General features: G+C 41.1%; 2 protein-coding genes across 2 annotated transcripts in view; both read right to left on the bottom strand.

Moving 5' to 3' along the window:
* The window catches only part of donson (DNA replication fork stabilization factor DONSON), a 19,795-nt gene extending 6,740 nt beyond the window's left edge, over positions 1-13,055 (bottom strand). The window contains exons 1-7 of the mRNA XM_085263587.1: positions 12,338-13,055; positions 12,136-12,210; positions 11,814-12,008; positions 2,191-2,369; positions 1,094-1,169; positions 921-1,023; positions 454-556 (exon numbers count right to left, since the gene is read on the bottom strand). Coding sequence (XP_085119713.1) covers positions 454-556; positions 921-1,023; positions 1,094-1,169; positions 2,191-2,369; positions 11,814-12,008; positions 12,136-12,210; positions 12,338-12,760 — 1,154 coding nt within the window. The 5' untranslated portion in view covers positions 12,761-13,055. The remainder of the gene's footprint in view (positions 1-453; positions 557-920; positions 1,024-1,093; positions 1,170-2,190; positions 2,370-11,813; positions 12,009-12,135; positions 12,211-12,337) is intronic.
* A 9,475-nt stretch (positions 13,056-22,530) lies between these two features.
* Positions 22,531-49,377, bottom strand: runx1 (RUNX family transcription factor 1). The gene is made up of 8 exons (XM_085264529.1): positions 48,880-49,377; positions 47,375-47,526; positions 47,195-47,305; positions 44,968-45,124; positions 39,033-39,137; positions 33,047-33,247; positions 24,147-24,293; positions 22,531-24,068 (listed from the first exon to the last, which is right to left on the bottom strand). Exons 1-8 carry the CDS (start codon positions 48,905-48,907, stop codon positions 23,527-23,529), a joined length of 1,443 nt encoding a protein of 480 aa, XP_085120655.1. The 5' UTR covers positions 48,908-49,377; the 3' UTR covers positions 22,531-23,526.
* Positions 49,378-72,089: the final 22,712 nt, after the last annotated feature.

Raw genomic sequence — 72,089 nt, 5'->3', positions numbered from 1 at the left:
CTTCAAATGACGCATCGACTATTAAATTGGCTCATGGCCAATTTAAATGTTCTTTTGCTATTTCATCTAGGGTTTGAGAGTAACGAAATTTCTATTCTCTGTATGTCCTGTACATGTGGTAGAATTGACAAATAAAGTTGACTTTGACTTGACTTTGATGGCCGCTCAGACATCGTGTTTGTCTCTTCAATCGTCTTTTTAAAAATCTTTCCCATCTGGCAGCTCCGCCAGATGTGAACTACCCAAAGATTTTTCATTTTAAAAAAGGAAGTATTATTATTTATTATTAGCTGTATGAGAAGTCAGCTATTCTAGAATGATATGAAGCTGTGTGGAAACTGCTGAGTGAGTCCAAACTGATATTTTACACATATTTTCAAAACAGTGATCAGAATCAGAACCCCGACAGCTCCCAGCCCTACTGAGCACAGACAATGAAAGAGCAGCACTTACGTGACCTCTTGTTCCTCCTGCTCCTCCTCTTGGTGAATGGTCTGCTTCTGTGCCTCCCTGCACCTCCTCTGTTCCTCCAGCAGAGGGAGGGTGAACTCTATACCTATATGGGTAAACTGATCAGTGAGGAGCAGCGAATGATGAAGCTGTCATGTCCTCTGTTCAGTCCTAACCTCAGGCTAGAGGTCTGACATTGTTTGACTCCTACAGCTAATTTTTCTTGTACTTTTTTATTTGAGTCATGTCTTAAAGAATAAACTACAGGCAAAGCTTTTTCATACAGCGGTCAGGTTTGTGGACTATTTTACTGCCACTACATGTCACATTTCAGACGAGTGGAAAGAAAATGTTGGTTGTCCACGCTGCCTGCCCGGCCGGCTGACAACGATACCTTGTCAGCCTTTTACGGCTGTAAATGTATCAAATGAAAATTAATTTTGAGACCAAAGCTACAGTTCAGCTCTCACCTTCAGCCTTCATTGCCTCTCTGAGGCCCCTCGTTGTGGGGGAAATGAAAGCAGTGATGCTGCTGGATCCTCCAAGACCTGCTGCCCGGAACAACACTGTGAACTGACAATGAAACAGATGAGCTGAAGGACGGTGTTGCTGAGCACAGTTCAGATTGCATATTAACACCTACCTGATAGGAACAGAGGTAGAAGTACGGACACAGTCTGGCCTTTAACAGACTGTAGAGAGATGACAGACTGACGGACCTGAGCAACAAACATGGACAAAGGAAGGAGTGTGGGAATAATGCCACTGAATACATGTACAGTACACAGAACACAGCAGCCAGTGTTCAGCAGTTTCACAGTACACACAGCATTCATTTGACTCTGGCTGCATCGAGTATTTTGAATTACAAAAAAGACCTCAACAAGGCAGCACCTGTTCCTGGAAGCTCCACTAAAACCTTTACTGGATACAGGCTGGCGTTAAAACACCCGTTTCACTTTATAACTACACCTGACCTGTTTGTCACAGCTACAGTAAAGTTACATTCAAACTCACAGCTGAACACACGCATACGTCACCTGGTCCAGGAGATACAACAATGTCAGAAGTCTTTTTGCAGAGCATCACCATGGAGCTCCACCTAAAAATGCTACTTCATTGTGTGGCTGCTCTTACTTGGCCATGAAACACTTCACTGTACAAAGGTTCATTTAATGTGCAACCCTGCTGTGTGAGATTTAACCCCACCTGTGAAGCTGGATTCAGGAAAGAAGTGTTTAAACATGTTTAGCGCTAGTACAGAGCATGATGTCACTGGGTCCGATGGTTAGCTGGCTGCTGCTAACAGACTGGGTTTGTGTTAGCTAACTGTGACAGAGCTGATAACTCGGCGGAAAAAAAGGTCCCTGATACTAAAACACAGTCTAAGGAGGTCGTAACTTCCTTCTCTCTCTGTCAGATTTATTGGGGCTACTCAGCCTAACAATGACCTCTTTCATCTACATCTCTTCGGACCTCCAGTGTAAAGATCTCAAATCTTAGAATCAAGTTCAGTTTTTTTTAATAATTTCATTTATCAATAGGACATATCAGTGAAACCACCTATCAGTCAGTTATACATAAAAATGGCTGCAATTCCTAAACAAACAATATTTTTATTAAAATCTGTCGAGTTAAAGCTGAAAGTCTGTGATTCAATCGCATCTTGATTCATTTAAAATCAGGACAGAGAGAAAAATGAATCATTGCAGTAAAACCTTGTCACCCTGTCAGCCTCACCATTCTGTCATGAGACTCTGCTGTATTGTTGCATCATGAGCCCAGGGGGCGCTCTTGCCAAAGAAGCTCCTTTCAGCGTTGATCCTAGGGAACAGAGACAGCCAGGGTATGGAGGGATGCTGCCAGTAGACCAGGCTTTGCTGGAAGGCACAACGTAGCTCTGAGCAGGACCTGGGATCCTATAGCAGGCACAGAGACAGGTCGGGCTGAGGAACAAGCTACTGAAGAACCCAAGATAAACTAAGAGCTGTCGGGTATCCATATCAGCATACTTTATTAATACCTAAGGAAATTATGTGGGTTACAGTTGCTCCAGTAAAGTAACAGTAACAGACGAGTGGGGCTGCCACGATTAGTCACTAGTCACGAGTATTAAAATCGTCGACGACAAATTTGATAGTCGACGCGTCGTTTGAAGCTTTGTAAGATCCCAAAAGACGCAGGAATAAGTAGTAGAATTTAAGAGTGTAATAACGGACTGAAACAGAAGATGGCAGCACTGCATGTACAAGGATGCCAGCTGCCGTTAAACCCTGAAGAAGAAGAAGCTGTGTCCCACAATTCATAGCGCAGCCCAGCTCAGTTTCCAACAATGGTGGCAGCTAGTTAGTTTTAATATTACTCTTATTATTCTTTCTGGGTCACAAAATAAACGTTTAACATATTTTCAGGCGAGAATGTAGCTGTGTAAACCTCAAATATCTGCTCAGTTTATCAGGACACCACATATTTTCAAAAGCGCTCCGACGTTTTCGGAGACGTCTGTTACCCACTAGCTCGATAGCGAGCCGGGGGCTAGGCTCACTAGAGCCGTGAGAACACCGGACTCCCCGCAAATCGTTTTCAAACCCACCGCTGTCTTTTGCTACTCAGGTTAAACAGGATATATAAGTCATTCAGATAACTTACAAATGTTATTGTTTGGCTTTTTTTCAGTATTTTATTTGTTCCTGAGTAAATCGGTTTGGCTGAGATTAAAGTTTTTACACAGCTGAATAAATGTCAAGCAGACAGCTGATTATCAGAAGTGTGAGATGCTGGAGAATCTACTCCGGTGTCCTGTTATATTTTAGATAGTAAGGAGCAGACGGCTGAGTTTATTAAACTCCACTGAAACAACCTGCAGATTTCATTAAAATTTAATTCATCTTGTCTTTACTTTTAGTTAGCACATACGTAAACACTTAAAGCTGTAAGCTAATGATAGTTATATGAGCAGATGCTGCTGGTGCAATAAGCTGTACGTTTTACGTCCAATGGATGATGATCTGATTGGTCGACTAATCGCAAAAATAATCGGTGACTTGTCGACTATCAAAATAATCGTTTGTGGCAGACCTACAGACGAGATTATTTAACGATACAGTATGTTACACATGTGTATTTAGTTCTATACTTCTGGAGATAATTTGTTCACTCTGGTGCTCTTAAACTGGTGCAGATTAATTGTCATCTGGTATTGACTAATAACAAATACACACATGCATTTTGTGTGATAAGCACAAGTATTAAAACCTAATGGTGAAATAACTAGTAGCTCAGTGTTCCAACATGCAGAAGAAGCAACTGCTATTGCAACTAGAGATTTGAAAGAGCCGCTGACCTGAGAGGAAAATCTGGACCCTCAATGATTACGAAGACTATGTGAAGTAGGGCTGGGCGATATGACCCAAAATTCATTTCTCGATATTCTTTAGCTGGATGACGATATATATCTCGATATTTTTTTAAAGCCATAAAGTAAGAACAAAAAGAGAGTTCTTAGTCAAAGCTGTGTCCCAGATGTCACACAGGCACTTTCATTATCATACAGCACAGATGTACATGAAAAAATTACTCAGAAATAAATTATGAGCATTTATTAAATAATAATGCTCCATAAATAAAAGAAAACAATGTTGTTTTTGTGCATAACAAAAAGCTCACAATTGTGCAGTCAAAACGTGAACTAACAGACGCTGAGCATAATAACAAAGACCATAGACTTCCGCTATGGTTCGCTGCTGAGCAGTCGCGTGGTAGAGCCGCTCCTAACTTTCAAGAAGTTCACTACTAATTTAATCGAATTTACATCAAATTCTAGCTTTACTGGAAGTGCCAAATTCAAAAAAAATATATACGATGCCTCCCAAAACTACAAAGCAACACTCAAAACAGCAAAAGCCTAACCTGGTTCAAGATCCGGAACAACAAGCTAGCGAGATCACGGAAGATGAGCTAACTACGGATGCTAATGCTAGCGAAGTTGTCCCGACATCCGTACTTCAGTTAATGCAAGTAGACTTTGGGAAAAGATTTGATATTGTGCTTGCCGAAATCAATGCCGCAAGATGTGATATACAACTTCTGGCAAACCGTGTCGCGCTGGCAGAGGACAGAATTGGAACAAACGAGGACGACATTGCTGCTGTTAAAGCTACGAATACTTTGGAAACGAAGTTGGAGATACTAACACGCAAGGTAGAAGAGCTGGAGAATGACAGTCGAAGAAATAATATTCGCTTGGTGGGTCTCCGTGAAGGAGAAGAGGGCACAGATATGTGTGAATTCCTAACTAAGTGGGTCCCAGAGGTGCTTGGGATTCAATCTTTCCCAGTACCCATAGTGATTGAGCGAGCCCACAGAATCGGGAGACCCCGGGATGTTTCAAAGTCAACAGTAAATCCAACACGGCCCCGCGAGGTGTTAATGAAGTTTTTAAACTCTGCTGATAAGGTTCGGGTTCTAAGAATCGCCAGGCAAAAGGGCAGCGTACTTTATGAGGGCAAGAGAGTCATGTTTTTTTCCAGATTTCTCAGTGGAGCTCTGTAAACAACGAAGGTTGTTTGACCCGGTAAAAAAAACCCAGCTGTTAACACTTCGCATCCCGGACCTCCGTTTTGGCTTCATCTACCCAGCAAGGATGTTGATAACCTTTCAAGGGGACCGACATATTTTTGTTAATCCATCTGAGGCAAGTTCATATGTACAACAGCTCAAGCCAAATGGACAAGAGAACGTTACGACCTGAAAGGCAAATGTTCACTTACCGGTAAAGCTTCTGTTGTCATGATTGTAATGTTGGATTTAAGGATAATTTCATTCCAGGCCATATAGTTAGTGAATAACAAATATACTTTGAGTATAGAAGTGTCATGGCCTGATTTAATTCTTTTTCGTTGTGGCGGCAATTTACTGTTATTATTTTATAATATCTGACCATCCACTCTTAGTTAACTTTTCTATTTTATTAGTTTTATTATTAGAGAGCGGCTCTGTTTTCTTTTGTTTGTTTGCTTTTTGTTTTTTTTCCAGAATTGACTATTTCTTACTTTCTGCATCTTTGGTACCCATGGTAACTAAATCCTGGTATGATAGTATTGTTATATCAGATCACTCCACCGTTTCCTTTCAACTAAATTTACCTAACTTACCATTATTTACCACTAGATGGCGACTGCAATCTTTCTGGTTAAAGGATCCAGAATTTTTAGAATATATTGGAAAGCAAATAGATTATTATTTTGCTTATAACACTACTCAAACTACGGCGACTATAAAATGGGAGGCCTTTAAAGCTTTCCTGAGAGGGCAAATGATCAGTTTTACAAGCTTTTTAAAGCATCCGGGATGGAACTGGTTCATTTGGAGAAAAAGATAAAAGATATTGAGGAAGAGATATTTATATCCAAATCTAATGCTCAAATTCTAGAGTTAAATAAACTCAGAGCTAAATTTAATATTTTGTCATTAAATAAAGCTACTAAAAGTTTACTAAGACTGAAACAGTCACAGTATGAACAGGGTGAAAAAGCAAGTAAAATACTGGCTTGGCGTATTAAACAAACTCAGGCTGAAAGAACAATAAACTCTATAACTACAGATGAAGGACAGATCACAGCTGATCCTAAACATATAATGACTCTTTTTGTACTTTTTATAAACAGCTATACAAAACTGAGCATTTAAAGTCATTTTCATCAAAACAAAAAATCTTTTTGGATCAACTGCATTTTCCTAGACTACCAGAAAACAATATGGATGAACTAGAGCTTAATATAACAGTAGAAGAAATTACTAATGCTATAAGGAACATGAAAGGGGGCAAAACTCCTGCACCTGACACAATACCAATAGAAATATTTAAAATATTTAAAGATAAATTAATCCAGCCTTTATTGGATATGCAACACATTGTAGTTCTTATAGACCAATCTCACTGTTGAATTATGATTACAAGATACTTTGCAAACTATTAGCTATAAGACTAGAGACACTCTTGCCTAAGATGATTCATTCAGACCAGAACGGCTTTATCCAGGGGAGGCAGGGGTTTCACAATATACGGAGGGTCATGAATATCATTTATGAGAAAAAAGAGACAATGCGTTAATCTCAATGGATGCGGAAAAACACTTCGACAGGATCGAATGGCCGTTCTTATTTGAAGTTTTGAAAAAGTTTGGTATTGGAAACAGATTTTTTAAATGGATTCAATTGATATACTCCAACCCTCAAGCAGAGATTTTAATTAATGGTCTTTTTTCCGCATCATTCAGATTATATCGTGGAACTAGACAAGGGTGCCCCTTGTCACCTCTCTTGTTCACCTTGGCAATTGAGCCTCTTGCGATGGCAATTCAGAATCATAAAAACATATCAGGAATTAAAGTAGGCAATGTTGACCACCGTATTGCCCTATATCAGGGCTCTAGACTAACTTTTTGCCATGGGCGTACCGGTACGCCTAACTTTAAAAAGTTAGGTGCACACAAATTTTATAATAATTGATATAATATAATGTGTTTTTCTGGATACACTGTGCTTTTTCAGCATTCAAAGATTGATGACACCGTGTCAGAGCACTGGCTATGAATTTCAGAAGGATCAGGCCTTAACAGAAAAGTTAGCAATAGTTCTTTTCCTATTACAGCTACATCCACTTCTGTCGTGCCTAGGCTGCTCACTAGGGCTGGGTATCATCACTGACTTCTATAATCCATTCGATTCCGGTTTTCAAAGTCCCGATTCGATTCAACTTAGCCTCAGACAGTCAGAAATATTATAATTCTGATCATTTATCAGTACTGACTTCATCAGAATTGTGAACATCACAGCAGATGCCTTTGTGTGAAAGTAACTGAGAATAAAACACAGAAAAACATGAAGGAGATTTTCCTGGTCTGGCTTTTTATAGCAGATAACCTTAAAAATATTCTACAATGTTCTGCATATAAAATATAAATTTCTTCAGCATTGAACAACAGAAAAAACAGGCTTTCTTGTCCGAGGTCATTTAAGTGAAAAAAAGAAAAAGAAAAAAAAAAAGACAGCAGCCACAGCGCTGTAAATAACGGTAGACTGGTGGGTAATAAGCAAATGAATAATACAGAAAACAGAGATTGGAGACGGGAAACTGTTCTTGAAGTACAGAGAGAGAGAGAGAGAGAGCTAGCTGTGCATGGAGTGTGATTTTAATAGTCGTGGAAGCAAAACAGCAAAATTCATGACGACATTGATCAAATGTGAAGCGCAGTTTGCTGCTTCTTTTTCTGCTGGCTCTGTGAATTTTGGTTGGAGAGAGACAAAACCTGCAGCTCAGAATCAGCGCAAAAAGACGTAATCACAGCGCGGACCGGACGCATCAGGATCGCTGAGCTCCGACAGCGGGTGAGAAAGCCGAGAAAGACAAAGCTGATTCTGATGCGTCGGGTCTGTGTTTACGTCTTTGTGTGGAGTCCGTGTACCTGCTCTCGTTTGCTGTTTGGTTGTTGTTGAAATGGTTTTGTGAGCTTTAATCTGAGAATCTGGCGTTTCTGGCAAAACACAGTTATATTTAAAAGTCAGGATTTAATGAATTGATATGGCTTTATTCAAGCTACTCACCTCCCACTTCCACCTGCACTTTCAACTGGACCACGGCCAATCAGAGAGGTCCCGCCCCTTACTATCTCTGATTGGTTTAGTCCACGATAGGGGCAAAATGTGTGTCTGTTGTTGACCACAGGGAAGGTTGCAGATTTTTTTTTTTTTTTGCTACCCGAACAGTTGGTCGCACAGGTGCAACCAAATATTTTTTTTTAGTCGCACCACTGAAAAATTTGGTCGCACTCTAGAGCCCTGTATATGCAGATGATGTGATCCTGTTCTGCACTAATTTAAACAAATCAATACCATCCATATTAAGTCTCATTAATACATTTAGTACATTTTCGGGTTATAAAATAAATTTTGATAAATCCGAAATATTATTTTTGAATAAAAATGAACGACAAAATCCTCCAATCAACACTCCCTTTCTGCTATCTCAAATTCAAATTTTATTTGTCACGTACACAGTCATACGCAGTACGATATGCAGTGAAATGTTTAGACAACTGCTCGTGACCTAAAGAAAAAAAAAGAAAAGGCTATGAATAAGATAGGAAATAAATATGAAAATTAAAAAGGGTAAATTTAACTGGGAAAGAATAAGATAAAATATATAAGTTAAAGTTGAAAATAAAATAACTGTACAACAAAATACACAATATACAGTATAGAAATATATAAGAATGTATGAAGAATTATAAATATATATATACACAATAACAGCAGCTGTACAAGTGAACATGGGTTTACTTATCTGGGTGTGAAATTAACTCACTCAATTGAAAATATTCTGGCATCCAATTATAATTCCTTAACGACGTCAGTTACTACACTTCTAAACAGATGGATGAAACTACCTATATCTTTAATTGGTTGTATTAATATACTAAAAATGTCAATTTTGCCAAAATATCTTTACCTTTTTCAATCAGTATCTCTCTCTCCACCAAACTCTTTCTTCTTAGATTTGCAAAAACTATTCCGAAACTTTATTTGTAACAACAGAAGACCAAGACTCAGAGTCTCATTACTATACCTTCCTTATGAAAGAGGGGGTTTACAACTTCCAAATTTAAAGTGGTACTTCTGGGCTGCTCAAATCAGAGCGGCAATGTTTTATTTTGTTAATGAGCAGACTTCAGTGTGGGTTTCTATGGAATCCACAGAAATCAAAATTCCCCCGAACTTATATCTTTACTCAGCCGACAGGAAGACAGTAAATAAGCAAACTAAGAACCCCTTTTTAAAAAAAACACTATAATGATCTGGTTAGAAACACATAACTACTTGGGAGAAATGATACAGCTGTCTAGGTTTACTCCGATATTTGGAAATAACAACTTTCTTCCTGGTAGGGCGGATGCAGGTTTTAAATTTTGGTTTGATCAAGGTATAAGAAAAGTGTCTGATATATTTAGGAATAATACTCTTATGTCTTTTGAACAACTTAGAAGTACTTTTTCTATTCCTGTCAAACATTTTTTTAAATTTCTTCAATTAAGAAATTTTATCTTAACCACAGAAGGTAACAGCTTAGAAATCCCCACCTACTCCTCTCTAGAGAGCACAGTTATAAAGCATCTAAATGGGAGAGGCCGAGTTTCTGCATTGTACAAATTATTTATGGGCAATTCCAAAGAATCAACACAGTCTATTTTAGAGGGTTGGAGGAATGATTTGCAAATGAACATATCTGATGATGAGTGGTATAAATCATGCTCCTTGGCCCAGAGTCAGACAATTAATGTGCAATCTCGACTACTTCAATATAAATGGTTAACAAGACAATATCTTACTCCGTCAAAAATGCATCATTTTAACTCAAACATCCCAGACTCCTGTATTAAGTGTGGAGTGGACAGGGGCACTTTATTTCACTGTATATGGGAGTGTCCACATGTGAAAATCTTTTGGGAAAAGGTAATAAATCTGTTGAGTCAAATTATTGGTGACATGATTCCACTTCATCCTAAAATATGTATTTTAAATATATACCCAAATAATTTTGTACCTGCTGCAAACAACAGAGCTCTGTTAACGACTGGACTTGTGGAAGCCAAGCGCTGTATTCCTGAGTTGGAAAAATCAAAAAATATGTGGACTATCTCAGTGGCTTAATGGACTGACATCTATACTAACTATGGAGAAAATAACTTATGCATTAAGAAATAAACTGGACAAGTTTGGGGCTCTATGGTCAAAATTCTACAACTTTCTGGAGAACTGCAGCGTGCACACTGTGGACTTAACAGCCTGAATCTCTAACTTGATTTGTATATCTGTCCTTCCCTTTTGTTATGGTTTGCTTTGTTTTTGTTTCTATTACTATGTTGTTTCTGTTGTTGTTGTGGTTTTGTTTTTATTTATGTATTTATTTATTTATTTTTAATGCTCGCGGTGCACCATGTAAAACCGGTTAAAACCAATAAATAAATGTTAAAAAAAAAAAAATAACAAAGACAGATTTCACAGCTGCTCTGTTCCCAAGTTTACTGCGCGACTGACAGCCTGGAGTTTGAAATTGGCTTCATAACCACGTCTCTTAACAGGTGCCATTTGTGGTGCTTATACGCACACAGTCCGGTAGTATTGCGTTGAAGCACAGTACGTATCACTCCGTAATGCTCCGACAATCCATCAAGCGGTGCAGCTTCGTAGCTACCAAAGTCGTACTACAACATTTTTGACAGATTGCTGAGCGCCGTGTACATAAAATCGGTTCACGGTCAGTAAGCACAACCAGAATTCATACATAAGGTGCACTGTCGATTTTTGAGAAAAAGAAAGGACTCGAGGCCGTGCAGCCCCCGTGCGATGTGAATGCAACATTACAGACAATCCCCACTGTGGTCATCAATGTAACCAACCAACTGATCTACCCCACAACAGCAGTGATCAGTGAGATTTTTGGCAACAAAATGAGCACCCACAAGGAGCAGTACCCTCCATGGAGAAGGAAACTAGAGGCCAAGGTCAAGGCAGCATAGAGGGAAGTATCGGAGCTGCAGAAAGGTGTGATAAAGGAAGGGATGTCTAAGAAGTACAGCAAGCTGGTCATACCTGATCATCAAAGACTCACAGCCTTGGCTAGCAGCTTGAAGAGGTACACCAGAGAGATCGAAGCCATGAAAATCAAATCATCTGAGGTGTGAGGTGCTGGAGATGGAGCAATATCGGAAGAGTATACAGCAGAAGGACACAACCCGTGACAGCAATGCTCAGTGTTCAGTGGATCTAAGAGCGGACCACAGCAGCCTCTCTGAACGGGATCCATTAAGCATCACAGTGGCAGACATCCATGAAAGAGTCTCAAGCATGAAGCGTTGGGCAGCACCAGGCCCTGACATCATCCACGCCTACTGGCTAAAGAGCTCATTTATACAAAATCCCTACTAATGACAGCAGGGACCTGCAATTTTCATTATTATTATAAATAATAATTATTAAGACACACATCTTTGTTTTAGACTGAGACTCAGAATCATCAAACTGATCCAGGTTTACATGGAAACGGTGACACGGATCATCTCTGTTATTCTGTGATATCATTTTTTAATTTGGTTACAGAAAAAATTATCTGGCTGAATAAAAAACAAGATTTTAGGTTTAAACATCTGAAGTAGGTCTAAAATCGAAAAGTCGTGAGATGGTGAGGGCTCAACAAGTGCTGAAAAAAATATTTATTTGGAGGGCTGTAACTGGTGTCACTGGTGTCTCAACATATGTGACTATTGTGTGCCTGTCCATCTTCCACATGTATGCAATGAGCCTACCTGTGGACTGTGTGGCAGGGAACTGAACTGTGCCTTGCAGTGCTGGCTGAGCCCCTGAGCTTCTTCCTGAGCTTTGAGCTGCTCTGCCCATGAAAGGGAGACCAGAGAGGTCAGGAGGAGACGAGTCTTCAGGCTCCAGTCTGCTGGATACTGGGTGCACACAGGAGCTGCAGTGGGAGCACTGGCTTGGGGGCTCTAGAAGGACAGAGGGGAATCCTTTGAATACACGGTTATACGCTGCACAACAGAAAACCTGGGAAAAAGTGACAATTCTCACAGATATGTCAGTCAGCATTTAAAAAAATACAGAAAAAATCCCCACCTTTAGCAGGGGGCTTTTAATATGCTCCGGTTCTTCTTCCAACAACACATCACTGTCAGACAGAGATCCAGATTTCTGCAGCAGGACACAGACAGGAAAGGTAAGAGGGGGTCCTATAGTGTCTCCCTTCATGTTTACATCTCTACCACATAAACACAGGAGCTTTCTGATGATACGGGCAATGCAAAGGACCGAGACCAACCTGGCTGGAAGTTTGTCGGTACTCCTGTTTTTGTGCCTCATCGAGCCTGAAACTGAGAGCCAGATCTAGCGCGCCTTCTCTCTTCGATGATTCTTCATCTCTCTCATTGTTTGTGATCCCGGAGCTATCAGAGTTTTCGGGGTTACAGCTGGCGTCGCTGAAAGTCAGACGTTTCTTCTTGGGACTGTAAGTGTTTTCTATTTTTGCGAACGGGTTCCTGCGTTTTATTCCAACCCCGGAATGGTTCTGGGCGCCGGAGAGCGGTTCCGGGGAGAAAGTCCGCACGCACGTCGGAGATGAGCCGCTTTGTTCGGGGCGGTCTGTGGACCCGGCACCGGTGTCGCTTCGGGCTCTTTTGCACCTCATTCGCAAAATTTCCGCTGGTCGCTTGAAGCTGGGTGAGTATCCAAAGTGTTCCGACATCCTGTGGAGATGCAGTTTGCCCCAAACAATCCGCTTTTAGCGCTGTTTCCTTTAGAAAGCGCAGGACCCGCGGCTGTTTTTGTTTTGCGCTTTCTGCGCTGTAAAAATTTGGCGCGCAGCGTGCTGACGTAGAGTCCCCGCGTGATAATGGCTGTGAAAAGGAGCTAAACGGACGTCATTTCCTTACGTTTGTTTTTGTGACGCACGTTAAAAATAAATACACAATAATCTACAGTGTTAAATGCAATTATTGTATCTGTTGGAGCCTTTACTCATCGGGAACTTTGGACGTTATGTCAGGATGTGACGTCGTGTCGGGTTTTAGTACATTTGAATTGTATGATTTAAATTAATAATTTAATAATAATCAGAGACGTATACACAAGGAGATGTTGGAACAGTTTGAAAACTTGAGGGTTTGTGGAAAGACCTTTTCAGAAAAACACAAGGCAGAGCCTTGACTTCCGGCTTTGACTTCTTCTCTTCCTATATCAGCGCTTATGTGGCAATATTGTCTGAGTGGCGACGCCTATCTTCCAGGAGAATACTGCAGCGGCTTCCTGTGCCTTACCGGCGGATATACAGTGACGAGTACCTGGAACTTAGAGGGGATTTGAGACAAATTTAACGTCGCCAGCTTCGCACAGATCTACAAATGTAAGCTGCTTTCAAGTTCCAGTGTAAAACTGGGACATTTGGGCTTCCATTGTATACCTGCATTTTGTTTTCAGATGAAGTAGTCTTTTCTTTCTAAAAAACAAACAAACTTGAAAGCGTTATTTATCATTGCAGACACTATACAGTAGCCTGTAAAGGTTAGTATATGGTTTAAATAATCTGTTGTTACATGCTGAACGCTCTTCTGTGGGGAAAAGCCAACCAGTGCTCAGCTGCAGATAGAGGGAACAACATCATCCTCTCGAGTGAGTACAGTTTTCCTTTTCAAGATCAGCTCTATAAATTCGCTATAGGCTCCTCTTGTTCATGTGTATCTTTTATCAGTTTATTTATTCGTTTCTTTTTGTGTCATTTCAGTTATTACATTATGTGTGGTATAGTATGACAATGTCTAAGGCAGTACAGGCAAGAGGAGAAATAAAAGGGGGAAGGAGGGAAGAAATAAGGGAAAATATAATAAAAGGATAGTGGCACGAGCCGAGAACAGGGTCCCAGGGTTCCAGGCGCCCAAGAATTGGCCAGCACCTGAGCCAGAGCCCCCTAACAAGGAAGAGGTCCAAGCCATCCCATACCAGCAAGGGAGCGGCTCAACAACCACACCAGAACATCCAGCCACGTGCCGTTGATCCCTCCCTGGGATGCTGCCCCTCCCTACATCCCAGGGAGGGGCAGCATCGTCCAGCGGAAAGTGGTAGGAAGAGGGAACCACTCCCTCCATGACCATTTCCCAAAGGGGCCAAGGTTCTGCAAGCCCCAGGTCCGGTCATGAGCTTACACTGGATTTTTGAGCCAGTATTTTGTACTGGTCTTACTGAAGTGCTCTTACTGCACCATTGCTTATAAATTGCTCCACACTGCAGTTTTGATATCACAATAATTTGCCTCGCTTAGTAAATCTGTCCCATGGCATATAAAATTTAATACATCTTATTTTCTTATATTTTATGGTTGTGGTCCAGTTTAACCCGTTTCCTCCTTCCTGGTTAGAATTTCAAAATAGGCCAGGGGTCAAAAAGAGGAACACCAATGCCCTGTTCCACACTAATATAATCAGTGTTCTCACAATCGAGGTAAACAAGGCAAACAAGCTAGAAAACGTGGTCCCAATATGATAGAGAAGCTTAAACATGACTAGAGTTTGCTTATGAAGAAATCAATGGCATTAACAAAAGAAAAAAACAAGCTCTTGAGAAAATATTCAAAAACAGCAAAGTGATATCAGTAACAGATTATCTGAAGCGGAGTGCTACAAAAAAGGATGGCGTCTGCATCTGTACGCTGAGAATGAACAAGAGAACAGGACATGAGACAGAAAGTATCCTGATTCTGTCAGAAAGCTGCTACCGAGCTCAGACAGAAGGCAATGATTGATGTGACGCACACGCTGGGCAGACGAGCCATGTGCAATCATCGTCCTCTGCTCTGTGAGAAACATCTGAAAGAGAGCAAACAACAGTTCCTTCCTGAAAGAGAAGAAGCTTCATTTTGGTGAGAACGAGAGTGGTCAGAGCAGCGCTGTGGAAACGGCTTACATCCAAAGATTCTACTCTGTCTATAATCACTGAATATAAATGAGGCAGACATTTTTCCTGCTATTTTGAAAGACCACAACATTTTGACACTGACACCAAATATCAGTAAGTGGAACAATAGAAGGGGTTAGGCTCAGACTAGCTCACTTCTGAAGAGTCAACAGCCCATATCAGATATCAAGGATGTTATAGGAAAGTCCTGGAATTTGGCCTCAAAAAGTAATGTATGTGGAAAATACTGGGAATTTCTAAGGTTTTAAATGAGAAAGATAGCCACTGCATATGGCAAAAAAACAAGCACATAAAAATAGCTCAAAAATAGAAAAAATAATGATGTTTCTGCTGTCAATTTACCAATTAAATGATTAGCTGCTCTCTTTAATGAAGCGATCTGTAAAAGAAGAACTGTCCCCTTCATTGAAGAAAGGACATCTCCCTTTAATTCCCCAAACCAACAAAGATCCTTTATTTATTGATAACTGGAGACCAATTACACTCAACAATGATTATAAAATGACAATTTTCATAGTAGCAAAGCTTTGAAACACTGATCCAAATAAAAGAATTCAGGAATCCCACTGTGGATTCGTGAGTGGCATTCATATCTCAATAATATTCACCTGTTTTTGGAGCTAACTACAAATAATGGCTTGTTGGCAGTCACCTGATTTTATTCTTGATTCTCTACAGTTCTCCACAATTTTATCTTTAACCCTAAATTTTTAAAAATTTGATAACTTTTTTTATCAAAGCAATCAAGACATCATCGGTGAAACTGCCATCACTCAGATTAAGAGGGGAATTTCGTTATGGCCGTCCCATCTCTTCTTAGCGGTAAGCCAAATTCTGAACCTTTCAATAATCTACCATAAGTTTAGTTGCATTATCTTTAAATATACACAAGTCATTGTCTCTGGGGTGACTGTAGCACAGGAGGTAGAGTGGGTCACTTTAGTGGTTTGATCCCCGTCTGCATAAATAACCCCAAGCTGCTCTCTGATGCATCCATTTGAGTACGAATGTGTGTGACTGTTAGATAAAAAGCACATAAGTATAAGAAAAAAGTGATTGTATTAATGGCAAATGGACTGATATGAATGGTGCTTTTCCACTCTCTCAAACACAATAATAATAATGTGTACGTTGCTCAGGGGTACCTCAGGGGAGCCGTTCAGTGGAGTCAAACCCCCGACCTTCCGATCATGGGGCAACCACTCTACCTACTGAGCTATCCCTGCCCCTCAATGTGTCACAATGACACAAATGAAATCTCAAAGTCTGATCTGTTATTAACATCAGGCTTAAACCTTAATTTAAATAATTTTGACATTCTTGCTTTAAAAGACATTGCTGATACAGAAATATCCCAGTTAAAAATATTGTTAAATATTTGGTAGTTTTGATCCCAGTGGAGGACAAAAGCTTGATGGATGATAACATAGACCTGGTGATTTGATATGTTCAAATGAAATGTAGCTCCTAGCTGGCTAAAGACTTCCTCTTTATGTGTAAGTGCTGTTAAGCGAAGAAATAAGCTGCACAACATTTTTCCCTGCAGATTATCACAATTATTGGTCCAGTTGCTGCATCCACACAGAGGATGGCTACACGGATTTCTTCACCATTGAGACCGGTGTGAGGCAAGGGGGTATCCTCTCTCCCTTCCTCATCCTTCTTGCCATTGACTTTGTTATGCAGAGGGCCATGGACCAAGATGGCTTTGGGATACCTTGGCATCCACCAACATGCCTCAAGGACCTCGACTTTGCAGACGACATCGCTTTGTTGGCTGACGTCCGGAAAATCATGACTACTATGACATCATGCTTGGAGCAAGAGGCAGCCAAAGTGAGCTTATGGATCAGTGGAAACAAAACCAAGGTCATGAGGACAGGTTACGTGACGAAACAGGACCCCATTACGGTAGGACTGCAACCACTGGAGGAGGTGAATCAATTCACCTACCTGGGCAGCATCCTGGCAAGTGATGGAGATGCTGAGCATGACGTTGTGTGTCGAATTGTTAAAGCAGGTGCGGTCTTTCAGCAGCTCCGGCCAATCTGGTCGACCCCAAAGATCGTGGTCAACTCCATCGTTATACCTACTGCAATCTACACTTGTGAGACGTGGAAAACATCAGCCAGAATTGCAAAAAGACTCCATGTGGCCCAGCAGCAATGGCTAAGACATATTCTGGGGGTCTCCTACCGGGACCATGTCACCAACGAATAAGTACACCATCGAACTGCCACACGTCCCCTCCAGGACATTGTGACTGAGTGGCGTGTGCGGTTTGGAGGTCATGTTCTACGTCAACCCCCACATCAACTGCCCAAGATTGCCATCACATGGAACCCACCCCATGGAAGACGCAAACCAGGCCGCCCCCATACAACATGGCGGAGGACCTTCATCGATGACTTATGCACCATAGACATTGCATGGGATGAGGCCGAAGCAGCCGATCGAGTATGTTGGTGGACACTTGCCGCCCAATGCGCTGAACAGCACAGGAGGACCTAAGTCCAAGTAAGTAAAGGTCTCCAAAGAGGAGATCCCATACTAAATATATTAATATATAGAAAAAGATCTATTTAAAAATATTTTTTAAAGCTTAAAAGAGTATGAATATGTAAGATTTCCATGGGAGTGCAGAGGATCCTCTTTCACAGCATATTTTATATCTAAAGAGACTTTTAATAGAACATATTTTAAATGTCCAGTACATGAAAATAAGATGCCAATCCAGCAGTATTAGTTTGTCCCACTGTTGGCAGTAAAACAGAACTGTTAGTTCACCCCTGACAAAAAACTACAGGACTATCACACTTTCACTCAGGCATCACCAGAGTACACAGACCAGAGTTTTCCTCAGTACTTTCATTTTGATTCGCCCATGGTTATTATTCCAAAAGGAAACTATACCAAGTTCATACTCACACTTGTATAATAAATCCCTGAACTCAACAGGCTTTAAGAGCAACAGATGTTAACTAGTTACTTAAAAAAAGTCAACTTCTAATGTAAAGTTTGACTAAAACTAAGGGTTTACTGTTTTTGTTCAATGTGTTATTCATTATATTGTATTAAAAGTAGACAAATGCGTGTCTAAGAGTGATTCTTTTTTTGTTCAGTCACAAGGCATTAATGCAGAAACCAGCGCAGTGCTTCAGATGGATGTCAGAGCCTGAAGATTTGATATATGCTGTTAAGGAATATTGAACACATTTAAGGTATTTCTGAAAATCGTGATATAAATAAATGTTTAAGTGGATCTGTAGTTATTTAGATTCAGGAGTCTCCTGTATTTGTAGTTGGTATCTGTGGCAGTTCCCTCTGAACTCAGATGTTTAATTTGAGATGGAGGGTTAGTTAGAATCTCTAAAACACTAATGCGCTTATATTATCATTGTATTTGACAACACGTGGACCCAAATAAATCAAAGGGATATATTTACATTGATGTATATATTAAAACTGGCCTCTGGAGATGAAAGAAGGGCAGCAGGACAGCGCAGGCTGAACAGGTGAAATGCAGGGAGTTAAGTAGGTAGGTGCTTGGTCATGAAGCATGATGAAAGTGTCAGTGGCGTTTAGGTTGGGTCATGAGCATGGTGGGTGACACTGGAGATTCAGGGGAACAGCGAGAACCATGGTTAGTACAGTGAAGATCAGACAGGACCAATCAGACAATATCACGTATGTTATGCAGTCAATACAAGGAAAAAAGTAAAAGTAAATCTATAAATTTCACTTCAACAGGTCCTGCGATGGTGGAAGATGGTTTGACTTCAAGTGACATGTTTCTTTCTTGGTCTTTTTATATCCTGTCTTTTTCAAATAAAGTTTTTCTATTAAATGTGCTTTAAGTTGTGGAAAATCTTTCCACTGTGAATGGCAAGTAGAAGTAAAGATGAGGGCAGCTGCGAATGAGACCTCTCAGTCTTTTGCTTTCTGATTGGCTGACTTCCACCCCCACACCCCCAACCGCCACTTCCCCCCTTCAGCTACAAGTGCAACAAGTGTTGCAAAAGTCAAAGCATAGAATATGTAAATATGTGCAGTTGAGCACTTGTATTCACTGATTTAAGAGCTCACAGAGCTGTGTTTGTAAATATTAAAATAATAAATAAACATGAATAAAATGTGAATACAGGTTTGGAGATTTAAACTGTAACTGTAATTTCAAATTTGTGTGAGAAATTTTACAAATGAAAATTTCAAAATACAAGTTTAAATTTTTAACGAGTTTGTTCAGACTATTGAAGGAGAATTATAAATATAAACAGCGAAACAAATAGTCTCAGGTTTTTTTTCTCACTGTAGCTCCTGTTTCCCTGTCATGATGATCACTGAGACTTTATGAGAATCCAGCTCCTTGTTAATCTGTCATCAGTCATACAGAGCTCAAAAAATGGAGCACCTGGATCAGAGTACAGTATTACATTTCTGGGATACTCATCTGGTCAGTTGTGTGGGGGGTGTTAATAAGGGGGAAACAATTGGCTGACTCTATCCTCATCTTTTCAGAGTTTTTTCCACTAGTTTTGATTTGGCGAGGCTCAGTGTCACTATGGGTAGCATGAGGCGATACCTGGACTCTACCATTGCCTGAGGGTTTGCTGTGTCTCCCAGCACAGTCTCAGGAGCATGGAGGAGATTCTAGGAGACACACAGCTACTCTGGATAGTTGAACAAAAACTTTTTAAACAGTCAGCAGCAACAGTATCCAGATGAACACTGCCAATCCCTTACAAAATGACCTTCAGCAGGCCAGTGGTGTGAAGGTCCAATTGTCATTTATGTTGTTTGTATCATCGTTCTACATAACCATTTGGGTACTGTGCCAGTAATGATCTGGGAAGACAAATCAATGAATGGATTGCATAGACCTCTACAGGCTAGGCAATGGCACCCTGACCACCATTAGATACTGGGATTAAATTGTCTTAACACATTATTAGACACTACACTGGTGCAGTGGGCTCTGACTTCCTCTGACAATGCATGACAATGGCCTCCCTCATGTATTAACTAGAGATGCCACGATACCACTTTTTTATGTCCGATACCGATACCGATATCATAAATTTGGATATCTGCCGATACCGATATGAATCCGATATAATGTTTTTTAATCAACAAAACTGTTTTTTTTTAAATATCTTGCTGCATTTTGTATAAGTTCATACTCAAGTTTAAAACAACAACTACACTAAAGCTATTCTGTTATACCTATATGCAAAAAAAAAAAAATTTCATAGTTCAGCAATACTGATCAATCTAATAAACTTAAACCTACACCATCCTCCCTATTCTGGTATTTTAAAGAGTACTTAGCGCAAATATTAAGCAACCTAACTAATAGGGTTCCAACTCCCAGCAACAACAAAAATAAATAAATAAAAAATAGGGAACCACCCCTCACACTCCACCTCATGATGCTTAATCAACGTAATCAACCTTAATTTGATGCAGTGTCAAAAAAAAATGCACAGAAATCAATTATTTTTCAAGAAATATTAAATAGATTCAACATCTTTCTTCAACAAAATTGCAGACTGCACAGATGGTACCTTCCCAAAGGAAAAAGTACTATAGCTTACTAGGGTATATATATTAGACTTAATAGTTACTATATACAGTAATTGACTTCTATTCATTTTGCATCAAATTAAAACTTTGGGTGTCAGATAATTATTTATTAAAAGCTCGACATTTTAAATGAGAATAAGAAAGAAAAGTATGTCTTTGTGCCCCCTTTTCCCTGTTCATGCCCTATCGGCCCCCCTGGCTAAACTTTGCTAGATGCGCCCCTGCACAGTTACCAGCGTCAGCTACGTAGAAAAAGATCCTGGAGTAGAAAGTAATATTAAATAAATTCTAACAACAGCTTATCAAGCTTAAACGTGCTGCTGTTGTTCAGCCGCTGGTTTCCTCTTTCTGGTGCAAAGTGGGCCAAAAGCAAACTAGAGACACGGACTCGCGACAGAAAAGCCGATCAGCTGATCGTTAAGCAGTTTCATGATTGAAGTAGCAGCAAGAGGAGGCAGTCGCTCCATATATCGTTTGTTAAGCTTAATGCAGGAATGCTTTACAAACATTCAGAGATGGACTTACACACTTGCTTTACTTCTCTCGGGATAACTTTGTCGGAGATGAAATGCCGGGTTGCTAGCGAAGCTCCAAATGCTATCCAGACCACCGACAGGTCCCGCATGCCACAGCCGCTCTATCACGTGATGCATACTGCTCCGACGTGCTAACGTTCTGAGGTGAGTTACGGCGTGTTGCAAGTTTTGTGAGGTGCTTTCATGATATTTAATGGATCGGATTACATTTTTTATTTTTCTCCGATATCCGATCCAGTAATTTAGGTCAGTATCGGACCGATACCGATACGTAATATCGGATCGGTCCATCTCTAGTATTAACAGTAGTTCATCCTTTTGGATGGAGGAAATAATATAATGCACTGGGCTCCACGCTTGCCTGATCTAAGTCCAATAGATCATCTGCTCAGTACTCAATTTTCTGAAGGGTCAATTACTACAGACCTCCAAGCTTCATGTGGCCTTCAGATTAGCTCAAGAACAAAGAGCTTAATCGGAAGGGTTTCCATGAATGAGGACCTACATCTAAGCTTTACATAACCAAGCACAACACAAAGTGTTGGATAAAAATAAAGCATGCTGCCACTAAACTCTAAAGCAGTGAAGATGTGGTATCTGGAGTGAAGAGTCATGCCTCTCCATTTGGCAGTCTAATGGGCAAGTCTCGGTTTGTTGCCAGGAGTTAGTTGTCTGACTGCACCGTGCCAGGTGTAATGGTTGGTGGAGGGGGGATTATGGTGTTGGATAGCTATTCAGGACTTGGGCTGGGACCCTTAATTCCAGTTAAAGGAACTCTTAATAATTTAGGATACCAAAGTATTCCAATTTCAAGCACCAAACTTTGTTCCAACAGGAGTGCACACCAGTGCACAAAGCGGTTTGGAGTGGAAGAACTGGACTGGCCTGCATATAGACCTGGGAATGAGTTAGAGTGGAGATTGCAAGCCAAGCATTCTCGTCCTTCATCAGTGACTCACATCATAAATGCACTCCTGGAAGAATGCTAAAACATTCCTATAAGCACACTCCTAAACCTTGTGGAAAACCTAATCAATTAAGAATGGGATATCATATGTATGTGAAGTCCGACAAGCAAATGCTTTTGACAATATAGTGTATACTGTGTCATATATCAAAACTCAAAAGAAAGCACCAATACCTGTCGTCATGAGATGGAAACATCATGTTACACACCTTAGAGAGTACCAACTCTTGTTCTTACATTTGGGAACGATATTACTCATTTGGTATTAAATTCCAGGCTGCAGGTGTCAGGTATCTCACTCGACTTTTAAGTGTGTTGGTGTTGCACTTCAGGTTCAGGGTCAGAAACAGCAAAAGATCGTGTGTGTGTTGTGTGTGTGTGTTTTGTCTTAGGACAGATTATTCATGAAGAGACAAATAACAATGAAAACATATTAAAGGACCAGGAAACAGTTGTGTTTTCTTTATATTTACATCAGTCTAATTGAAATATACACAACAGTGTTATAGCAAACTGTGACGTAAGTGTGTGTGTGTGTGTGTCTTTGTATGTCTCTCTGAGTCTGTGTGTCTATTTGAGAGAGACAATGAGAGAGAGGAAGGGGTGATGAAAACAATCTTAGGGTGTCATATACAGTCATTGCTATATATGGTACAAATCAGTAGTGGATCACTGGAAAATTTGACACACAGACACACAATTACATGGACTCTCACCCAAACACACATATGCACACAGACAGGAACAAATATGAAATAAACTCTAAAAAGGTGTCATGAGAACAAATTCAATGCTTTTACAATGGTGCAGTCTTTGGTGCAATGGTTTGTTGGTTCAAAATTAAATGGTGGTGGATTTGGAGGACAGAGAAGACCATCTTGGATGAACACAGCTAATGGAATACAGTGAACTTTGGAAATGGAAACAATGGAAAACTTTGAACTATTTCATGTCTAAAATGATATTTCTTGAACTTTAGTTGAGAAAGAAAAAAGGGAGAAAGAATGCTGATACAGTAAACACAAACAGTTCATCACAACATTTGTCAGGAGCAAATAATATATTCACATCATCAACCACATTATGACGAATAAGTCCTGGTACTGAACAAAGGATGCTTGGCTGAGATCAGTCCAGTCCTGCTCGAGCACAGTGTCTTCAGTTTGTTGTTTCTCCTCTACAGAGAGCAATCCTATCTTGATAGACCCTGATGTGACAGTATTTCCTACTGGCTGTACTCTTCTGGCTCCTAGTTGTGTGATGTTTGGTACCGACATTAGCCAGTTCTAACATAAACTGGTCTTAACATGCAGCTTAACTTGAAACTCAATATTGCTTGCTAATTAGTAGGCAGACCCACCGGATGTTACCGTTTCATTTTATTTGTTCCACCCTTGCCAGTGTGTGCATCACATGACAAAGTGGGTGGGTGCACCCTTCACTTCTGCCATTGCTCGTTTAGTAGGGTCTCCAGACAGCTTCAGCAGGAGCCATGTTTGTTGGTGAGCTACTGTGACTGGACTCCACCTCCGCACCCACCCCTTCGTTCTGACTGGGTAAAGAGGGGTGCAGGAGGGAAGAACCTGTGGAGGCATTGGTGCATGGTGGCAAGATCCTTGGTGGTGAGCGTGAATCACTGCTGCCTGCTCCGCTTGTCATCATGGAGAACTGGTAGGAGCCAGCGGCAGTGGAGTAGTAGAGATATGGTGAGGAGGTGGACTGGAAAGGCCCGTTCTGAGCTTGGGGTGCATTTGCAGGATAGGGTGGAGGCAGGTAGGTGTGGTACCTCCCTGCAGGGGTGGTGGCCATGGCTGTTGCCATTGTGATACCGAGTGCACCATTGGAGACTGGATTGTGGGATGGGGTGTAGGTAAAGGCAGCTGCAGTGGGAGGATAGTGCACCCGGGGATCAGAAAAACGTGAGTCAGGCAAGGAGGGCAGGGAACTGAAAGGCCGTTCTAAGGTCATCCTTGGGTCACCAAAGGCAGTGAGCTCAGAGCCTGAAAGAAGACAAAGGTTGATTGTTACAACTTAATCACAGTGTTCCCTACGTGTGTCACCACGCATAGGTTTGTTACCTGTTAGTCGAGAGGACAGGTCACTGAGAGAAGAACGACCAGGTGATAGAGAATTAGCCGTGGGAACAGTGGGTGTAGTTATCTGGCCAAGATAAGGATACGATTGATCGTAAGACCATGATGGTGATGACTGCATCTGTCTGGAATCTGAAAGAGATACAAGCAGACAGGAGAAAGGGACTGTGAGCGAAAATACATGTAATATATAATCACTGATACCTTTGGAGCAGTAAAATGTTTCAAAGGTTTATTCCTTCAACAGTGCTAGTTTCAGTTACTGTGCAAATGTACTGTATATAAGGTTGGAATCCCGCAGTCAGCTGAGACTGAAGAAGTCATCTGGATGAAATGTTTCTCCCACTGAAAACACTACGTCCAGATGAACAGGAGGTTCAAGAAAAGTTTTTTTCACATGACTTTTTCCTGTGCTACTGACACTCCCAGTTTATGTTATGTTGCATGTGGGTGGGGTGATTAGCACTGTTTCTATTTAGTGAGAAGGTCCTGAGTTTGATTCCACCCCCAGGTTTTTCTGTTTGGAGTTTGCATGTTCTCCCGTGTTCGCGTGGGTTCTCTCCAGGTACTCCGGCTTCCCCCCACAGTCCAAAGATTAGCAGTTGGGGTTAGGTTAGCTGGTAATTCTAAACTGTCCATAGGTGTGAATGTGACTATGAATGGTTGTCTGTGTTAGCTCTGCGGCAGGCTGGCGACCTGTCCAGCCCTATGACAGCTGGGATAGGCTCCAGCCCGACCCTGACAAGGATAAGTGGATGAGACTGGATGAATGTTGAATGTGACTATTAAAAACTTCAAAGCCACACTTTAAAGAAATGTTCATGTTCAAAGTAGCCATTCATTTTACCCCAATCTCTCCCTTCCTAATTATGTCCCTCCATCTATTTTCTTACAACGTTAATTATGTCTTCCTTACTCTGTTGTTGGGGCTGCAATTAAGTCAAAACTCTTACCTCAGGATTGAGGACTGGTATGATATGTTCGTGCTGAAATACTGTGTTTTTTTCCTTTCACCAAACAAGCCAATTTGGCCAAACATATCCACATTAGACTTGTATATCCAACATCGTCCCAGAAGTCTTGTGGCTTGCTCAGATGCCATTTTGCAAAGCTAAGGTTTTAGGGATACAAGGCTTTTGGCTGACAATGCTACCAAACAAGCCATACCTCTTCAGTTTTTTCTAATCAAAAGAAAAACATTGAAAGAAACCTGGAACTGATGAGCCTCTAACATTGATCTCTTTCTACCTTGGTGTTGCATTAAAACACAAAGGAATACCCCACCGAGCAAACGACCAAAAATGTCTGCCTTTATAGAGGTGGGCACACTCGCTGATGATCATTTAATCATGACCATTTGATTAACATCTTCATGGAAGTAGTAATGGTGTGCTTGGTTTTTTATACACTGCTTCTGCATTTTGGCTTATTTTCTTTAGTAAATAAATAATAACACAGTGTAATATGTCACATTTTATAGTTTATCTGAGTTTGTATTAAACTAATGTTAAGACCTACTACAGACCACATTATTTTTTTTACATGTTCTGAGATATAAAACTTTAGAATTTAATTTTAATTTGTTAACTATTACACTCAGAATTTGGAGTTACATTCATCGTAATAAGCAACTGTTCTATGATAAGAAAAACTGTGTGGTACGACTGATTCAAGAAAAATAACTGTCCTGCTATACTGAGATTAAATTAAGGGAAGAGGTTCATGTCAGTAACTCTTTAAGCATAAACTAAACATCAAATGAAAAAATAAAATTACATGACACTTCAAGAAATGATCATGTACGAGCTTAACAAATTAAATGATGCATTGCATCAGCTTGCATGAAACAATACAGAAGTCTTTCTAGATAATTGATTTTGGCTCCTGATTGTTTCTTTTTTTGAAGGAATTATGGACTGATGCCGCATACAAACAAAAATCGCCCTTCTTACAGCTTTATTAGAAAGGTGGAGTGAAGACTGACAGGAAAGCAGAGGGGGGAGACATGGCAACGGGCCACGGGTCGGACTCAAACCTGGGCTGGCCACTCTCAGCCATGCAGCATTTGATCACCTGCTTATCCAACTGAGCTCAACCAGCACCCTGTTTTGACATTTACTTGCTTTGTTTATTTCAAGGCTTTTACCAAGGCTACTGGCTCATGGGTGGCTCCTGGTTAGTATTTAATGAAGTGGCAGGACAGTGTATTTCCACCTCCAACTTGTGGTGGTATTCTGTACCCAGAGCTTAAGTATGGAGGCTTGTTCTCTGGATTTTCTCCCAGTCACTCACAAATGGAATTGGTTGGGTTGGCATGGGTTTTCACACTGGTATTGATGGTAGTCCCATGAGTTAAAGGGCTATCTGCCTGTATCAGTATTAGTAGATCCTAACCTTTCACACAGTGAGGATACATCTGAGCATTCCTGGTGCTATAAGAGGCAAACTGGGTCTTAATCAGCCCAACAGGTAATATTTGTGGGCAGTGGAAGACTTGAAAATTGCAGCTATGCAGACAAAGTATGTAAAGATATATAAAGCTTTTTTACACAACACGTGTTAATTCTAACTCTGTATTTCTTGGACTCACTTTGTCAGGTCTTAACAAAATGATCAAGTCTTGAGCTGTTTGAGGTCCAAAAGACTGGCAGGAACAGGAACTTTGAAATGCCTGTAGAAAAGCCAGTTCAGCATCAGAGTCCTTTGTTTTTAATGGTCCTATATGATCTCTTCAAAGGTTTTGTAACGATAAAGGCACTGATCCTATTAGAAGTCCATCTGTAAGGAAGACCATTGATCATTGATCAAAGACCACTGATCAATATCCATGAGTCCCATTCACAGAGAGTTGGGGAATGGCTGCAATCACGGCATGTAAGATGGTGTACGACGCTTACAAATGTGGATTGCACAACACTGGACATTATATTTCTTCATTTCCATTTAATACTTGTACAACTGCTGTTACTGTATATATATATTTATATTTCTTCATACATTCTTATATATTTCTAAACTTTATATTGTGTATTTTGTTGTACAGTTATTTTATTTTCAACTTTAACTCATATATTTTATCTTATTCTTTCCCAGTTAAATTTACCCTTCATTCTAATTTGTGTTGTACAGTTATTTCATTTTTAACTTTAATTTTTATATTTTATTTTATTTTATTGCTTCCTAGTTAAATTTACCCTTTTAAATTTTCATATTTATTTCCTATCTTATTCATAGCCTTTTCATTTTTCTTTAGGTCACAAGCAGTTGTCTAAGCATTTCACTGCATATCGTACTGTGTATGTGACAAATAAAATTTGAATTTGAATTTGATTTGATGACAGATGTACCCTTAGGCCCCTCCTCGATTCAGAGATGGTCTTTCCCTTTTCACGTAAATGGCCTCCTTGACTCCGCCCTCAAACCAGCGTTCCTCCCTGTCCAGGATGTTACATCCTCATCCTTGAAAGAGTGTCCACTGGCCTGTAGGTGTAGGATAGACTGCAGAGTCCTGGCCTGACAAGGCGGTAAATGGTAAATGGACTGATTCTTATACAGTGCTTTTCTACTCTCTACTCTCCCGGAGTACTCAAAACGCTGTATACAACATGCCTCATTCACCCATTCACACCCACTCATACAGGCACTTCTAAACTCAAGTGCAACTAATTAACATTCACACACATTCACACTCCGATGAACGCATCGAGGAGGGTGGGCCAATTGGGGTTAGTATCTTGCCCAAGGATATTTGGCATGCAGACTGGGGAGCCAGGAATCGAACCACCAACCACCCAATCAGCAGCTGATCTGCTCTACCACCTGAGCCACAGCCACCCCACAGCTGTTCTGTTTTGTGCCATCCACTTCACCAGAGGTTGTTTGGTTTCCCCCATGTATAAATCCTGGCAATCCTCCTGGCACTTAACAGTGTACACTATGTTAAGGATTTCCCAGGTTGCGGAGTCGCGTTTCCAATTCACTAAGCCTGGCCTCCAGAGCTGCAAATAGGCTACATTTCTCACAAATATTTGTAAAGGATGCTGAAGAGTAGCTATATGTCTGACATGCTGAGCAGGAAAATGTGGGAGGGACAAGTAAAGAAGCCACGCTGCCAGTGACTTGGCTATGAGCTAAGGTAGCGAATACCTAAAGACAAAATGAATGAATACTAGAAACTTATCAGCTGGTTCAGTGGCGTGTGCTTTGGATAAGGCACGTAAAGATGAAACTATGTGATAAGTCATTATCTGAAGGTTTTAATTAAATTGGCTACACAAAATACCACTGTGCATTTAACAGGAACTGGAAGTGATACAATAGCGCAGAGAGAGCCAACAACACAAATGTGTAATAAGCTGCCATTTCAAATGTAACGGAGATACAGCTACGTGCATGTTTGTTTATTCACAGCATGGAGAAATTATAGATGTGAAAGAAAGGAAGACAAATTAGAAATGAACGCTTGGTGGGGTTAGTGAGAGCGACAGGTTGTTCAGAGAAGAAAGGGCGAGGAAAAAGTAAGTTAACTGCTGAACATTGATTTTTTTCTTCATTTTAACAGGGTCCATGACAGTAGGAAGCACTTAGAGATCACCTCTGTTTCTTTTTCACTCAGTGTACACGCACCTCTTCTGCTACTTTACATCTCCGCTCATCGTCACAGCTTGAAAATACATGAAAGAAATATCAAACTGTTCATAGAAAGCAATCATCCACCACAGTCACATTACCTCCATGCCTCCATGCCATGCTACAGTACAGTCGTTTTAAAGGTAGTAAGAATGTTATAACAGGAATCCAACAAATGTATTTTTTTTTGCGTATTTGAACTTAAGGTTCCTTAAAACAGGTTCGTTTGAGCAATGTTATGATGTTTGGCTGCTTAGTTATCTGGAATTTTACTTTGAGTTTTATTCCTTTTAACATATTTTTAAACAGCACAAAAACAGTTCAGTTGATTCACTTCTGAACTGTTTCAGCTGGAAGGGGCATTTAAGCTACATATGGCAGCTGTAGTATGCGAGCTTTTTCTTTTTAGTTTGTGACAGTTACATACAAATTTTTTTCTCACAGTAGCACTTCCTGCTAGCTGACTCTCATTTCCTCCTTAAGATGCCAGTTGTGTCCTCACACACACACACACACACACACACACACACACACACACACACACACACACACACAGATATATTAAAATGCACACATAAGTAGGAACTGACATTCTGTGTCACCTCCACTGAAGATGAGGAGAAACAAATACTTTCTTTCGGTACAACATAGAGCATCCATGGAGAAGATAACAGATCTCATTAACTAAAGCCACAAGAAGATAAATGACACACAAATGCCTGTTATCACTAGAAGCGGAGTTAAATGGACTAGCTTTTCTTTTCCTTCTTTTCCTGGGTTGCTGATCGAGGATTTTGAGCTTTGGCATTTTTGGTGGTTGTCTTGTTTTTATGATTATTCTTGGTTCTTATTTCTGTCTATGGGTTTTGGATTATTCCTGTCATCTGTGCCTTTAGTTGGTTAGCAGTTATAGTTTCTCTTCGTGTTCCCATTCTCTTCCCTTGGTCTTGTCTCCATGATTTGTCTTCTGTCCCTGTGTCAAGCTTGTTTCTTAGTCTTGGTCTCAGTGCTACTTCCAGTTTTATTCACTTGTCCTGTGTGTGGCATATTCAGTTTTGCTTCCCCTGTCTTGTTACTCCTGATTTGTCCCTGATGTGTTCCCAGCTGTCCCCACTTCCCTAACAACCATCCAATATTGTGTCCGAGTCTCCCTTTGATCTTTGTTCGTGTTCTCCTGATTAGTATGATTTCCTGTAGACAAATTTGGACTCATCAGCCCAAATCCCCGTTAGTTAACGCAGATCGCCTCGTGCGAGGGCTGTATGGCGTGAACGTGTTGGCGCGGCTAGCTCGTTAATGCGTTGATGCATTAACGAGCGTCATCTGGACCAAGTATCCGTCGCCTTCGCCAATGCTGGTCCCCTACCAAGCCTCCAGAGGTGTTCCATTGACTCCACCTTCACCGATCCCCGGTGTGTCCGGTACAGCCATCTGATGGGGTCTGTCAACTCCACTGCCTATGTGGACCTCCAACCCAGCTTAAGGGAGTCTGTCACTCTAATCACCTTACAGCCATCTGAGAGCTTCCTTCGATGCTGTCCTCCATCCAAACCACCGGAGAGGCTCTGCTGCAGTCGCTGGAATCCAGTCTTTGCCACCATTGTCAGCCTCCAGTCCTGTCGCTCTAAATTGTTGGCCTCCAAGGCAGACCTCCTCAATGCCTGCCTGTAGACCTTGCCTTATGGCCAAACCAGCCACTCAAGCCGCTGCAGCCTTTCAGACTAACCTCTTGGCCAGGCCAACTCCCTCATTATCTGCTTTTTTTAGATCTGCTTTTGGTTCTGTTACTGTTCGCATTGTCCCTCATGGCTGTGTCGTCCCTTGCACGTCACTTTGCAGTATGAATGTAACAGCAAGATAATCGACTTCTGCTGCAGTAGACTTTAGATAGCTGCTTTGTACTGTTTTGGCACATGGTATTGAAAAGTGTAAAAGTAGAGGAATTATGTCCTTAAATTTAGTTACAGCACTTTCCAAAAGACACTCTGCTGTAATGAAATGTATTCCCACTACTGTGTAATCCATTACTGTAAATTTAAATATTAGGAACTGATCGAATGAGCAAGATCTTGCATGGAGCTTCAGAAAGAGACACCACTGACTTTCCCCAATGCTCCCCTGACCTAAATCTAATGTTTAATCCTCTGGGACATTATGGTTTGCTCCATCCAACACCACCAGGTTGGACGTCAGGTCGTCCAGACTGTTATGCCCTTGTCCAGATGTGGGATGAGATCCCCTAGGAGATGATCTGTAGTCTCAACAGGAACATGCCCGTGACACATGGCAACCTATTGACTACCATTTTCAACTGCTGCAATGAAATTTCGGCAAAAATTTTGTCTTTGACTTTTGGAGTGTCTTTGAATTCAGCCCTCTGTAGGTTGATCATCTTCATTTCCATCAAACATACCCAGTCCATATCAGTATAGCCATCCAGTATGATGTTTTTTTTTCCTTTACAATCCGAAGTGTTCATTCATATGTGTACTTAAGTCACTCAGTGACATGCGAATCAATTTATAACGTTTATGAAATGTGGTTTTTCTGAATTTTGGGTTGATATGCTATCTGTCTTGATTAAAATTAGATATTGGTCATTTCTTTGTGAGCAAACTTATAAATTCAGCAGGGAATCAAATAATTATTTATGTGGCTGTATTTTAATCATATTCTTAACCAGTGTTGGTCAAGTTACTTGAAAAAAGTAACTAGTAATTAATTACTGATTACTTCCCCCAAAAAGTAATCCTGTTACTTTACCTATTACTTATTTTCAGAAGTGATTAGTTACTTAGTTACTTTTTAAAACATGATTTACAACCTGAATAGGTGATAAAGCGATAGATCTTTCAGCCCAATTCTACTTTTTCTGCATAATCCATCATACAAAATGTAATCAAATGGAAAAGTTAGTTAGTTTTAATCTTTTAACTTTATGCATCAAGCAAACATTAAATTATCTGCAACATTCTCTGACTGGGAGAAATTTGTTTAACATTTAAACCTGTTTTCTGTCATTCCAGCACATAAAATAAAATATTTTTTGTGTTAACACTCAGTCTTTTAAATAGAATGAAGTAAAACACAGCAGAAAATAAATAAAATCAAAGACTCAGTGGTCCTGTTGCTCTATTTACACCTGTTTAGCAGGAGTGGGGCAGGCGGAGGTTTACCCTGGTGCAGGTGTGCCGCAGCGGTCAGTGGAAGGATACGGCAGTTTCTCTGTGAATGGCACATTCCAGCGGCAGCGTATTTGGCGTTTGCTCGGGAGTTCTGGGGGTTTTTTGCTGTAAAAAGGTTTCTTCCCACACAGTGAACAGAGGACGCTAATGTTTTTGTCACTTTTTATGGAATCAAACTCCAAGTAAGGTCAGCACTTCCACGCTTTAAACGCTGCACGCTCATACTCTCTGCCGCACTTGTTATATGATCCATTGTTGATCACAGCTGTTGTCACGAACGTCGCACACGCTTGCGTTACTGTCATGAGACACTCTCACAAAAAAAATCACGGTTTTAGTAACACAGTAACGCAACATGCTTAATGACCTTTTTTGCAACAGTAATCCCTTACCTTAGTTGTTACTTGACAAAAATTTATTGGATTACCGTAACGCGTTGCCCATGTCTGTTCTCAACACAAATGATTAAGAGATTAGAGTTTGGATTTTTTCCCCCTTAATCATAAACACCTTCATTTAGAAAATGCATTTTGTGTTTCCTTTTTTTTGTCTACTATTTAAATTTGTTTAATGATCTGAAACATTAAATGTGACAAACATATATAAAAAAGTAAATCGGGAAAAGGACAATCCCTATTTTCAAACCAGTATATACAGTGTGAAGACCTGGATGTAGTGACCCACTTGGATCCAACTTAGTTTTCTTTTGAAGAGTTGAGAAGTTCATGTGTGTCTTTCCTTTGATCTAACGTGAAATAAACCCAGACCCACTTCACAATTGTTGATGGTCATTTCTATGCATTCGGACTGGCTGCCCATGGTGATAACAACTTCATCTCACCTTCGAACTTGCTATTTAACACTGACACATAGTACAATGAACCTGGGTCTGGTTGAAAAACAGCTACTATATCCTTTACACCTACATCAGGAAAGCTGGATGACTGTCATGGATATGGATCCACATTAAAGGGGCATCAGTTAATGAAAATGGTGATATATATAACAGTTGTACAGTTGTGGACAGGTAGGAACATGAGTGACTGATTTGAAGGACATAAACATCCTTACCAGGAGTTATCTGAGTGTGCGTGGGGCTGGAGAAAGCGGCAGAGTTGAGAGTTGGAGGTTGGCGACTGTTGGCTGACGATTGATGATGGTGATGAGGAGGTGTCACCCTCATGGAGCTCCTTCTCAGCTGTTCCAGTTCTGTTAGCCTCTCAGAGAAAGCCAGGGAGCCTGGTTTGACTTCGTCCATCTTCTGACGATGACCTGAGGCAGAAAGTTAAGAGGAAATCGTTAGAATTTCAAGTATCACTCCTGAGCTCAAAATTCCTGAAATTTATTGAGTTGTCAGCAAAGCACTCCATGCTTGTGATGTGATTACACTGTGTGTGTGTGTGTGTGTGGCTGCACTTTAAAGCTCTGATACTGAGCTCCAGTTACAGGCACTTCCTCACAACAAGGGAAGTGTGCATTTGTGTATTTATACTGTGTGTGCATGGGTGAGTTATAGACGAGTGATGGGTATTCACAGCTAAGCAGATTTGACAAGTGCTCCTGTTGTTTTGTTACTTCTCCTCTTGTTCTGACCAGTTTCACTTGTTCATGTCATATGGAAGTGAAGTGGACTAATGTTATTTTAATGACACTTATTAGCATTTATTAGAAGAAACACGTCTATCTTCTTTCTTCTCCCATTCGTAAGCCTAAAGAAATCCCCGTGTTTCATCATACTCAGTGGGAGAGGAAGTAAGTGTTGCATCAGGTTCCCCTTATGAAAATACTCAATTGAAAGTTTGTCTGCAGGGGTGCGTCTTCACTGAGTATGCAGTTCACAAAATAAAATAAAATTGATGAAATAATGACATTAAATAAAACATATTATCCTAAGAAATTGTTAATAATATTATTATAATTCAAAGTGTTTATTGTCATGTGTACAGAAGAAATAGCATTTCTCTGTGCAATGAAATTCTTCCTTTGCTGTCCATACACAAATGCCAAGTAGGTAGGGTTGGAGGAACAAGATAAACAAGGATAACAATAAGACAAGATATTAGATATATAAAGATAAAAATAAGGATAAAAATAGTGAAAGTTAAATAAATAAGTACAAAAATAAGTAAGTGAAGACAGGTGAGGTATGCAGATGTAAATGGATGTACAAAGGAGCTCAATGTGCAAAATAAAGTTAGTGTGCAAAGTGAACTGATGTGCAAATTGCAGTTGAGGTAGGTCAGCTGTTGTTGAGTCGGGACAATTAAAATGGCATGATATAAATGCAGCCTAGCACCAAATACAGTAAAAAGGTCTTACATTTGGTAGGTCGACCTTTTGTAATAAACTAAATTAAAAAAAGTTGTTTATTATTGGTGAGTCTAATGTGTTGTTAAAAGGAAACCCTTTAAACAATGGCACATCAGAAGTTTGTTTTTTAGTTTTCAGGTTCATTTATTATTACCATGCCTTGTTCTGCGAGCCCAATAAACAATGCCAAAATACAAACCGGATTCCAAAAAAGTCGGGACACTAAACAAATTGTGAATAAAAACTGAATGCAACGATGTGGAGATGGCAAATGTCAATATTTTCTTCAGAACATAAATCACGGAACAAAAGTTGAAACTGAGAAAATTTATCATTTTAAGGGAACAATATGGTGATACAAAATGTCATGGTGTCAACAAATCCCCAAAAAGTTGGGACAAGGCCATTTTCACCACTGTGTGGCATCTCCCCTTCTTCTTACAACACTCAACAGATGTCTGGGGACCGTGGAGACCAGTTTCTCAAGTTTAGAAACAGGAATGCTCTCCCATTCTTGTCTAATACAGGCCTCTAACTGTTCAATCGTCTTGGGCCGTCTTTGTCGCACCTTCCTCTTTATGATGCGCCAAATGTTCTCTATAGGTGAAAGATCTGGACTGCAGACTGGCCATTTCAGGATCCTTCTCCTACGCAGCCATGATGTTGTGATTGATGCAGAATGTGGTCTGGCATTATCTTGTTGAAAAACACAGGGTCTTCCTTGAAAGAGATGACGTCTGGATGGGAGCACATGTTGTTCTAGAACCTGAATGTATTTTTTTGCATTGATGGTGCCTTTCTAGACATGCGAGCTGTCCATGCCACACGCACTCATGCATACCATCAGAGATGCAGGCTTCTGAACTGAGCGTTGATAACAACTTGGGTTGTCCTCGTCCTCTTTGGTCCGAATGACATGGCGTCCCACATTTCCAAAAAGAACTTCGAATCGTGACTCGTCTGACCACAGAACAGTCTTCCATTTTGCCACACTCCAGTTTAAATGATCCCTGGCCCAGTGAAAACGCCCGAGCTTGTGGATCTTGCTTAGAAATGGCTTCTTCTTTGCACTGTAGAGTTTCAGCTGGCAGCGCGGATGGCACGGTGGATTGTGTTCACTGACGATGGTTTCTGGAAGTATTCCTGAGCCCATTCTGTGATTTCCTTTACAGTAGCATTCCTGTTTGTGGTGCAGTGTCGTTTAAGGGCCCGGAGATCACGGGCATCCAGTATGGGTTTACGCCCTTGACCCTCACGCACAGAGATTGTTCCAGATTCTCTGAATCTTCGGATGATGTTATGCACAGTTGATGATGATAACTGCAAAGTCTTTGCAATTTTTCGCTGGGTAACACCTTTCTGATATTGCTCCACTATCTTTCTGCGCAACATTGTGGGAATTGGTGATCCTCTACCCATCTTGGCTTCTGAGAGACACTGCCACTTTGAGAAGCTCTTTTTATACCCAATCATGTTGCCAATTAACCTAATTAGTGTTAATTGGTCTTCCAGCTCTTCGTTATGCTCAAATTTACTTTTTCCAGCCTCTTATTGCTACTTGTCCCAACTTTTTTGGGATTTGTTGACACCGTGTAATTTTGAATCAACATATTTTTCCTTTCAAATGAAACATTTTCTCGGATTAAACTTTTGATCTGTCATCTACGTTCTACTCTGAATAAAATATTGACATTTGCCATCTCCACATCATTGCATTCAGGTTTTATTCACAATTTGTTTAGTGTCTCAATTTTTTTGCAGTCCGTTTGTACTTCACTTGGACATGAATGTCATGGTACTTCTTTGCTTTTAATAATTCTTTTAATTGTTTTTTTTTTCAAAAGTGGAATGATTGCACTACATACATTTTTAGTGATTTAAAAAAATGAGAGGTGGGTTATCAAGTTTGACTTTATTTGGGATTTTCTCTGCTCACAGGTTCAAAGATGATTCTGACAGTTCACAGGGCTCTAGACTAACTTTTCGCCATGGTTGCACTGGTACGCCTAACTTTTTTTCTTAGGCGCATCAGCACAAAAGTTAGGTGCACTCAAATTTTTCAACCGCATCACTTAACACCACAGTTTTACATGTGCACTTTTTGGGGGGAAAATTGCAGTCCATATAGACAGTATTCATTTGTAAATGATTAACTAACAATTTTGTGCTTAAAGTGCTTTGGCACTCTTTGGCAATATTGTAGAAAATGTTCAACTTAATCATCATCTCGACCTCCTCTGACGACCTGTTTGCTGCTGCCTGCCGCTGAAAGGCAGTGGTAGAGGGAACTCTTGGGCAGTGCATTTATGACGACATATAATGTGTTTTCTGGATACACTGTGCTTTTTCAGCATTCAAAGATTGATGGCACTGTGTCAGAGCACTGGCTATGAATTTCAGAAGGATCAGGCCTTAACAAAAAAGTTATCAATAGTTCTTTTCATCTTTTCTTATTCCCCACAGCTACATCCACTTCTGTCAGGCCTAGGCTGCTCACTAGGGCTGGGTATCATCACTGATTTCTATAATCCATTCAATTCCGATTCACAAATCCTGATTCGATTCAATTTTGCTTCAGACAGTCAGAAATATTATAATTCTGATCATTTATCAGCACTGACTTTATCAGAATTGTGAACATCACAGCAGATGCCTTTGTGTGAAAGTAACTGAGAGTAAAACACAGAAGAACATGAACGAGATTTTCCTGGCCTGGACTTTTATAGCAGATAACCTTAAAAATATTCTGCAATATTCTGCAATTTTGCATAGATTTAAAAAAGTTAAAATTTCTTCAGTATAGAACAGCAGAAACTAGGCTTTCTTATCCAAGGTCATTAAGTTAAAAAAAAAAGAAAAAGTGGCCGACAGCGCTGTAAACAACGGTAGACTCGTGGGTAATAAGCGAAAGAATAATGCAGAAAACAGAGATTTGAGATGGGAAACTGTTCTTGAAGTACACTGAGAGAGAGAGAACTGTGCATGAAGTGATTTTTATCGTGGTGGAAGCAAAACAGCAATAGTAAGAGGGAATTCATGACGACATTGATCAAATGTGAAGCGTAGTTTGGATCTTCTTTTGCTGCTGGCTCGGTGAATTTTGGTTGGAGAGACAAAACCTGCAGCTCAGAATCAGCGCAAAAAGACATAAACACAGCGCGGACCCGACGCATCAGAGTCAGCGAGCTGTCGGCTTTCAGCCCCGATGGCGTGTCCGTGTCCATTTACTGTTTGGTGGTTGTTGAAATCGTTTTGTGAACTTTAATCTGGGAATCTGGCGTTTCTGGCAAAACACGGTTATATTTAAAAGTGGATTTAATGAAGCGATATCGCTTCATTCAAGCTACTCATCTCTCTCTATCCACCTGCACTTTCAACTGGACCACGGCCAATCAGAGTGGTCCCGCCCCTGACTATCTCTAATTGGTTTAGTCCACGATAGGGGCATAATGTGTGTCTGTTGTTGACCACACGGAGACTTTCAGAGTTGCAGAGATTTTTTCTTGTTACCCGAACATTTGGTCGCACCGGTGCGACCTACGATTTTTTTTAGTCGCACCATCGAAAAATTTGGTCGCATTTGTGACCAAATTGGTCGCACTCTAGAGCCCTGGTTCATGTTTTCAAGGCCAAGCTCTATTAACTTCATGTTAGCAATTAGAACTTGTGTGGCATAAAAAGAGTTTGCTCGACAGCGCTTGTTGGATTGACCAATACTCAGAACCATGGAACTGGGGAACGACAAACTCAGTGAAGATCTAAGGAGAACTATAGATTAACACAAATTGCGAAGGTCTTTTGGAACCATTTATAAACAAAAATGCAGTATTGATCAAGGATCAATCCTGGCATGGACTATGAACACTAGTGTCACCATCGATTGTCAACCCCTATTCCAAAATCAAGACCTTCAAGCGTGGCTAAAACTAAATATTTACAAGAGAAGAAGAAAAGAAGAAGAAAGAGATATACAAGAGAAAAGCTGAGCTATTTGGCCAAGGTGTCCAGAGGTAATTTTTCTAGGTGTAAGTCTGAAACATTCAGGCCTAATAACACTGTACCAACTGTCAAGCATGGAGATGGTAGTGTTAAGCTCTGGGGCTGTTATTCTCCTAGTGATGAAGGAGGAGGATGACCTCCAAATTCTTTAACTTCAGTCAACAGCGAGATGGTTAAAACTTTTAAACAACAATATATTTAACAGGATAATAATCTCAAAGATAACAAAGATGTATCTTTGTTATCTTTGAGATTATTATCCTGTTAAACTGGTTTTGTAATGGATAAAGCAGGCTAACATAAAGATTCTGCAATGCCCTTCCCAAAGCTTCCCAAAGGACAACATTTAACCGGATCCATGCCAGGAAAGGAAACAATTTAACCAGCCTGTGTAGATCCTAGAAAATCCAAAATGAGTTCAAACTTGTTCACCCAATTCCTCATTTTTAGTCACCTTGAGGCAGCTGTGGTGATCTGATGCTTTATAAATAAAATGAAAAATGAAAATGAAATGAAAATAAATATATACATATACAATCATTCCACTTTGAAAAAAGAGCAATTTAAACCTCACTAAAACCCCAAAATTACCATGACATTCATGCCCATCATGACTGTACGTAAACTTCTGACCACAAGCATATGTATTTTTGTAATTTGATTTGATCTACAAGCGAACTGTATTTAACACCAGGTTAGCGTTTGCCTAGGAGGAAAATGTGAACATTTGTATGTCAGTAGTACTCACGCCGCGGCTCTCTGGGACCATCCACTGTGATTTTAATGGCTCTTTGGTATGTGGCCACCTGTGGAGGGTTGGTGAATACTGTGATGGTCAGTGTGAAACTTTTCCCTATGAAAACACAAGAAAGGGAGAAAAAGGAGGGTGAAAAGAGAGAGATGACGAGAGAAAGGGAATGGACAAAAATCACAGGGCAAAACCTTTATACAACATATGTATATATATATATATATATATATATATATATATATATATATATATATATATATATATATATATATATATATATATATATATATATATAGGGCTCTAGAGTAACTTTTTGCCATGGGCATACTGGTACGCCTAACTTTAAAAAGGTAGGCGTACTGGCACAAAAGTTAGGTGCACACAAATTTTATAATAATTTATATAATATAATGTGTTTTTCTGGATACACTGTGCTTTTTCAGCATTCAAAGATTGATGACACCGTGTCAGAGCACTGGCTATGAATTTCAGAAGGATCAGGCCTTAACAGAAAAGTTAGCAATAGTTCTTTTCCTATTCCTATAATCCATTCGATTCCGGTTTTCAAAGTCCCGATTCGATTCAACTTAGCCTCAGACAGTGAGAAATATTATAATTCTGATCATTTATCAGTACTGACTTCATCAGAATTGTGAACATCACAGCAGATGCCTTTGTGTGAAAGTAACTGAGAATAAAACACAGAAAAACATGAAGGAGATTTTCCTGGTCTGGCTTTTTATAGCAGATAACCTTAAAAATATTCTACAATGTTCTGCATATAAAGTTTAAATTTCTTCAGTATTGAATAACAGAAAAAATAGGCTTTCTTGTCTGAGGTCATTTAAGTGAAAAAAAGAAAAAGGAAAGAAAAGGACAGCAGCCACAGCGCTGTGAACAACGGTAGACTGGTGGGTAATAAGCGAAAGAATAATACAGAAAACAGAGATTGGAGACGGGAAACTGTTCTTGAAGTACAGAGAGCGATAGAGAGAGAGCTAGCTGTGCATGAAGTGTGATTTTAATAGTCATGGAAGCAAAACAGCAAAATTCATGACAACATTGATCAAATGTGAAGCGCAGTTTGCTGCTTCTTTTGCTGCTGGCTCGGTGAATTTTGGTTGGAGAGAGACAAAACCTGCAGCTCAGAATCAGAGCAAAAAGACGTAAACACAGCGCGGACCGGACGCATCAGGATCGCTGAGCTCTGACAGCGTGTCCGTCTGCGGGCCGTCGGGTGAGAAAGCCGAGAAAGACAAAGCTGATTCTGATGCATTGGCTCTGTGTTTACGTCTTTGTGTGGAATCAGTGTACCTGCTCTCGTTTGCTGTTTGGTTGTTGTTGAAATGGTTTTGTGAGCTTTAATCTGAGAATCTGGCGTTTCTGGCAAAACACAGTTATATTTAAAAGTCGATTCAGGATTTAATGAATTGATATCGCTTTATTGAAGCTATTCACCTCCCACTTCCACCTGCACCACGGCCAATCAGAGAGGTCCCGCCCCTGACTATCTCTGATTGGTTTAGTCCACGATAGGGGCATAATGTGTGTCTGTTGTTGACCACAGGGAAGGTTGCAGATTTTTATTTATTTTTTGCTACCCGAATACTTGGTCGCACAGGTGCAACCAAATATTTTTTTTCTAGTCGCACCACTGAAAAATTTGGTCGCATTTGCGACCAAATTGGTCGCACTCTAGAGCCCTGGATATATATATATATATAAAACACCCAGCACGCCCCTGCGGGCGGTTTATCCTTCAAGCTCGGGTCCTCTACCAGAGGCCTGGGAGCTTGAGGGTCCTGCGCAGTATCTTAGCTGTTCCCAGGACTGCGCTCTTCTGTGTGGTGGTAGACAAACAGAAGCAGACGGCCGTAGTGATCGATGTAGCGGTTCCGAATGACAGCAATATCAGGAAGAAGGAACACGAGAAGCTGGAGAAATACCAAGGGCTCAGAGAAGAGCTCGAGAGGATGTGGAGGGTGAAGGTGACGGTGGTCCCCGTGGTAATCGGAGCACTAGGTGCAGTGACTCCCAAGCTAGGCGAGTGGCTCCAGCAGATCCCGGGAACAACATCGGAGATCTCTGTCCAGAAGAGCAGAGTCCTGGGAACAGCTAAGATACTGCGCAGGACCCTCAAGCTCCCAGGCCTCTGGTAGAGGACCCGAGCTTGAAGGATAAACCGCCCGCAGGGGCGTGCTGGGTGTTTTTTATATGTATATATGTATATATATGTATATATCTCACATATATATATACATATATATATGTGTGAGAAGGCTAGGTCTCGGGGGGGAAAGGATTCAGGCTCGGGTCCTCTAACGGGCCTGGTTGGGTCCTGCGCCATTCCCATTCAATTACCGGCCAATATATATGTATATGTATAAGGAACCAAGGAAGATGTTTGTGGGGGTGCTTGTGGGGGAGCTTGTCCTACAGCATGATTGTATTCAAAGCAGAATTACGGTCCACAAAACCATTATACTAAGTTCCTGCAGAGTTCAGATGCTGGATGATGAAGTCTAGTGCCATGCTAACTACATCACCTACTGATCTGTTGGCTCTGTACGCAAAATACAGGGAGTTCAAGAGAGAGGGGGTCAATCATTGACTGTAGATGGGACAGGCAGAGGTGAGAGCAACAGGTCTGTAGTCATTAAGGCTTGTGATCATTGTTTTTCAGAACAGGAATGATATTGGCAGCCTTGAAGCAGGCTGGCACATGACATATCTGCATTGAGGTGTTGAAAATGTTAGTGAACACTGTCGACAGTGTTTCAGGGTGGATAAAGACATTGAGTGCTGAGGTGCTTTGTGGGGGTTCTGGCTCTTTCTATATAGTAATCCTGGAAATTACATTGCATTTGGTTTTTATTGGTAATGGTCGATGTGTAAACTTTATTCCAGCTTCTGAGTGTGATATACAAAAAGTACTGAAAGTAAAAGAGTTTTTGAAAAGCAAACAATATGTATGAGAATAAAAAACTATTACTTTGTCCTTTGCTGGATGTGACTTGATTCCTGAGATTGTGGAGCAAAGAAAAAAGGATGGTGTACATAAAAATGTTTTTTCATGCAAACTTGTGGTCATAGACAAAGTTAACAATTCGAATGTAGAATATTACATATTCTACAATAATACAGAATGTTACCTGTAATCATGAATATTACAAGGTATTATGAAGCTATTCGCACATATCTGCAGTCAATCTTTTCAAGTAGATATTTTTAAAAAATGAGAGAAAAACTAAAAAACTGTCTTTCATTTATAAACTAAATTCTCTGCTTTACCTTAAATGTTATAAAAACAAGTTTTTGTAAAGGTTTGATCATTTAAATGACAAATACTTTTTTGAGTGACTTAAAGTTTGGCTTTGGATGTAGCCTAATTAATTATTTAGAAAACTACTGTGTCCCATTTCTAATAGACACCTGCCAGCCAATCACAAACCAGTGTTTAACTGCGGTCATATCTAAGAGATATGAGTGTATGTACCACACATTAACAGGACTATCTCTGTGTCTGTGTGAAGTAGCAGTCACTTAACACTGTGCTAGATGTAAACACTGCACATGGCAGAGCCCCACTGCTGTTGCGTTTCGGGTGTTACTCTCATTTCCCTCTCCCTTTCTGTCTCCTCTCATTATCTTAAATTATGATACATGAAACGTAGTCATATATTATATAACATATATAGTGCTATACAAAGCTCAGAACTGAATAACAGTTTAAGTTGTCTAGAACCCTTCTATAGGAAACACTAACGATTAACACATGACATTCTCAGCTGTATTAATGGCCACTAGATGGCAGCTGACATCAGTGTGTCTCTGCTGTCTTTGTGCAACCAACAGAAAGAGATCGTGATCCTGGTCTACACACAGTGTTTTCTCTGCTCTATATAAGCAAAGGAAAAGCACACCATGAATGAAAAATGTATAACAGCATTTCTGTTCCCTTGTTTACAAAAAGAGTTACATGCATGCACACACACACACACTACATTAACAGATAACAAAGAGCCTGTGTGCGTCTTAACAAATGTTTTCTCTGCAGTCACTCTTGCACATCTCACCCTGGGAAAATAGGACGAGATGTGATTCATGAATGTGCACATCATGTTACTCAGTTTAGCTAACAATCAAAGTTAAATACACACAGAGTGTGTGTGTGTGTGTGTGTGTGTGTGTGTGTGTGTGTGTGTGTGTGTGTGTGTGTGTGTGCACATGTATGTAACCAATTTTCAGTCTTTTTCTCAGTTCCTCTTTCAAGACCATGATTTCTGTATTTCACGATATATGGCCACACACACACACACACACACACACACACACACACACACACACACACACACACACACACACACACACACACACACGTCTGGTTTGCTATTCTCATGGGGACATCTCATTGGCATAATGCTTTCCTGAGCCGGTTACCCTAACCATCAAAAATGCCTAGCCCTAACTATAACCATAACCTAATTGTAACCATGACACTAAAACCACATTTTGAGTGTGAAAAACGCCTGAACCTCGTGGGGACGTGGATTTTGGTCCCTACGAGGGGACTGAAAAGTCATCAGAAAGCATAAACAAAGAAGAAATACAGGTTAGCGAGGCAAACGTTCTAAAGTCAGAACAGCTCTGTGCAAAGCAAAGGCAGCACTCGTGAATAAACGAAATCAGGCTTTGATCGAGTGAGCATGAGATGATGACATCTGCACAAAAAATAATCTTGACTTGAATCCATGAGTGTACAGGTTTATCAAAAGCAAACAGAAACACGGTGAGATGTGATTTTACACATATAGAAAACGGTAAGAAATAAAATATGTATTTACTGCACGAGGCATATCGTATGCACCTGTCTCCTCTACATTTATTCAAAAATGAAGAAGCAAGGTCCAGATTTTTCACCAGATTATTTCCATATTGACTGCTTTATTTTTCCAGACAGAGTCCAATAATTGCATTCTGAGAACTGATCCACGAACCACCAGTTTTGTTACCAAGTCTGTAACAAATTTTTCACCAATTTCCAATTTAACTTTTGGCCATTTAGTGGAAATGAAAGTGACATTTGTGCAGGTTTGTATCGTCTCCGTCACATCTGTACGTCTTACACATGTGTGTGTAAATGATTTGCGTCCTTCCTGCGTGTTGTTCCTGTCACCTTATCATGAAACGCATTAATAAGAAATAGACGCACAGAGAACAAAGCACTGCGTGTCACAGCAGTTTGGGTCAGACACTGTTTTACAGACAGATGCAACTACAGTCTTCCAGCTGTAAGTCAACATTACAAAAACACTATCTTAAAATACTGCTGGGAGAGAAAATGGTCCCATTGTATTCTGTGCTGTTAAATTTGCATGAAACAAATTTAGACTCACTCTTCTTCATTTGAATTCTGCTGCACTTGAAATATTAATATGCTCATTTTTTCAACTTAAGGTCTGCACAGCTGATAAAATATTGACAGTTATACCAATTTCTTTTGGCTGGGGGAGGATTTATCAATATTGTGTGTGTCTGTATGTTAGCAGGGTTTGTGTACACAAGACTGGTGTTTTAAATAGATAAGTAGGGACATTTGCCTGTGCCTGATTTAGAGTAACTGTGCTTGTGTGTCCGTTAAAAAGAGAGGGAGAAAGAAAGAGGCAGACACTGGATGGGATATTAGGAGGAAGTTGTGTGAATGCTGTTTTTATTCACATGTACTTCCCCTAATTTAATGCTGTGCTGTATGCTTGTACAAAACATGTCTATTAATTTTCAACCTGTGGAAGATTTAAAGGTGAAACTCTTCTGACTAATGTCACTCATACTAATAAACTGGTGCCTGCTAATTTCACACTGTACAACTTTTACACTGTACAGTAAATCTGCATTCACATTTCCATGGATGTTTTTGCGTGTCTGTGCGTACCTCTACCGCTGCGGCCCACAAAGCGAAGGTCGTTGAATCTGGCCACTTGGTTCTTGATTGCAGCTGTCGCATTGCGAAGCTCTGCTGAGTAATTCTCATCATTTCCTGCCATCACTGTAACCAAGGTGCCATCTGGAATGTCGCCCAGGGCAACCACCTAGTGACATGTTGGCACAAACAAGAGAAAAGCACGAGTGTGCGCTGTGTCTGCGTGAGGGTTTAATCCAAGTTTGAGGTTTTCAGAACATCTTTGTATCCAACCTGTTCGGTGCCATTTTTCAGTGCACACGTCCCACAGAGGTTTTTACACACCTGATGCTACTTTGCACCAAATGTCAGTCCATGCAAAGCAGGAGTGCAAAACTCCTGATTATGCAGATGGGACAAGGGTGTCAAACTCAAATACACAGTGGGCCAAAATTCAAAACTGGAACAAAGTTGTGGGCTAACATTAACATTTATTGAAAAAAAAATCTTCCTCCAGATATAAGAATGAATCTTTTCTTATGGACTCAAATAAGTTTTGCTGAAAAACTGAATATGGAACAAGCAAAGCTTAATACTAAACAATATATATATTAGCTGTATAATACCAGTAGGCCAGCTCTAATAGTAATTTGGTATGGCTTCGCGGGCCAAATGTAATTAGGTTGCGGGCCAAATTTGGCCCGCAACCTAGCCAGAGTTTGGCCAGAGTTTGACACCTATGAGATGGGATGATTGTGGGATGATCCAAAGTAGAGTACAACAAAAAAGTCATCTATTAGTGACTGAGCAGCTAATGTTCATATATAAAGACTGAATTGCTGAGAGGCTAGCACAATTTCAAACTGACCATACGCTTGGTTTGACTGAGAGGCAAAGAGGCAGTTTTACACTGAACTTCATGGACAGTAAAAGATGCAAATGATTAACTAAAAGTTGTTGAATAAAGCTTTTGTGCGTACTGTTAGGCTTTACCCTCCACGAGAGCTCAGCGCACTAGAAAGCACACTCTCCTTTTCCACACCTACACAAATATAGAGCCAGGCAGGCTGATTTCCATATTGTGGCTAATCACACCAAAGCATCATTGTGCAAATAAGCAGGGCAGATATAGTACTATGGAGCATCTCTGTCTGTGACCCAGAGCGCTCCAACCAGCGCTGACTGCCACACTAGTATTAAAAGGACTCAATTATACCTTCCACCTATTGGTAATCACTTAAAGTGGTGTGAGACTGAGTACCAGTGCCGGTCACAGTAATGAGATAAGTTGATGGAATCACACTGGCTGCAATAAGCATTTCACTGGGTTTGGAAATTATTCAAGAACAAACAGTAAATTCACCGTCGGGCAGACTGTGGAGCAGCAGCAAAAAAGCAGCCCAGCAAATATGTGTGTTTGTCTATGTACACAGAACAATACCTGCAGAGTGTGTGTTATCAGCTACATACAATATGGATGCGCGTCTTTCGCTGTGTGCATAAAATGTGCGTGTTCATCTCAACAGTCATCCATTATCAGTAAGAGGCAGTGACATCCGCTCATGACACTCCATAATGATGCATAATGCACCAAACTCTCTCTTACACACACATGTATGCGCAAACACTAATGCATAAAACTCAGTAAATCAATCCACTGTGTTTTCTGCAGCTAAAAGCCGCTTTTCCACAAATGCATTTTGTCTCAAAGTGCAGGAAAACCATCCACATGAGGGAAACGCAGCAAAAACAAACAAACTTGTGTTAAATCACTGAGGGTGGATGGATCATATGACCCACTGGTAAGACAGTATAAAGGTCTGTAAAAACGGACCTTTGTGAGTGATGCTGGAAAATGTACAAAATGTTAGATTTGGTACATTAAACACTAAAGTCGTAAATCATCTGGACCATTTACATCAATTAACTTTTAAAGGCAAAATGTCAAAGATTTGTTCCCAGATGTGAGGAAATGCTGCTTTTCTCTGTTTGTCAGTGAATATACTGAACAGCACGTTGGAGAAGAACAGTAAAGGCAATCAAAGTAATAGAGAGATGAACTCATGATGATGTAATAATATAAAAATGCTACATGTTATTATCAGGAAACTTTCAGTAGGTGAAAGGTTCGTGATCACTTGGTTAGAGGTGGAGCTGACTGTATACGTAACAGTAAAACCTGGTATGTATGTGAACTCTAAGTACGCACAGTCCATTACAATGTACAGCACGGCCTGTGCTAAAATGACAACATACACACCTTAAAAGCAATGGGCAGAGTCTTATTACACCTCCAGTGAGTAGGCAACACAGAGCACAGGAAATTGGGACTGTCTGTCTTCACCAGCTCTCCTGGATGATCTGGCATCACCTGAAAAAACAGCAGCACAGTTATTTTAGTCTAAGACAGAAATAAGCAACCAGTCCCGTGCTGCCCTACCTCCACCATGCCGTGGTCTGCAATTCGCAATTTTCCCACCATAGCAGCTCCACCACCGGCCTCCTGGGCTCCGAGAGGCAGGGCCTCGGCCATCTTCCCCCCCGAGGCGAGGGTGGTAGAGGGGGGAGTATAGCGGCGACCGGGGGCAGGGTCTGTGACAAAACCCAGGAAAAAATAGTCTTTGAATCACGTAATCATCAGAACAGTATGAGAATATATTTTCACTCTTCATTCATTGTTTAAGAAATAATTTCAGCAGAGAAAGAAAACGTAGCGATTCTGTTTGCTCACAGATATTTTCTTTCCCCCCCCAGTCTGCACTAACAAGGACTTTTTTCACTATTCTGTCACAACTTATGATCAATCAGTAAGTAGATTAGTAGGTAATGACTAGAAAGATTTCTATAGATAGTGTTTGACAAATTATGACTACGCTTGCTTTTTATTCAGGTTAAAAACACACACACACACACACCTGTTTCACTGTACAGGTGTGTGTGAACTGGGATCTATAAAACACACACACAGAGTGAGACTGAGAGATGTTTAAGTTGTACACTTGTCGGGGCACCACAACCACAGGAGAAGGTAACCAGGTGAACAGGTGTGACCGTTTATTTTGCTAATAGTTACATTTGTATCTAAATGTTAAATTGACTGATTCTTATATCTGATTTTTTTAATTTCTAATCTGGAGCCTTCAAAGTATTTTATACAACACACCTCATTCACGTCCTTTCATACAAGCGCTTTTGGTCTAACATTCACACACATTCACACTGAGAGCACAGAGAGTACCCTGGGGTTCGTATGTTGCCCAAGGATGGCATGCAGACTGGACCAACCTGATGACCTTCTCAGTCAAATCCAAAGTTTTGGATCCTAGTGAGCTCAGGTAACACTCATTCGTATTATAGCACACATTTGTTAGTTCAGAATGAACACTTCAACACATGGTTAACATTTTGCATCAATCTCTGAAGAATTCTGGCAGCAGTGCAAAACTCAGACTCCACTTTTTCCCCTTTTACAAACACTACAAACCACATTCACCAGTTCACACAATAACTCTGTTTCCATTCACGAACGCAGTCACTGAGAAAAGGTGGGGTTGTATATTTAAATCTAAGAAACTTTGACTCGTGGACTGGATCAAACCAATAACCTGACAATGATCGTTTGAGCTGATTTGGATGTCACAGAGTAAACCGGTACACGAACGCTGGATTGTGCTATATTATGTATAAAGCTACAGTTTTCTACAGGCCTGTAAATGACAACGTTGTTGTACAATGACACACATTCCAGTATATGGATATCACCATCACTGCTCACACACAAACACACACGGACCGACAAACCACGGACTAACACCGCGCCGTCAGAGACCATTTCTCCAAAAGCTCAGTCAGTCAAACTAATGTGACAGCTGAAGAGAACAAATATGTTCTCTGCGCATGTCTTCATACTTTATCGTGAACAACAACCAGAATAATACGTCGTACCGTATTTGGCGTCCCACGGAAACACCATCTGTGCGTCCACAGTCTCCTCTCGCTGACTTTCACTATAAGCCTCCTGCTTTCCTCCTGTTTGCGGCCAAGAAGCGGATTCCTGTGTGCGCGTCGTCCAGTACTTATCTGTCAAACTACCCCGACCAAACGCGACACATTTAAATCCGTGCAAACATGTCCCCGACGCTTTCAGATGTGTTTGATGCGTCCTCCATACAGAGTAGAAGTCAAAGGCAGACTTGAGATGGGTTCTGTAGTCTTCAAAGCTCAGCAGAACAAACTTCCGCTCATACTGAAAGTGGAAGGAAATGGGCAGACGTTGGAGGGGAAAAAAGAGAGAGTATCTGACTGTATTTCAAAGTAAGTAAGCGCTTTCATCATAACTACTTCTATGTCCTTTCCGCTGCAGATGAATGGCCATCTCCGATCTTGGCGTCAGCCTTTTACCGGCACCGCTCTGGATTTGCATCTCGTCTGCGCAAAGACCTGCTCTCAGCCAATCAGGACACGTTCTAGAGGCTGTCGCCGAAAACACAAGACCAATCAGCATCCTGTGCGTCCGAAAGGAGGCGGCTTTAGCTGAGAAACAAGGAGGCAGAGCTGCGCTTCTTCCTGCGTGACACTGTGGTTATGTGCGTTATCCACACATAACAAACTAACGACATATGAATGCATCACTGCGGATCAAAGTCAGAGTCACATGCCTCCAAATCTTTGTTTTCTTATTCTTTTCACCACAGCAGACCGAGGCGTGACAATCTGTGTGCTTTATATATGCAAGCTGTCAGTAGCACATACAGACGATAGAGGGCAGCAGGTGATCTAAAGCACGTTACTGATCCTAAATGAAGACGGCACAGGCCGAACGAGCCGACTCACATGGATGACACTTTCATGTGATTTCATCTGTTTCTAATAGTAAGAGTTCGAATACACATTCAAACATCTGCATTAGTACTTTGATATAAATGATACCTCTGAACTCCTGACCGTTTTATAATGCTCTCAGCCTCTAACTAAATTGCATTATTGTGATGTTATCATCATAACTGTGAACACTGTGTTATTGCTGCCTATACTGACCAGGGGTAGTTTGAATCCCGCTCAAGTTTTTACTGGAAAGTATTTCACAAAACAAATTAAGCACCAAAAATAACTTTAAATGAAGGAAAAGCTCTTTTTATTATATTGCTATTATATTAATTTCACATTTGAACAACATTTGCACATGCACATTGTCTTCATGCACACACAAAAACTTTAATGCACAAAAAAATGGTTTAGATACTGAGTTCATTTCAGCACTCTGTCTTCTGCATGTACTGTATGTAAAGTCTATATAAATGAAGATGACCAGGAAGGTTATTATTATGGAGCTATTAACCATTTCTGGAAGAAAGCAGCAACAGGGAAAGAGCTGACAGATGAAAAAAGTAACTATGACTTATCTGCTCAACTAAAAAAAGTCTCAATGATGAAGAACTAAACTGTGTTTAAGCTGCTGCTGAAACTCCAACAGCACTTACAGAGTCACACAGTAACCACGTGGGAGTTCATGTGTTTCAGTTTTACATTATGTTCTAATCTTAAAGACTAAAACGAGTGTAGGAAATCATGTTTTTCTTTCTTTTTTTATCCAAAAATGAGAAAATGATCCACTCATTTGTGTGTGCGTGACGTTAATGTTCCTCTGTGTCTGTGTATATCTGTATGTCAAACCGCAGCACACCAACTTATAAGTGAACGTATCTCTGAAATCATTTTGCAGTTGTTTGCTTTGAAGCCAAATTCAAATATCTGTTTTCCTCTTCCATTAATATTCCTTTGGAGGAAATAAAAACTAAAAAATGAAATAAAAATTTCTGCTCATTCTGTTGGTTTATGTCTTTTGCCCTTCTCCCCCGTCCCTCTTCTCAGCTGTTTCTCTTTCCCTCTTTCTTTCCCCCAGTCAAGTCTGTCCCGTATTCAGTAAGTGAAAATAAAATAAACAATAAAAGGTGAATCAAATGGACCATTACGGCAAGGCTGGGATGGTCAATTTGGTAAAGTAAATCCGTTGGGCATCTTTCTTTGCCTTTAGACAACAATTCTGATGGCAAAAGAGCCAAACGGGACAGGCAAAAAATAAATAAAATAAAAAAAATAAAAAATAAAAAAACCAGGAATCAGCAGCTTGGAGTTTTTCCAGAAACAGGAGTAAACCTATGCTGTACACACAGTAGCGATGATTCCTTTCACTATAAAACTATATTAAATACAGCTTTGTGTTGCCTGAGAAACACATGCTGTCCATGCAGACACCCGTCTGTCTTTGTAGCCAACGGGGGATAATAAAAAATGTAAATGCCCCAGCCCCAGATGGACACGGTGTGTTTTGCTCTTGGAAATATCCATTTTTCACATCATGCCTGTTTGTCCACACTGTGCAGGTCATCAGGAGTTAACAGAAATCAAAACGTTAAACCTATTAAAGGCTGACTTCACAGCTTTTTACCATTATTTTCCTTCAAGTACAAGTACAAGTTGTTTTAAAATATAGATTTTTTAAACGTGACATTTCCTTTTCTTATGAGTAAACTGCTAAATATTCCAAATACTGAAGGATTGTTTGAAACAGTATATCTCTGAAGACAGAAATAGAGTTCTGGTGCTCATCACAATAAAAGAAAAAACAAAGAGCAGCCTGCTAAACACTATTTCAATGAAAGTCCTCTGTAGACATCTGAGAAGTCAAATAAAACAACAGATGAAGAAAGAAAGAAAGAAAGAAAGAGTGATGACAGTGGCAGTGGAGTTGGATTTCACGAAGCCAGCATTTACCGCTGACTATCTTGTAATGTGAGCTGCTTACTGCCCTCTGATCTATAATCAATACTCAGCCACAGTGTCCTATCAACGTTATTGATACTAACATTGCTTGATATCTTTCATAGAAATACAGTGTGGATCAGTAGTGTGCATGCAACTGTTTTCCTTTTCTAATTATTTATTAGACATAAAAATTTCATTGTGAAAACCAGAAGCTGCTTCTTTAAAATAGCAGGAGGACAAGTTTACTAAAGAGATATGTCCTGTCCAGGGTAGTGATTGACACTGATCGATATCTGCAGTCAGAGTCAGCTGTGCTTCTCACACGTTTGATGTTTTTTTTGTTTATTTCTCTTTTAAAGTTAGATGATTTATATCAATAAACAGGCACGGCTGCAGATCTGAGACAATGCAAACTTTGGTAGCCTTTAGCCAGAACCAACTGAAGCACCCAGCAGAATTTCAAAAAGCCTTGAAACTCCATCTACAAATGCTTGTAGAAATCCAAGAAACAGAATTAGACAAGAAAATGGAACAGGTAAGAGCCATCTGATGATGGGCAGCACAGTTCAGTTTAACTGTTTGTACTGTGAGGATTTAGGTCATGCAAAACCTCCCAATAAGGAGCCCCAACAGAACAAATAGTTAAGAACAAAAACAACATAATCACGAACAGAGCAGATATGATAGTGATCGAGGTGACGTCAAACATGAAGAAGAATCAGCTTTACCAAAGAGTCCGCTGCCTGTCCGGCCTTTCCTCATCAGATACATAGCCCAAGACAGAGGCCCAGAGCTGGAGAAAGCCCCGGGGTTCATGCTCCGGTCCTGTGTGTAGAAGCACCAACAACTGGGGCCCAATTTCAGATACTCAGAACGTATGAGGGAAAAACTGTACGGAGAAGGATAAGAGGGAGGAAAAAGAGAACTTAAATAGGAAGGGAACAAATCAAGTATTTGTGAAACTTAAGAACAACATGTGTAAGAGAGTCCAAAAAGCTGTTCAGCAATGAAGTGCTCCAGCCTGCCCTTACCTTCATCATTTGCTTTTATACCCCTCGTTCATCTCCTCAACCCCCTCCCTCTCCCTCCATGTCACCCTACATATTAGTGCAAACCAGAAGAAAAGTGAGGGAGTTAAAAGTGAGAGCAAAGAAGAGGAGGAGGAGGGAGAGGAGCAAGTCAAGCTTAATTCATTCTCCCCTTCTTCAAAGCATAGCCACGAGGGACACAACTCCATTTTGCCCTCAGGCTCTTTAAAGCTGCTAATTTTATTTAAGCGCTCAAATAATTTTCTCTTTTTTTCTCCATCTCTCGATCTGCTCTTTGCTCTTTCTATTTGGTTCTGCTAAGATCTGCTTGAACACTGAGGTCAAACAATCAGTATGATGAGCTTTATTTAGGTGTTGAACTTGCAGATAGCTATTGTGTTCAATTTGAAACCATGATAACTAAATATTACATCACTGATATTTGACATATGGACCATCCCAGTCCACCAAAAGCAGCATTATTCATTTCAAAGACCTGCACACAAAGCAAATTAGTAATAGAGCTGTTTTGTAATAAAATACAGCCCTCCCACAGAGCACTGTGTACCCCAATTTCATGAGTGGAGAGTAGACTTGTAGTCCGTCACATCAGTGTAGCAGCCATCCTGTGAAATGTTACCATTCATATCAATATTTCCTGTTTAGAATGTGCACTGGCATTTTTTAAGTGTGCTACTAGAAAGCACAGATCCTTGAAATACACGAACAATTACTTTATAAACAATAACGTTTGTTTTTCAGCTAACTTCACTGTTTGCTCCGTCGTCCTTCCTGTACCCGTACCACCTCTCTGTGCTCTTTCTTAAATATTATAAGAGCCCAAATAACTGATGAGAGTACAGTACACTGCTTAGTTATGTGAAATCATCATCAATAAATGTGGGCAAAACAGAAGCTACAGCTTTGTAATAATGACATGTTCTCTGTCGTTTCTTAGTGTTTGTGCCGTTACCCAAAAGTGAGATTTTACACTGAAAGACATAAAAATATTCAAAGTGATACAGGCTGCTGCTGGACACTGTCACCATAGCGACCAGTGACAGCTCTGTGGGTTGTTTAAAAAGATGAGCTCAGGCTAGCTCAGGAACCTGAAACCCAACAAACTCATCCTGGGCAGGTTTGGCATCCCTGATGTGCTGGTACATGTCCCAGTTGTTATAGACCAGGGGTAGGCAACCTTTCTGATGACGAGTGCATCTAAAATTTCCTCAGAGGTCAGTGTGCCATATGACTGCATTAGCAATAAATTTAATAACGCTCTATATGAACAGTTACACACTATATAGAACCACTTTATAGAATTATATGTGTTCGCAGATGTTGGCAGCTATCAGTGAATAGTTATCAGCTATTTGGAAACAAAAAAAAAGACTTTTTATCCATAACAGCAAATGAACTGTACAACTGAAAATACAAATGCTCTCTATGGTCTCCTCACAACAATGATAAGAAAAATAAACTGGGCCAATATGGCATGTTTGTTAATACAGAGACACATGTTAATGTGATCTCTGGTCTCCCACTCAGAGACACAGGTCTCCCAGTGTCCAGCATTCAGAGGCTACCTGAGGACTCATGTGAGAGAAAATCTGCTCACACAGATATTAGAGCCAAATACTGTCAATAAGGCCTCTGCAATGTTCTGAAGACAGTTAAACTTGTCAGGTAGTGATGTCCAGCAGGTGAACATGCAGCTCCATGAACACGCACAGCTGTGGATTCCAGCTGCGTGTTGCATTAACTGGCATTAACTCAGCCAGTTAATGTGAGACAAATCCAGCTGCTCATTAAAGATTTCTGGTTTGATCAGAAAAGAAAACATTGGTCCAAACACCTGAAAGTCCCCAAAACACATTGTGAATTCTGTCTCGAGTCTACGGATGTATCCGTGTATCTCCGTGGTGCTGATGCTGCGCTGAGCAGACAGCTGCTGAAACTTTTGAAGTGTCAGAATGTGGAAATTTTAACATCGCTTGAAAAAACTGCCAGCTAGCAACGTCCCTCTCACCGGTAGCTAAGTTATTTTTAGCCAATTACAAGGTGAATCTGGTAGTTGGGGTTGTTAGCTAAGATACTGTCATTAAGAAGCAGCACAACTAATGTGTCTATGTGAGCTAGTTTGCTATGTGCATCGCTGGCGCGGTTTAGATTAACTCACTGTGTGTCGTGCCCAGGGCTGGACTGGGACAAAAATCAGCATTTTGACTAGAGACCGGCCCCCCAGGTATTAAAGCCATAAAGCCTTTGAATGAAAATGCTGTTGTGACAGTGATGTACAGTCTTGTTGGTATATGTATGATTTCTATACATTTTACATCAGATGAAAACTTTGGTTGTAAGATTCAGATAATTATTTATTAAAGCGAGACATTTTAAATGAGAATAAGAAAGTATTTCTTTGTGTCTCTCAGAAACAGTTCATAACTTCAACTCATCCATGTCACCTAAAAGGTAAACCTGTTTCTCCATCACCTGTTCAGCTCTGATGATCCAGTAAGGACATCTCCTGGTTTCATCTTCATGTTTCCCTCTCACCACATATCCAAACCGACATCATGACCAGCAGCTTTACAGCTGTGGCTCCAGCAAACATCAGCTGATACTAGAAATTAATATTAAATAGATAGACATATACCCAGTATAATAAATGCTCTTGGTCCTCTTTCAACGTTTGTAAAACCATCTGTCAGGAACTTAGGGATTATCCTTGATCCTGCTCTTACGTTAGATAGTCATGTTAAATCTCTTGTTCGGTCTTGCTTTTATCATTTAAGAAATATTTCTAAATTGAGCTCTATTATATCCTATACCGAACTGGAGATTGTTATTCATGCTTTTATCTCTTCACGACTGGACTATTGCAATTCCCTGTTTACTTGTTTAAATAAAGGTTCTTTGGAGCGTCTGCAGATCGTTCAGAATGCTGCAGCAAGACTTTTGACGAAAGCTTCTAAATTTTCACATATAACACCGTTGCTCATGCAGTTACATTGGCTTCCTGTTGAATTTAGAGTCCAGTTTAAGATTTTGGTTTTAACTTTCAAGGCTCTTCAACAACAAGCACCACCATATATCATTGAACTTTTACAGCCCTATGCCCCTAGTAGGTCTCTGAGGTCGAGTAGTCAGGGCCTACTTGTCATTCAGTATACGAGACTGAAAACTAGGGGTGATAGAGCTTTTGCTACTGTGGCCGCCAGACTGTGGAATTCCCTTCCTCAGGACTTACGATCCGCTGATTCATTGATTACTTTTAAAAAACAGCTAAAAACACATCTTTTTAAAACTGCCTTTTGCTAACTTTGTTTGTATTTTGTCTTTTTAATCTGTTATATCTTGTAAAGCACTTTGTGATCTCTATCTAGAAATGTGCTATATAAATAAAATTTTACTTTACTTTACTTAAATAAATTCTAACAACAGCTGATCGAGCTTAAACGTGCTGCTGTTGTTTAGCGCGACATCCGCTGGTTTCCTGTTTCTGGCGCAAAGTGGGCGATAAACAAACAAGAGAGAAAAGACAATCAGCTGATCATTGATCAGTTTCATGATTGAAGTAGCAACAGGAGAGGGAGGGGGGAGAAGAAGAGGCAGCTGCAGCATAAAGACAGAATAACTCCAGCTTTGTGTCTTTTTCCATTGTAGCTGAAGTCCGGGACAAACTGTTCCTTTTCAGCTCAACACGAAACTCGTAATATTTTCTCTGAATGCGAGATGATTCAGTTTTTTACGGGACAGTTGGCAACTCTACTAACTAACCTTATGAATAAAATAAAGTTCACTATCAGTAACATCATAGCACCACCCAGCTGTATAGAAACTCCGTCATGCTAGCTAGTAGCAGTATGAGGTATTGTAACTGACTGTAAAAAGTCAGCACAGCTAAAATAAACTCCACCTAAACTTGGTTCATATCTGACCCAGAGAGACTGCAGGTCATAACTTCTTACCTGAAGTTCACTTCACTTGATACTCGGACCGGCGGCCGCCTCGGGTGTCTCTCCTCCTCCTGCCTCCCCTTTCCCTCATCCACCTGCTGGCCTCCACCACTTGCTAATGTTACTGAATCTGTGGAAGCTCCGCCATAGCCACCACCAAACAACTGAGTTATTTTTACACACTGGCCAGCATCTGGCCAATCCACCACCTCTCATTGTTTATACCGTTACAAAAAATAATCATCGGCCCACCAGCCAGTCCAGCTATGGTCGTGCCATCAGTTAACCCGTCGCATGCCAGCTGTGGCATGCGTGCCTAGGGTTGCCGACCCCTGTTATAGACACATAAATGTGATTTTGATGTGAGTTTGAGTATAATGGCCAATGGGCAAATGAGTTTAATGCACCTCAAGGGGATTAACAAAAGTATTACATGAATATTTAGGAGAATGGACATTTTTATACATGGCCCAAAGGTAAATGTTGCTGGTACTCTGTGTGTTTAGTGACACTAGAAAACTCCTATATAAATTCTAGTCCACCAACATGCTTACATGGTATGTGCAGATTTACATTTCAACATAGATGTAAAAGAGTATTATACGTGGCAGAGATGGTGCATGCTGCCAGACCTCACACCAACATCGGTGCTCACTTAGCCTCCCACAGAGGATTTTTAGCTGGTGACGTCTATCTGTCTCCCCTTAGTGGCTCTGGCAAACTTATAGCGTGTATGTGACTGCTGGACCAAAAACTCTCTGTGATTTTGGTGAGCCGCTGTGGTCGTGGTCGAGGCCTCCTTCAGATCTGCTTGCTTTGATGCTTCGACATAATGCAGAAGTGAAAACCAACACAGACAGTTACCTTGATCCCTATGATGGTTTTCCTTGGATGCAAATACATCACTGCTTATCATCGTGTTGATGTATTTAGTGGATAATAATAATAATAATAATAATAATAATAATAATGGGTTGGATTTATATAGCGCTTTTCGGGACCCCTCAAAGCGCTTTACAATTCCACTGTTCATTCACTCTCACATTCATACACTGGTAATGAATACTGACAGGAAGAATGGCGCATAGATATTATCTGACCAAATAATGGTTTGAGTAAATGTAGTAAATGTTTTAAATCAATATCCCATAGAATAAGTTGACATAACAGAGTCACATGTTTGAGTTTAGAAAACGGTTCATTTCTGTGATCCTTTTGAATTAAAACACTAGGAAGGCCCAGAGCCCAGCCATTTGGCTTTTCTACCTATAAAACCCGGAGAGTTGCCAAAGGGCTTTTAGCTAGGCTTTAGCTTCAGCCAAGTGGAAGCTAAATTGGCTAGTCATTCATATGTAAATTGGGTTGTTACCTGGGAATTCTGGAGGGAGGGGAGTGGGGGTGTGTGATTGAGGGCGTGGGGGAGCTGCTAAAAGCTGTGCACAGTCACCAACTTGGAGTGTTTCAGTTTGATGCATTCTCAATCATCCAGGGAAATAAATCTCCAAAAGTCACCAACTTGGAGTGTTTCAGTTTGCCATCTTAGGGAGAAATCAACACACATGGGTGTAGGTCCTTTGTTGCTGAGATTTATTGATAAAAACAGTACAAAAAACCAACCATTTGTACACATTTTTACAAATAATAATAAAAAGTGAGTGAGTACATTCCAACATTTTCAGCAATCACTCACAATCCTGGCACTGCCGTGGTATCTGTAGTCTGCATTTACCACATGTGTATCTGTAGCAGTGAACACGTCGCACAGTGGCATGATTGTTCTTGCAATTGTGTTTGACCTGACACATGGCTCTTTTTCCAGGGCTCGGTGTGGAGGGTTGTGTCCGAAGCAACTGTTCTTTTCTTGCCTTCTTCGCAGCTACATGAGAGTGAGCCAACTCTCTTGCAAGCTCCACCAGGAAGTCCACCCGTCTTTCCTTCGTCCCGGTGCATGCTTGATACAGCACATGTGCATTCAGTGCTGCCATGTCAATCATGTTATAAAACACGGCAACTGGCCAGCGCCGTGTTCCTTTGCGGACAGTGTACTCCCGAACCATCTGGTCCATCACATCCACGCCACACTTTGTTTTGTTGTAAAGGGTGACTGTGTTTGGCTTCCTTTTGGTAGTGTTATCAGTCTGAACCACGCTGTGCATGCTGCTAAGAATATAGACTGTCTTCTTCCGTTTGGCCGCATACGCCGTCAACGTGGCAGCAGAGGTTGAAAACACCTAAGAAATAAGATAAATTGTTATTTCCATAGCCCTTTTACACACAATGAAACACATAAACATAGAACCACAAAAGACCTGCAACATACCTGAGTGGTGAATTCACTGCGATCTGTCTGTCTAGTGGATTGAGGAATTTCCCTGCGAATCTTGTTGACTGTGCTGAGGATGGTGGTTTTCTGTCCAAGAAGTTTTTGCGCAAGTGAAAGCGATGTGAAGAAATTGTCCATGGTAACATTTCTGCCCTTGTCTAGGAATGGTTCCATCAGCCTCATTACTACATTTTCAGAAAGTCTCTCCCCAGTGGGACGATTGGGGTCCTTGCCAAGATATGGGAAGACATTGCAAATGTACTTGGATTTTAGGTCGCAGGCCACCCAAAACTTGATCCCAAACTTGTCCGGTTTACTTGCAATATACTGCAGGAAACTGCACCGAGTCTTTGATGGGAAAAGGGTGTGATCACATTGATGCCACAATGGACGACTGATCAAGCCCTGTCACCCTTTACAACAAAACAAGGTGTGATCACATTGATGCCACAATGGACGATGCCACAATGGACGACTGATCAAGCCCTGTCATCCTTTACAACAAAACAGGGTGTGATCACAGGGCTTGGCTTCCTTTTGGTAGTGGACAATTGATCAGGAAGCCAAGCCAAGGTAAATGCAGACTACAGATACCATGGCAGTGCCAGGATTGTGAGTGATTGCTGAAAATGTTGGAATGTACTCACTCACTTTTTATTATTATTTGTAAAAATGTCCTCCCTAAGACGGCAAACTGAAACACTCCAAGTTGGTGACTGTGCACAGCTTTTAGCAGCTCCCCCACGCCCTCAATCACACACCCCCACTCCCCTCCCTCCAGAATTCCCAGGTAACAACCTAATATACATATGAATGACTAGCCAATTTAGCTTCCACTTGGCTGAAGCTAAAGCTTAGCTAAAAGCCTACCAGCCATTTGGCTGGTGGCGGGTTTTAAAGGTAGAAAGGTACAAGCCTGGTCCTCCTAGTGTGTTAAACAGAAGTCAGTCAGCTGAAATTCAGAAATCTCCAAAACATGTAACACAAAACTCAAATACACTGAAAATACAAAGCAAGATAGCGTGCTCTGAAACAGACTCCAGCTGTACTCTGAATGAATGCAGTGTAGTACTGTAGGTATGGTGCATGCATCAATTCCTCAGCAGTTGGTTGCAGTTTCAGACTTCCACACCATCGCTTTGAATGATGCTGGACTCGACAGGCACCTTCTCAGATTCGGCTCATCAGATGATGATTTTACAAATCTCCAGTTTATTATTTAATGCTCGAAAGCTACGTATTATATTAGTTACTTTGTATTTGTTTTGAGAACAAACGGAGAGATCAAAACAGATCGCCTGTGTATGGTCACCAAACCCAGATGACAAACAGAGGAAAGGCTGAGATGGTTTAGACTCCAGCAGGAGGAGGGACAGTGGGCACAGTGTGCAAGGATCTACAAAAGCACTAAAAAGAGGAAGAAGAGAAAGAGGAAAACAAAGTAAACTACTGGTCAAAAATCACATTTTGAGGTTCACATTAAACGATCTCTTTGCACTGTGAAACTTTAATGTTTCACCCAGAACCTTTGCTGATTTGACTTTTTTGGTTGGCAAAAAAGTGTCCTGCATCCTCTGAATCCTCATTTAAATGTTGAAACTCTGAGTAAACCTACACTGAAAAAAACAACAAAGATGCAGCGTGACTACTGCTGCGGTATTTGTTTCAAACACAAGTGTGAGGGATGTTCTGACCGGCCGTCATCCTGGCTGTAGATTTCTGCATTGCTTTAACTGAGCAGATGTGCAGCAACATATTCCACCCAAAATGTTCAGCCATTTCTTTACGTATCATACATACTTATTATATCATCCATCCATCCATCCATTTTCATCCGCTTTGTCCGGGGCCGGGTCGTGGGGGCAGCAGCCTAAGCAAAGAGGCCCAGACCTCCCTCTCCCCAGCCACCTCCTCCAGCTTATCCGGGGGAATACCAAGGCGTTCCCAGGCCAGCCGAGAGATATAATCTCTCCAGCGTGTCCTGGGTCTGCCCCGGGGCCTCCTCCCGGTGGGACATGCCTGGAACACCTCACCCAGGAGGCGCCCAGGGGGCATCCTTATCAGATGCCCGAACCACCTCAGCTGGCTCCTTTCGATGTGGAGCAGCAGCTGCTCTACTCTGAGCCCCTCCCGGATGGCCGAACTTCTCACCCTATCTCTAAGGGAGAGGCCAGCCACCCTTCGGAGGAAGCTCATTTCTGCCGCTTGTATCCGCGATCTCGTTCTTTCGGTCACTACCCACAGCTCGTGGCCATAGGTGAGGGTAGGGACGTAGATCGACCGGTAAATTGAGAGCTTCGCTTTTACACTCAGCTCCCTCTTCACCACGACGGACCGGTGCAGCGTCCGCATTACTGCAGCTGCAGCCCCAATCCGTCTGTCGATCTCCGGCTCCCTTCTCCCATCACTCGCGAACAAGACCCCGAGATACTTGAACTCCTCCACTTGGGGCAGGAACTCATCCCCGACCCGGAGTGGGCACTCCACCCTTTTCCGGCTGAGAACCATGGCCTCAGATTTGGAGGTGCTGATCCTCATTCCCGCTGCTTCACACTCGGCTGCGAACCGTTCCAGTGCGAGCTGGAGGCCCTCACCCGATGAAGCCAACAGAACCACATCATCTGCAAAAATCAGAGATGAGATTCTGAGGCCACCAAAGCAAAAGCCCTCCGCCACTTGGCTGCGCCTAGAAATCCTGTCCATAAAAATTATGAACAGAACCGGAGACAAAGGGCAGCCCTGGCGGAGCCCATCACCCACCGGGAACGAGTCCGACTTATTGCCGGCAATGCGAACCAAGCTCTTGCAACGGTTGTATAGGGATCGAATGGCCCGTAGCAATGGGCCAGACACCCCATACTCCCGCAACACCTCCCACAGGACACCCCGAGGGACACGGTCGAATGCCTTCTCCAAGTCCACAAAACACATGTAGACTGGTTGGGCAAACTCCCGTGTGCCCTCAAGTATCCTCGAGAGGATAAAGAGCTGGTCCAGTGTTCCGCGACCAGGACGAAAACCGCATTGTTCCTCCTGTATCCGAGGATAAAAATTCATTTCTCTTTACCTGGGAATAACTGCAGGTGTTTTTCATCAGCTCTCTTTCATCCACTGATTCCCCTTCACTTTGAAAGGTTAGACTTTGTTATAATGTGCGTCTGTCCATTGCACCAAATAAGAATAGCACATTGTCTATAATTTAAAAACTTAGAGGTCTGTCTCAGCTCCCAGATGTCCTGCAGTGATAGCACAGCTCCATGGTATACATGGTATGTATAAAACTCTACTGCTAACTTCCAAATCCATGAAACTTTGTAAATCCTTTTTTTACAGGAAGGAACAGCTGGAAGGGTTTGGGTCACTGAGTTTTGGTTAATTATATTAGACTTGGGAGACAAACTGAAGACACTGTTGGACAGTAGATTACCTCACATTATTTAATGACCTCAGAAAGAAATGCATTTAAAAAGTTAAAACCCTAAATTAAAAAGTCGGTTGACTCTTTTTAAGATGTTCATACTGATTTTTCCCCTGCAGTTTACAATAAATAAATAAAAGCAACCCAAAAATGATTCAACTTAAACATAATGGAAGTGCAAGAACTTGTGAACAGCTGACAAAAGACTTAAAACAAAAGATTTCTTTATGTTTGGGGTCAAATCGACCCAAACAATAAAACCTTCCAAAGATGAAATTAATGAGTAAAATTACATTATTAAAAGAAATAATCACATTTTAAGTAGCAGGAATGTAATATGCAAACTAGCTGAAGTTGATCAAAAATAATAAGTTGAAGAAAATGTTGGATGGGTTTATTGAATACGTTAGAGTTTGTAGGACTGCTTTAAAAAAACATAACATAAAGGGGAACTGCAATGATACTCCACGTGTTAAATTCAACAATTTAACAGGCAGAACATGTTGAAAGCTGAGAAACTGTCTTTCTTTTTCTGTTGTTTTTCACCATTTTGGCTGAATGAGGAACCAAATGCAATAATTTGTTTTGTGATTTCATTTAAATGACCAAAAGTTCTGTACTACTTGAACTGTAAGTGTTTAATTACAACAGCTTGTAATAATAAATACATGCTATTTGATATTGTGTGCAGTTTATGTAACTAAGTTGTGTATAATCAGAGTCCGGTGAAAAAGCACTCAGATAAAATGACCTCATGGTCCCCGCCCCCACCCATGCCAGTGGCTGTCAGTCCCTGTCGTCGCCTGAACTGAGGCCAGCCTGAGGCTAATGACAGTGCTTGTTCAACACACACACACACACACACACACACACACACACACACACACACACACACACACACACACACACACACACACACCTTCAGCAGGGGATCAATGGATTGAGAAACCAGTGGCTGTATTGAGGGTGAATCCTTTGTTTTTTCTAACATGTCTCATCATATTTTCTCAAAAGCAGAATTTCGAGTTCAGACTGCGATAAAATCCAATCTTTACGAGCATCACTGAATTTCTCCAGAAAATGATACAGAGAGATCACACAAAGGAATGTACAGCAGTGAAATGTTTTAGACATCACGTTAAATGCTTTATTGGATTTTCATTAACTTTTGTTTCTTTCATGTTACTTGACATCTTTGTATTATTGTCCTATTATTCATTTCAGTTGCTTCAGACTCTTCACAACTCAGTGGATTTGTGTCAAAGCACTCTCATCAAGTTATTAGGGACAGAAGAGCTAGCAATTGTCTCTAGTTAACAGAGAAACCATTGGTATTGCACACACACACACACACACACACAGAGACACACAGATTATTTGCACACACACTTCATCTATAATTCATGGGGTGTATTGTGCGGATGCAGTTAACTGCCACTTCAAAGTAATTAATTGATTTTCTGACATATCAGTTCGCAGCAGCACTAAATGACACAAATAGACCCAAAGAGTCTGGATAAAACGCAGACCTGCACCACGATGTGCACTAACTGCACATTATAGAATTACACAGTAAACTGTCTCATTCTGCCCTCTTCCCATTTGATCGCTCATAAACGTAGACAGTCCTTAACTGAATCATTGCCCCTTTGGATTTGAGAATTTATCCTGATTACTGTGATGAGTACAGCATGTTTAACGTGGTGCTAATCACTCAGATTACTTTATGACACAGATGGGTGCTTTCACAGTTTGTCATTGCAAATTGTGGGAGAAGTAAAAGGCTGTCAGCCACAAAAAATCAACTCCCTGTGACTACCTATGAATCATTAAGGAAGTACAATGTGCTGCAAAATATTAGATTTATTATTAATATTATTTGTCATATTTCAGGAATTCTTTTGTTACAGCAGTTAAAATGATGATGACACCATTATTATTGTTATTATCATTAACAACAACAATAATAATAATAATGTGTGGCAAACAATGCTCTAGACAGCTCTGTTGTAGATGATGTATCAAGGTTTCTTGTTTGCAGCGAAGCTTAAACAGTGTGAAGGTACTCCGCTGCCTCTTCTGTACATGCTGTGGTCGAGTTTATCCACAGTAACAGGTAATAATGACATGCTTCCACCGCAGAGCCAGCTTTCCTAAGGGATGTTGCTCCTCCAGTTTTCACGGCTGGCTCATAGAAAACCTTCATTATTTTACTGCACACACTCACTGGGAGATCTCATCCTCTTTAAGGAAATAGAGCCTGCTTCTTGTATACACTGTGTTGGTTTGAGCGGGCAGGTGGACGGGTGGACAGGCGGGCAGTCAATAGATGGACACTGGCATTAGATCTCCAACATCTTGCTGCATATGATGAAGGATCTGAGCTTCCTCGGAAGATAGAATCTTCCCATTCGCTTCTTGTGCACAGCATAACTGTTGGCCCTCCAGTTCTGCTGGATTACTCCACAGAAATCTTACCAGTTCCTTATTCCCCAGTTCCTGCCCAACTCTAAAAGACCCCGCCACTGTGGTGGGAACAGAGAACTTCTGCAGGTGGCATATTTCACTGTTTCACTGGACTGGAAAGCTTAGGAGTACAGGCATCCCCAGCACAGTACTTCTGTATGTTGTTTCTGTTTCTGTTTCTGTTTCTAAAGCTGTTTCTGTGCTGTGATGAGCTCTGAAACCTGACTGAAACTCTTCAAATAAACCATTCCTCTGCAGATGATCTGTTAGCTGTTTGACAACTACTCTTTCAAGGATGTTTGATATGAAAGGAAGGTTGGAGATTGGCCTATAATTAGCTAAGACTGCTGGGTCTAGAGATGCTTTTTGAGTAAAGGTTTAACTACAGCCAGCTTGAAGGCCTGTGGTACATACACCATTAATAAAGGTAGATTTGGTTTAAGATCATATTTAAGCATTAATTAATAGGACTCCACACATACCCTGTGTTGTTTGGTCTCCACCTTTCCTGCTGTAGGAGTCACTGAAATACCTCAGAGCTACCTAAAAAGTTCTGAAGCCAGAAACTATCAGACTGTCAAGTTTGAGATCAGTATATAATACTAACGTCGTTGTATTTGCTCTAGGTCTTAAGCAATGCTCTAGGCTCATCCACTATATTGCCTCATTCGCTAGAGGACCTCAAAGAATCCGTGCTGACTGAACGGATGGTTTCATTTGCCTCGTCTTAGTTTGCTGTGACTCCAAAGCCCTGTTTTTTCCTTTGTACCTCAGTCTTGCTGGTGTGAATTCGTTTTGCCCTGTGTATCCACTGCTGGCTGACTTCTGGCATGGTGAGTGGTATGTCATCCAGATTTGGGCTTGGCCTGGCATAGATGGCACTGTTTATGTGATGGCATGTCATATCTGGCCCGATTGTGGTTTGGTTTACGTGGCCCAGGCTCATAGAAAACAGGTCTGGCCTGGATCTGGCATCAAGCAGGCACTTCGGACTGACTGGTGTCATGGCAGAGTGTATGTCAACCAGATGTGGGCCAGGTCTGGCAATGATGACACTGTTTATGTTCCTATTTTCCTATTTTAGTTAGAAGATCCAAATGCCATGTTGCAATACTATACTGCTATGGTAGCCAACGTTTCAAAAGCAGGTTTGTGAGTGTACACTTTATCCAAAACCTAGTGACGGTTTACTCAGGTTTGCCACTGGGTGGCTGTAGCTCAGGTGGAAGAGCAGGTCACCTACTGCTCGGAAGGTTAGTGGTTCGATCCTTGGCTCCTCAAGTCTGCGTGCCAAGAGTGTGAAAGTGTATGAACGCAGTAGGAATCACTCAGTTTAGAGGAAGTGTCTGAATGTGGCATGTTGTATAGAGCACTTTGAGTAACCCAGGGGAGTATACAGTAAGATTCAGGTAATTCATTGTCTGAACAGAATTTTGTCATGTTAATTTTGCACTATTATGTTCTGGCATATTCTGTTATTACATGGCTTGAGTAAGGTACACATTATGCTGACATCTGGAGCCAGAGCTGAAACTGTTGTGGGCCAGCAGTCTGCAACTGGCCCGTGGCTGCACACAACTTACACATGGCACAGATATCGCAAAGAATGACAGCCCTTTGGTGGCCCAGACCAGGTTTGCCAGAGGTGGCCCACACATGGGCCAGCACAAGGCCAGGAGTGTGTCGGCAACTGGCCTTGTGCTGGCCCATGTGTGGGCCACATCCGGGCCATACCAATTTTGCTATGTGGGTCAGTTCGAGAACACCCTTGGAGTGGTTGGATTATGCATCTATGTATTTGAGAGTCTATTTGAGAGTCATGTAAATAGGAGTGGAGTCCAATAATGAATATGTTGTTGTATTTGATTTTTATGGTATGTTGTAACAAAAACACAGAGTAGATTTAATGTCTCGGAGGGATATCTTTAATAATTCTCTAAAATGTATCAAAATCACAGACACACATTGATGTAAGAAAGAAAAATGATAAAATGCTCAGCAATGTTCCTTTTCACAAAAAGTACTTTACAAGTGCAAAAGTGTGTAATTGTTTTTTAGGTGTATGTGTGTGCATATATGTACTCAATTATTTAGCCAGCCTCTGCGATGAAAGGAGACAGGTTTATTCTTGCTAAACTAAAAATTGATTTTGTGACAAGAAATGTGGTGATGGTGATGTTGGGGTTGGGTTTGGGGGGAGGGGAGACATACCTATTCAGTCTTGCACACAGTCAGAGTTATTTAAATCTTCATTCTTTTAACATAGAAATGGACATAAAAGGGAGCAAGACAGAGAGAGTGATAGAGAGGGAGAGATAGAATCGCCTCAGGCTGTGTTTAGTGCAGTATGAATGGATAACAAGGTGCATTAGAGCAGAAACTTTTAACTCTCCCCCTTCTACTCTCTCTCTCTCTCTCTCTCTCTCTCTCTCTCTCTCACACACACACACACACACACACACACACACACACACGTCCATCTGTGACCATCGAAAATTTAAGCATATCTCTCCTGCTGTGTGGATGTCGAGACTGAAGGTACTGCAGATACAGTGGGGCAAAAAAGTATTTAGTCAGCCACCGATTGTGCAAGTTCCCCCACCTAAAATGATGACAGAGGTCAGTAATTTGCACCAGAGGTACACTTCAACTGTGAGAGACAGAATGTGAAAAAAAAATCCATGAATCCACATGGTAGGATCTGTAAAGAATTTATTCGTAAATCAGGGTGGAAAATAAGTATTTGGTCACCTCAAACAAGGAAAATCTCTGGCTCTCACAGACCTGTAACGTCTTCTGTAAGAAGCTTTTCTGTCCCCCACTCGTTACCTGTATGAATGGCACCTGTTTGAACTCATCATCTGTATAAAAGACACCTGTCCACAGCCTCAAACAGTCAGACTCCAAACTCCGCCATGGCCAAGACCAAAGAGCTTTCGAAGGACACCAGGAAAAGTATTGTAGACCTGCACCAGACTGGGAAGAGTGAATCTACAATAGGCAAGCAGCTTGGTGTGAAAAAATCAACTGTGGGAGCAATCATCAGAAAATGGAAGACATACAAGACCACTGATAATCTCCCTCGATCTGGGGCTCCACGCAAGATCTCATCCCGTGGGGTCAAAATGATCATGAGAACGGTGAGCAAAGATCCCAGAACCACACGGGGGGACCTGGTGAATGACCTGCAGAGAGCTGGGACCAAAGTAACAAAGGTCACCATCAGTAACACACTACAACGGCAGGGAATCAAATCCCGCAGTGCCAGACGTGTTCCGCTGCTGAAGCTAGTGCATGTCCAGGCCCGTCTGAAGTTTGCCAGAGAGCACATGGATGATACAGCAGAGGATTGGGAGAATGTCATGTGGTCAGATGAAACCAAAGTAGAACTTTTTGGTATAAACTCAACTCGTCGTGTTTGGAGGAAGAAGAATACTGAGTTGCATCCCAAGAACACCATACCTACTGTGAAGCATGGGGGTGGAAACATCATGCTATGGGGCTGTTTTTCTGCCAAGGGGACAGGACGACTGATCCGTGTTAAGGACAGAATGAATGGGGCCATGTATCGTGAGATTTTGAGCCAAAACCTCCTTCCATCAGTGAGAACTTTGAAGATGAAACGAGGCTGGGTCTTCCAACATGACAATGATCCAAAACACACCGCCCGGGCAACAAAGGAGTGGCTCCGTAAGAAGCATTTGAAAGTCCTGGAGTGGCCTAGCCAGTCTCCAGACCTCAACCCCATAGAAAATCTGTGGCGGGAGTTGAAAGTCCGTGTTGCTCGGCGACAGCCCCAAAACATCACTGCTCTCGAGAAGATCTGCATGGAGGAATGGGCCAAAATACCAGCTACTGTGTGTGCAAACCTGGTAAAGACCTATAGTAAACGTTTGACCTCTGTTATTGCCAACAAAGGTTATGTTACAAAGTATTGAGTTGTATTTTTGTTATTGACCAAATACTTATTTTCCACCCTGATTTACCAATAAATTCTTTACAAATCCTACCATGTGGATTCATGGATTTTTTTTCACATTCTGTCTCTCACAGTTGAAGTGTACCTCTGGTGCAAATTACTGACCTCTGTCATCATTTTAGGTGGGGGAACTTGCACAATCGTTGGCTGACTAAATACTTTTTTGCCCCACTGTATGTCCAGAATATCGGGAAACTCCCTTCTGACAACAGAAAGTGCTAAAAGAAAGAATGAAGGCGTGCTCACATAAGGCAGTTTCTACCATCCCTTTTTGTTCCATGCCTTTTTAAGCCAACAATTCAGCTGGGCACAGTACATATCGAGTGTGTGTGTTATTCCTGCCCCAGCACAGACCAATGCTTCCATCAGGCACCCAGGGAACGATCTATACTCTCATATCTGAAGCTTGACACAATATATTTTATTCAATGTAGTGTTCATGGAACAAATATGAGGAATTATTGAATAATTAGGAATAATATGAACTTAAATATAACATAACATAAATACAGCTTTTACAAGGAAATGGTGATGTATTTGTAAATGTGAGCATGCCTTTATTCTCTCTCTTTGCAGTATTCTTCAGACACAGGTAATCCAAACATAACAATACAAAAGTTTTAAAACGCAAGTCTCCTTCCCACTTAGTGCTATTCAGCCAATGCACATCACTATTTAATATGAAATAATCCTAATTTCAGCACAAAACACTGTCAAGTAAAAACGATTTCTATGCTAAATAAATATTTCAGTATGAGAGAATCCTACATATCAAACTTAGAAAACAGTCTCCTTTGCTGACTGACTGATGACAGTGCATCACCCTCTTTTAGCCACATCTGCAAACCTTCCTACAGGGAAGGAAGCAGCCCGTTTGTTACTGAGATCAGCATCAGACTGTAAGAGCTAATAAATATATGAAAAGGATTCAATGATTTTAAAGGATGCAGTAAATGATGTTCAGATCAGGGCTGATCTTTTACACAGCTGCATAATCAAACAAAGCCAACAAATTGAGCATGTAGTTTCTTCAGAGATTCCTTTGGCAGCAATACCTAGTGACGGTTTAGTCGTCTTTTCTAGTGGGTGGCTGTAGCTCAGGAGGAAGAGCAGGTCACCTACTGATCAGAAGGTTAGTGGTTCGATCCCTGGTTCTTCCAGTCTGCAAGAGTGAGAATGTGTGTGGCTGTAGTTAGGAAGCACTCAGTTTAGAGGAATTGGGTGAATATGGTCTGTTGTATAGAGCACTTTGAGTAAACCGGGAGAGTAGCAAAGTGCTATATAAGAATCAGTCTGAACAGAGTTTCGTCATGTTGCTTTTGCACTATTAGGTTCCAGCACATGTCGTCATTACAAGGCTTGATTAAGGTACACATTAGGCTAACATCTGGGGCCAGAGTTGAAACTGTTGTGGGCCAGCAGTGTGTCTGCAACTGGCCTTGTAATGGCCGATGTGTGGGCCACCACTTGTCAGTTTTGGCCGGCGGTCATAGGTTCTGTCCAATAATATGACGCGAGACTGGAGTAAAAGACATCCATGGATTGGCACTTTATTAAAGAAGGAGCATGATAACACTAACTACAACTAAACAAAATGGCTTCCTTTTATACTCTACCTTTTCAGGTGAGCATCCGGAATAGCCCAAGTATGGGGGTTAACTAATCAACATGAAACATAACCCTCCACACAAACAAACATACAATAACATTAAAGCACATCACAAACATATACATATTTCCAGCACATGCTATAAACAAACCAATAACATAAGGTTCACCCATTTCTATCTAAATTAAAACCCTCTTTAACCATACTCCCTAACCTGGCACACTGGTCTGCTCCAAGAGCTCTTAAACAGGTGATTGAGCCGCTTTCACTCTTTTGCTCCACATCCTGCAAGAGGCAACCAGGATAGATGAGTACCTTTACAAGTTCTCATTTCACATATGCCTCCAAGGGGCCATCATTTTTTGCGGTATGTGGGCCATGTGTAAGCACATTGTGTAAGCCAGATCCGGGCCATACCAATTTTGCTATGTGGGCACATGAAAAGCAACACAAGCAGGGCAAATTCTGGCTTCTTTTTCACCTGTGGTCATCTGACCGATTACTGTGTAAAATGGGTAGTGGACTGATAAACGTCTGGCAGAATGACATTTAAAACTTTAGAAACAGAGTCGCAGATGCAGCTGTTTTTAATACTTCCCATTAGATGAATTGACAGTATGTGAGGTAATATACAGAAAGCATCACATGGTCAGAGAACCTCAGCTACTGCTGCCTTTACAAAAAACAAAGCTTATTGGGTTATCAGGAACTGCAGCTGACGTAGTGTATGCGTGTAATGGCTCAGGACATGACAGTGCTACTCCTGTACGCACTAAAATTCTACAAGCACTATTAAATGGACAACACTGGAATCTGTACAGACAATATTGAGCTCCACTGAATATAGTTTACAGATTAAGGTTCAAGGTTCTTTATTTGTCACATGCATAGTTATACAAGTATAACACACAGTGAAATGTAGCCTGACACGCTCCTCGACATGTCAAGAGGAAGAACATTATTTATATATATATATATATATATATATATATATATATATGTATATATATATATATATATATGTATATATATAAAGAGAGAGGGCACGGATGGCTTGGGGATAGAAGCTCCTCTTGAGTCTCTCTGTCCTTGCCCGGATGATGCGGAACCTTCTACCAGAATGCAGAAGTTGGAACAGTTTGTTGCCAGGATGGGACGGGTCCTTCAGTATCTGCTCTAGTCTGGCATCTCCTGGTGTAGGTGTCCTGAAGCGGGGGGAGAGCAATCCTGCAGCAGCGTTCTGCTGTGCGGATCACTCTCTGGAGAGCTTTTTGGTCCTTCACACAGCTGTTCCCAAACCATGATGTCATGTTCTGTGTGAGGATGCTCTCCACAGCGCCTGTATAGAAAATCCTGAGGATCTTTGGAGAGACCCTGAACTTCCTCAGTTGTCGTAGGTGATACAGGCGCTGCCTAGCCTTTTTGGTCTGGACCTGAATGTGGGCAGCCCATGTCAGGTCTGAGGAGATGTGAACACCAAGATACTTGAAGGACTGCACCCTCTCCACTGGAGCTCCATTGATGATAATGGGCTTGTAGTCTCTGTGCTGACCCCTTCTGAAGTCCACCACCAGCTCCTTGGTCTTGCTGACGTTCAGCTGGAGGTGG

This window comes from Mchenga conophoros, linkage group LG23 (assembly GCF_057382185.1).
Source record: "Mchenga conophoros isolate Kocher_MC1m ecotype Shallow Benthic linkage group LG23, M_conophoros_male_GT1.1, whole genome shotgun sequence".
Taxonomy (NCBI): Eukaryota; Metazoa; Chordata; class Actinopteri; order Cichliformes; family Cichlidae; genus Mchenga; species Mchenga conophoros.
The sequence above is the reverse complement of the archived record's forward strand: the minus strand, read 5'-3'. Positions and strand labels throughout refer to the sequence as shown.

What these genes read in the sequence shown, in the direction of transcription:
- runx1 (XM_085264529.1), bottom strand. Translation starts at nt 48,907, where the DNA reads ATGGTGTTTCCGTGGGACGCCAAATACG. An exon ending in TCCGTGGGACGCCAAATACG is followed by an intron (nt 47,527 to 48,879) that starts GTACGACGTATT and finishes GTTTTGTCACAG; the next exon opens with ACCCTGCCCCCGGTCGCCGC. An exon ending in CCTGTCCTCTCGACTAACAG is followed by an intron (nt 24,069 to 24,146) that starts GTAACAAACCTA and finishes GTCTTCTTTCAG; the next exon opens with GCTCTGAGCTCACTGCCTTT.